Source organism: Lycium barbarum, chromosome 2 (assembly GCF_019175385.1).
Source record: "Lycium barbarum isolate Lr01 chromosome 2, ASM1917538v2, whole genome shotgun sequence".
Classification (NCBI taxonomy): Eukaryota; Viridiplantae; Streptophyta; class Magnoliopsida; order Solanales; family Solanaceae; genus Lycium; species Lycium barbarum.
Genome location: NC_083338.1, coordinates 143,117,601 through 143,179,328, shown reverse-complemented (window position 1 = coordinate 143,179,328; position 61,728 = coordinate 143,117,601). Strand labels below are relative to the sequence as shown.

The following is a 61,728-nucleotide window of genomic DNA, read 5'->3' as shown; positions in this document are numbered from 1 at the left end:
CTGGAAACTCTACTTTCTCTATCTAAAGGAAGAAATGAATCTTATAAACGGTTGGGTGTGTGAAAAAAGATACTATTGGTAATTGATTTAAAGGAATTACATATAAGGTGATACTTTTGATTGTGAGGTTTTTGAGAAAAAATCGTGTGGGTTTGGTCGAAAGCGATAATGCTAAGAGTAACTTTGAATTGTTTTTGCCCAATAACTAATATCATAGTCAATGATTCGATGTAATGAGTACGGAGATAGCAGAGGTGGCATGGGGGGCCAGCTTGGTGTCGTTTTCCACCCACAGGCCGGTTTACTTTATTTACCCGTAGTTTGGAGACATATACATAAAAAGAAGCATATGGGTTGCCGTGGTCATAATTACTCGGATAATATAGACGCACATAGTGAATCTCCAAATTAGCTATAAATCTTGGTGATGAACATATGGAAGTCAATTCGAGGGTGAGGTTACAGGATATGCAAACAAAGTCTTATATTGGTAGCCTTTTTGAAAAAATCGTGTGACTTTGCTTAAAGCAAACAATATTATACTTCATTAAAAGTATCTTTAAATTATTTTAACTCAACAATGACTTGTTCGCAATCCAAGTTAAAAAACGACCATACAGAAATCCCTTGTATTTTATTTCCTGGTATCCCGCATAACTCTTTTACTGTGAAAACAAGATCATATAAATCAAATAGCATTTCCGGTGGAGATCAAACTGATCTTTCCAAAACAAAAATTGAATTTATTTTCTTTTCTAATTGTTGTTTGTTGTAAGACTATTGGGTCCTGAAGAAGGGAACAGTTGAAAGGGCAGAAATAAGTCAGAGACAAGACATTAAAACAGCTAGATGGAGTAGCGAAGGTCCTAAAAGCAGAAATTATTGTGAGATATACCTATCATACAAATCCATAAAATCCACGATCTGCTTCTTTATTTGGCCAATATGTAACGTAAGTCTCTTTGGGATCTTCCTTAGATTTTCTTTTGGATTTTATGTTTAATATTTTTGTCCCTCCCACTTCTCACGTGATGACTTTGCCCCAAACCTCATTTATTTCTCTTCTATCTATATGAAGAAAATCTACACTTACGTGTTGAAAGTTATGTGCACAGAGCTGGCCTTGCTGCAGGCTCTACGACTTTCTACATAGGCCAGAATTTATAGATTCCAAGAAATTATGATCTCTTCATTACGACTTTGTAAGTTTTAAAACTTTCAATTTGACACCAACAACATAGCCATTGTATTCCCGTAGGTGGGTCTGAAAAGACAAAGTGTACGCACACCTTATTCCTACCTCATAATCTAGGAGATAGAAATATTGTGTCTCTGAGCTCAAATAACACATAACAAAGCAGTTTGAAAAAGACAATACAGAAGTAAACAAGACATAACAAATTCGACATAGCAAATAATAAAGACAGCGTAACATAACATTCAAAAAATAATGCGATAACAGAAGCACAAAACAACTGTTAGTAGCACCAACCAAGCCTATCCCGCTTGGTGTTAGACTAGGGGGCCTAAATGGTGCTGGAAATAATAAAGAATATCTCAAAAAAAAAATGTCACTCATGCGTGGATTAGGAAGAACTCTTCTTTTGTTCACTTATAATGAATTATTCTTTATTAGGCATGTAAAAAGTTAGTAAAGAAATTGAGCTAGCTAGTGCACATAAGAAATAGAATGAAGTCGTCCATATACGACCAGAAGTCACTTCTAGACTAGTCTCTCCTCTTAGTTAAGACAGAATACATAAATTATGATAATTTCAAGCATATATCCACAAGTAAATGATCCAAACAACTTCCTTCTATTAGATATTTGAAATCACTACAACAAGGATTAATTCAATCAATAACGAGGCGACGGTGATAAAAATTTCCAGAATTCCTAGCTTGGGACAAGCCTGGGACTTTTATAGATAAGGGGTAATTGCTCTAAATTTCAATTGCATGTACCAGTGCTGTGGAAAAGGAGGGAAAAAAATATTGAACTCAGTTAATATATGGGCCACAATGGACCCCTTGAAGTAGTTATTTGGAAAAACATATCACTCATGAAACCAGAGACCTACATAAATTTTATGGCATGCATGGTTGTTGAAGTAAGTTACTACGACATAAGTCATCTATAGCTATAAAATACGTTGTAGCTAAATATGAAAATTTTCGTGGCTAAACACTTTAGCCACAATTTTTTTTTTCGTAACATCCGTAGCAAAATGTAGCGTAGCTAAAGGTTAGCTACAGACTTTTGGTGATCCGTGGCTAAGGAGTAATACTTATTGCTACGAATTATTTTGTGTTGTAGCTGTTATAGTAAAATGCTCTTGCCACGAAAAATATATTTATAGCAAATAATTTTATTCTTTTGCCACGACAAATAAAACTTGTAGCAATCTTTATATTGTAGCTACAGTGTGCTCTTTTGTGGCAAAAAGTTTAAGCTATTTGCTATGAAAATACAAATTTGGTGGCTATTTTTATAGTTTAGTCTTGTGGCAATAATAATGTATTTAGCTATGAGTTCAAGTATTTGCCACAAATATATTCGTATGTATCTAAAGAATCCATTCTTTTTGTCATGAAATATATAAAATTATAGCTAATTTTTTTCTACATTTGCTACGAAAAGTAAAAATGCGTAGCCCTGTTTTTGGCAATTGTATGTATAGCTACGAATTCAAAATTTTCATCGCTACATATTGAAGATTACGCCACAAGCATTGTTAATTTTGTATTCCATAATAGGTTTCAAGTTACACATAGTTACATAGCTAAAATTTCAAACATTCATAATACATCATTTGTCTATGACACAATTACAATAGTAATATCTTGCTTGAGACTTGTGGGATCACATTGGGTATGTTGTTGTTGTTGTCATCTTGCTTGAGACTCAAACTCAGCACGATCTTTTCACTTCTCTCCTCCCACGCAGCCTCCAACAGCATCTTAGTTTGATCAATATCCGCCCTCTAATTTGTCATTATTGTTGCGGCTCTAATAATTCCATAATCTGCCTATTAATTTTGATAAAGTAAATTAACATCATAAACATAAACGAATGAGTATATAAGTATATTGAATCATATATTATGAGAAATACATCGATTAACTTCTCATGAAAAATCTTCACAGTAATATTAAAAGGGATAGCAAAACTCTAAATATTTCATAATATATTTGAATCTTTACGCTAAAAGTTTCTTCTAACCAAATCTCAATTAAGAAACAAACACATTTCTACATTATTGTTTCATGAAAGATTTATAGATCAATAACGGTGAAACGTACAAATATTAACATGAACAACAAAATACCTAACAAATAGCAAGAGAGTTCATTCAGCTCAATAAACTGTGAATATGAAATAGAAAAGTCAATACCAACTCCGGAATCACATTTCAAAAGAGATTAATGGCATCAAAAGCGCTTGTTGATGCAGATCTAATAAAAGAGGACATTACTTTTGCCCCTCCATTGCGTAATAAAAAGAATCAATTAGCTATTTATCCAATTGCATTGCATAAAAACCAAAGAACCCCTTATGAACTTTAGACATGGAGTAATAAAGATTTGTTTTGGTGAAATTGAAAAAGAGAACAAGAAACCGTGGAGAGGTGTGGCGGCTAGAGGGAAAAGATGAGGACTAGGTTTTAGATTAGACAAAGGGAACAGGGACCGTGCTTAGATTCTTGACAACTAGGTCTAGGAGTATCAAGTTATTAAAATAGCATTAAGCCATTAATTGATAACTTTTATTTATTTAAATTGGATATAATAGTAATCAATAAATAAATACAAGAACATAGTTATTTAAATCTAACATAGTTAAATATTCAAATTTAATAAATATTATTAGATATTTCTTTAAATTGTATTAAAAATTAATTCCTCGTTTAGTACGAGTTATGATATACTAGTTAGTACATAAATCATACTCCCTCTTTTTCAATTTGTTTGAACCTATTTCCTTTTTAGTCCGTGCCAAAATAAATGACCTCTTTTCTAATTTGGAAACAAATTCACTTTATGAATGATTTACAGCCACACAAATTTTCAAGACTTATTTTGAACCACAAGTTTCAAAAGTCTTCTCTATTTCTTAAATGTCGTGTCCAGTCAAATGGGTTCATATAAATTGAAACGGAGCGAGTATATATTATTAAAATTTTAAAATATAATTCTTAATAATTTAGGTATTATAAAATGTCTAAATATAGTCACAAAAGAGAAGAGACCCCTACACTATATATGAATCATACTAAGTAAGTGTTTGGCCGTAGATTTCAAATGAAGTTGTGTTTGGTCATACTTTTTGCAAAGAATATTTGAAATAATGTTCATGCTTGAATGTACTTAAGTACAACTTCAAAAGTGAAAAGTGGGTTGGAAAACATGCTATAAGCTGTTTTCCAAATTCGGAATACAACTTCAAGTTGAATTTGAATTTTTTATGGCCAAACATTTATTTTAAATAAAGTAAAAAATTATTACTCCGGAAAAAAGTGAATGCCAAACGGGTTTGTCATAACTCATATGCTCCTATTGTAATTACATCAAATTATTAATTATATTTGTAATAATTATTAAGTTTTTTTATGACAAGCGAAACCACAGTCGCTATCCTTCGGGTGAGCATTAGTTATTTAATATTGCCATAAGATCATAAAATCAATAATGCATATTATTTAAATTTAATATAATTAGTGATCAATGTAGTTAGATACAATCATACAAGCACATAGATATTTAAATGTGATATAATTAGATGTTCAAAATTAATTAATAAAATTACATAATTATTCATCATATCGAATCTTGCAAGTAATACTTTATTAAATATAAATTATTATATAATAGTTTGTTTTGATTTACAATCGTACGTATGTCAACAATATTCTTAATTTATTGAACATAAAATTTAATAGTATGAATAACCAAACTGTCACAAATATAATACTAGTTTACTACGAATTTATTAAGTTGGATTTTAATATGAATTATGATATACTAGTTAGTATTGTTATGCACTTCTATATCAATCATATATATCATTGAAATTTTAAAATATACTTCTTAATTATATAGGTATTCCAAAATGTCCAAATATAGTCACAAAAGGAACAAGACAACGTAATGTATGTTAATCATATTAAATTTTTAGTTTTTGAATTTAGTATATAATTTGGTTTACGATAATCAATAAGATATTAACATTGTACAAGACTATATATCATAACACTTTTTATTGTGTAGATTAAATAAATATAATATGTTATACGATGCAATTGATACAAGATTATAGCTGTTTAAATTCTATATATTTAGTTATTCACACATTAATTAGATAAAGCTAATTTTTTAATTATAATCTTGATTTTATCAGTACTGATGTTAACTCAGCTGATGATAATATTGTAGACATGGAATCAGAACCTAAAACTGATGATTATAGCTATTACGTCAAGTATTGCCACGACTTTTTAGTACTTGAAGCAAAAGTATTTATTTAGATATAATATGTTAATTTGAATATTTTTTTGTGGGTAAAAGATTACTATTGCTTCAATGAGTTTTAACTCGTGGCAAAAAACAACAATTAGCTACAAAGTTTTGTTATAACAAAAAGTTTGTGGCTATATCATTTAATTATTGCCATAATTTCTAATAACTTGAAGCAAAAATACGTATTTAGCTACAACATGTTGTTCCAAATAATTTATTGTGGCTAAAAGGTAAACTATTGCTATAGTAACTTTTAACTCGTGGCAAAAATTAATAATTGGCTACGATGTTTTGTTATAACAAAAAGTTTGTGGCTATATCATTTAACTATTGCCATAATTTCATATAACCTGAAGCAAAAAATACTTATTTAGCTACAATATTTTGTTTCAAATATTTTTTTGTGGCTAAAACGTTACTATTACTACAATAAGTTTCAACTTGTGGCAAAAAAAATAATATTAGTTATGAAATTTTATAAAAGCTAAAACTTTGTGGCTATATCATTTAACTATTGCCACAATTTTTTATAACTTGAAGCAAAAATACTCATTTAGCTACGACATGTTGTTTCAAATAATTTATCGTGGCTAAAAGGTGAACTGTTGCTACAGTAAGTTTCAATTCGTGGCAAAACTTAATAATTAGCTATGAAATTTCACTGTAGCAAAAAAGTTGCAGCTATTTAGGTAATTATTGCCACGATTCTTAGCAATTATAGCAAAAATGAGGAATTAGCTTTGCCAATATGATTTTCGTGGCTAAGAAATTTTACGAATTTATAGATAGCTAAGGAATTCAAATTTTTGTGGCTATTATTAGGTACTAGCCACGACTTTTAAATTCATAGTTAAGATTTCGTAGCTATAAATGCCTTATATTTTTGTGTTATACCACACAGTTTTGTTGTTTTAAGTGGTGAATATAACTACTTAGATTTAACTTCACCTGCTATTTATTATTGTGACCCCACAAAAAATAAGAAACACAACACTACTAAGTACTAACATATTGCAAGAACTTGATATTATGATGATCCATGATCCATGATCCACTTATAAATGGAAAGTTGGTCAGATTTCTGTTCTCCTAATCTCTTGGAATTAAATTTACCATTCTCATCAAGAGGGAAACCAAATTAAATCTTCCTCTGCCCTCCACCTAATATATATATATATATATATATATATACACACACTAGTTGTTGAAGGTCCGTGCTAAGCCCGGACCCAAACTCAAAATATAAAAATATAACATAATTTTTATCAAATAAGTATAATTTGTCTCACATATTTCTACAACATAATTTATTTATTTATTTATTTTATTTTTCACCCGGTGTTCGGTACCAACAGTGGAGCCCGACTATATCTTGATTCACGCCGCGTAGGGCCCCATTCGGAGGGAAGCGCTCCCTATACCAAGGATTTTTTCATACGCAAGGCTCGAACCCGAGACCTCTGGTTAAGGGAGGAGCAGCCCCTTTAGTGGTTATTACATAATTAATTTAGTGTATTTGCATGTTAACCATATCTTATTGATAAGTTTTCATATTTATTAAATTTTATTCGCCATATAATTGAATAATTGTTTTTAAAAAAAATATTTATGAGGAAGTAAGTTTGGTAGGAAATTTAGCAAATACCAAAAGGACGTAAGTGATTCGATAGTCTATAAACTAACATGATAAATATGATAATTACAACTCAGGGAAGATCATAAATTGAAAAATATTTTCGTATTTTTATGAATTTGTGAGCATGTAATTTTTATTTATAGATATAAATATATTTATTTTGATATATATTAATTTTTCACTCATTATTTTATGTGTCAAATGTGATCTTTAACCTTAGTTTAGATGAAATTCAATAAATAACCTAAATTCGTAAAATAGAATTGGAGGAATATCTCAATAAGTGGAAAGAAGAGATTCTTAAAAAAGTTGTGCAACAAACCAATTATAAAAATCCATGTGGAGTGGTATTAAATAAATGAAGGAGAGCAAAAATTAAAAATGAAAATATGCAAGGAAAAGTCAATTGGAGAGCCACATGCAAGCATCTTATTAGAGTTGTGAGGATGTGAGGATCACAAAGTATGTTTGATTGATTTCAATTATTAGATATTTTATAATAATTAGAGGTAATATGGTTAAATTGTCATTATATTTATTGCTCCTTAAGGGGTGTGTGTATTCAGACATGAACAAGTAAAAATGGACGGAGGGAATATCTACGTAACATGGTTTCTTGGTTATACACAAATTCACTTATCTAAATATTGATTATATATAAAAATAATATATGAAACTAAATATAAAAATTAAAACAACCATATAATATAGACCGGATGAATAACTCAATAAGTAGCAAGAAGAGATTCTTAAAAAATGGTTGCAACAAACCAATTATAAAAATTCACGTGGAGTGGTATTAAAAAATTGAAGGAGAGCAAAAAATGAAAAATAAAGATATGCAAGGAAAAGTCAATGGAAAAGTCCACATGTAATCATCGTATCGGAGTTGTGAGAATGTGATGACTACAAGACCTCACTAACCTTATATATATATATATATATATATATAACGGTAATGAAAGAAGAGACACAAATGACTGTCCAAGACGGTGAAATGATTGAGATTCCTCAATCTATAATTATGGATCTCTGATTTAAGTCTTAAGAATAAAAAAATTTATCAAGGAAGTGTTCTCCCTTCATAGTGGGTCTACTAGGGGCGGAGCCAGTAAGGGTCAAAGGGGTTCGTCCGAATCCCATTTGGGAAAAATTACACTATATATATAAGGTGAAATTTATTTTTTATGTATATATAGTAAACATTAAACCTCTTTGGCTTCTTCGTTTGTCTGATTCTTTATGTTTTTGAACCCCAATTGTTAAAATCTTGGCTCTTGCACTGGGGTCTACCCCGCTTAGAATTAAATTTACCATTCTCACCAAGAGGGATAAACTAAATTACATCTCTCTTTGCTCCGGACCCCAGAAAAAAAAAAAAAAAAAAAAAGAGCTTTGATCCTTAGCCTTATCAAGGGAAGGAAGAAAGATTAAAGACTGATTGGGGGTGTGGTTGGATGGTAGAAATTTCTCGATTTTTAATTACATGTCTCGAATTCAAGTTCTATAAATGAAGAGCTTTACGACGAGAACGCGTTTTACCTTCATATTATAGGTCATTTAGTGCTACTTCAGATTAATCGGACAAGAAATATCAAATATACATCATATGATAGAAAAAAGGATAAACTGATGATTTCATGGCAGAGAAATTTATTAGTGTTTGGTGGAGTGACTCATCATTACCATATAATCAAAGGAAACGAATCCACACGCACAAACCCCTCTCCAATCCTCCATTCTCAGTACTTCCCTCCCAAACATACCCTCACTCATTATTATTTTTTTCTCTTTAAAAGATTCAAACCAAATGATTTACATTTGGAAAATCTGTCTCCACGAAGGCCTCCATCCATGCAATTTTTGGCATGCAAAATTCTACTACTTTCACCATAAAGGAAACATCCCATTAGGCCATTACTACTTATTCTTCTTAAAGTTAAAAATAGTGCTCATAGTCCCAACCACTTATATCTTCTTTTTTCCTCATTATTACCCACGACCACTAAAAGGAAATAATTCTTCTATTTTGATTAGCACTCAATTAAGTAACTATTTTGATGTGATCATGCATAGCTTAAGATCCTTAGTAACTAAGCAAGTTTCCTCGTTAAGTTTCTTGTTAATTTATCTTCCTTCGTTTTCTTCTCAATAAAGCTTCATATCAGTGGATCAAAATTATGCTGAATAGTCCATATAAGACGGGTTGAGTTTCGAGTCCGGAACCAAAATGCTCCCAAAAAAATCATTTTGAATCAAAATACCCCAACAAAAAAAAAAATTACAAAAGTACCTTTAGCGCAGTGAAATACTGCGCTATAGCACTTCACGGAGACGGAGCCGTTAAGTGCTATAGCGCAGTATTTTACTGCTCTATAGAAATCTTTCTCACACCTATAACGCAGTAAAATACTGCGCTATAGGACTCCGCCATTTTCCAAAACATTACATTTTCACTCCTTTTTACGTAGTTTATCTTTTTTACGTAGTTTAGCCGTATATTAATCATGCTTTGAGATTCCGGAACTTCAACATTTTATATAGAACTCTAGTTATATTTGTACAATTAATAAAATAGGCTCAACACATCAAGAATACGCAATACTTTGGATTGTCGTTTTAGTGGTTGAAAAGTGCTCGAAGTCCTTTTTTGTTTGAAGACTTGTAGTCATTAGCTTTAAGTTATTTATCTTTTAGGGTTTCGTCTTATTTTAAATTAATGCTTAACTTTATTTCGAATGTGTCACGTTTTTTTTTACTATCAATTTAGGATGTGAAACTATAAATAATAATAAAGACTAAGATAATATTTATAAATATGCAAAAAATATATAATATTTACGATAAATTGTACAACACTAATGTATATACACTATCGAGGATGGGCCCCACATGTAGTATGCCGGAGACTATCTCTAGGCCTAAGGCTCATACCATCCCCACTGCCCTCGCCATCGTCTCCATCGCCCTCGCCATCGTCTCCATCGCCCTTTTTCCTCTTAATAACCGGACGCTCCAAGTCATGATCATTTTCTCTTCCCCTAGCCCTTGCGCCCTTAACTAGAACGTGTTTCTTCTTGGGATTTAGTCCCGCTGGCACGCTCAGAACCTCAGGCTGAGCTAGGTCTGGAAACTCGACCTCTTCCTCGTCAGGAGTTGCCACCGCGGGCGCCGAAGGATGAACCTAAAAAATATATAATAATTAGTACCATTTCTCATTTATATTGAATACATTAACGTTATTTATTTAATCAAACCTGTGTGTCAACGGGCGCCTGAGTAGGCTCCTGAGATGGGTCTGTAGGCTCCTGAGATGGGTGTGGTGGTGAATATGAGGTAGTCTCCTGGACGAGATGATGTTCGAAGTCCAAGTAAAGGTTATAAAAATTAAATAAATCTTTACCTTATATTGAATAAAATTAGTTTTAAGTAAAAAACTTACATGCGCCTCGATAGTCTCATGAGAAGACCCCTCTGCCTCGGCAGGCTGATGAGAATGCTCCTGAATGGGTAGCTCCTGTGGACCCACTGGCGCCGAATCCTAAAATATGAAAAAAACGAAATAATAAGTAACATACATATTTAAAATAAGTACTTTAAATAATCAAATATGTATATTAAATATTGACCTTATATTGAATAAAACAAATTTTAATAAAAAGCTTACCTATGACTCGGTAGTCATATGGGAAGACACCGCTGGCTCGACAGACCCATGAGAAAACGCCTGAGTGGGTGGCTCTGGTGGACCCGCTGACGCCGAATCCTAAAATACAAAATATTACTAAATAATGAGTAACATATATATATTTAAAATAAATAATTTTAAAGGAACAAATAAGTATTTTAAATACTAACCGGGATCAAAAACTCATCGAAGTAAAAAAATCCTGGCTCCCTCAAAATTCCTCACAGGCCGCTCATCAGCTAATGAAGCGCGTAACGCCGCCTAATCAACGTTACCACGCTCCTCCATGTATGCATTCTGGCTCGGCTGTGATGAAGACCCGGGTATCTCAGCAAGTAAGAGTGCCGGCGTAAACGTAGGTGAGTCCCCAGGTGAGCTGCCACCGGCCTGGAACGACTGCGGATGGACTAGACCGTGAACGCCCTTTGGAACGGGATCGGCCTCATCCGCCTCATCTACCAGATGGTGTCCTCCACCACTAGGTCCTCTAGCAGCAGCGCCGCGTCCTCTACGCGCACGGCGTCCTCCGGCAGCACGACGTCCTCTGCCAGCACGGCCTCCTCCTCTGGGAGCACCCGGTCCTCCTCCTGGTGCTGGTTGATACTCAGCCTCCAGAACAGGCTTCTCCCTGCGCCTAATCTTGCCTGCCTTCCGGATACCATCCTCGGATATCCGTACCATCTCCGTGGCAAGCCCTGCAAACCCAGGGTAAGGCATATGCTCTAACCTCAAGATGCGTAAACGCTGTACGGCCACCAGCTGCATTTGTGTTCAACAGAAAAAAAAAGTTTATTTTTAAAACGTAACAATTAATGCAATTAAATAAATCTAAATACGATAAACTTACCAATGCCTCGTACTGCCTCGCGAGTGCTGAGTATCCTACATCCCTAGGGGGACGCAAAGCTGGGTTGCCGATCAATCGGCGTGTGATCAGATGATACCACAGCATGTAATGCTCAATGGGAGTCAAATGGCCAACCACCGCTAAAGTGCCCAACCTGTTCTCCCAACGGTAGAGCTGGACATCCATGAAAGCCAGCAAATCATCATCAACGGCAGCCCGATCGTCCCGCTGGTAGTGTCGGAGCTCATGACGGACGTCAAGGAGTATACTCTGTGTATGCCCAAACTGTCGTAAGACACGATCTGGCATGTGATCCTCTACGATGTCAAGGTGTATCAACGGACACCGCGACCTCCAAACCCCCTGACCTGCCCTACAGAAGGGCGGCAAACCAACTAATATAGCAGTGTACGGCGTCCATATAAATAGCTGCATAACATATAAATACAAATCAGTGATCACCAAGTAGAAAAGACGTTTAATTAAATTATTAATGTAAATTTAAATAGTTTTACCGCATCGTCCGTCATGTGATCAAGCTGGTCCCGGAATGGAAGAATACTGTGGTGCGTATTCACATCCTGGTCAAAACCCGCTATCCACCTCCTCGCATAAGGCATGTCAATCTCGAGGTGATGCCTAGGTACGGGCTGAAAAGACAGCATCCTCTCCCACGCCCATAACTGTAAGCGATATTAGAAAATACGAATTTTTAAGTCGTCATTTCAAGAGGTTTGTCTACATTAAAGGAAGGCACACTTAAAATATTACCCGGAGAAGAGCAAAAAATCCACACACATCTCTGACAACACCAATAGACGCTCGACACAAGCATCTGTAAAGATACGCCAAAACAGCACCACCCCAGCTGTAGTCTCCCAGGCGGTCCAGATGCTCCAAGAAAACCAAATAACGTAAGCTGACAAAAGCACTCGATGAGTTCGGGAACAAGATGTCCCCGAATATAATAAGCAGGTACAAACGGGCATGACGATCAACATCGTCCTGCGGGGTGCCGTCGTCAACCGGATCTAGACCCTCCAAATAAGTGCAGAGTGCACTAATCTTAATCCGACTCTGTCCCGAAATCTGGCCCTCGGCATCAGGCACGAAGTGGGTGAGCCTAGTCAACTCTGTCGCCCACATCTGACCAGGAGGAGGCTCGTACCGAGTGTGTAGTGGCTCTCCATCTACCCGCAATCCAAAGAGGACCTCCACATCCTGAAGTGTAATCGTGGCCTCACCAGTGCGAAGATGGAAGGTATGTGTCTCTGGCCCAATCATGTTGTACCCGACCAACGGACACGCAACGGTAGATGCCGCCGCGAAACAATATCTCCAACACGCGAGGGTGTGGGGGGTGCTCGCGTAAAAGAGTCCACTCTCTCTGCAGCCTAGGGGGACAAAGCCTAGTAGATATCCCTATAGTACCGGCCCATAATAACTCTGACCTATTATTGTCTTGCAAAGATAATACTGATCTATCGGCGGGACCGGGGTGAACAGCGAGCCCCGGGTGAGCATCGAGCCCCGGGTGAGCATCGGGCGCCGGGGGAACATTGGGCCCAGGGGGAACATTCAGATCCATGAAAGTGTCCGGTCTGTACAAACTAAATTAGTCATTATTCTTGAAATAAAAGATAAATTATATTAACTAATTAATAATTTGTAGGGAATATGTGAATTATGTAGTATTATATCTTGTGAATAATTAACATGGGATATGCAGTAAATTTAATATGTGATAGTAAGGACACATATGTGATGGCAAAGATTTTTAAGTTAATTACTTTTGAATTATGTGATGGCAAAGACTTGTTAAGTTAATTAGTTTGGGAATCGAAATTCAGCAGTAATATTTGTTTGGAACTCTATTTTGAATATGTGATATATTTTGAGTTGACCAAATAGCCAGCACAACTACGATAAAATTAAACTAAAAGAGTATATTCGTCGACCACATATTTTCCTACAAACTTTACAGTTTTTTCGTTAGCTTATGTATTTATGAAAAGAAGAACTTTAACTATTCTTTTTAAGATAATTTTTTTTATTTAACATATATATTCACGCTTTTAAAATTATATAGATTAACATTTCATAATCATTTACAACTTGTTTGGATGGTTGATACCTATTGTATTATATTATGTTGTTAGTTTAAATACAATGTTTGATTTGATTGTTACTTTAATTTTATTGTTATGTAACGACGAAAGGTCCTATTTTATGTAACCACTGATTTGGTCATATACAATACAACACAATACGATAAATGTCAAAACAATACATAACAATCATCCAAACAAAGTGTTAACAACATAATAATTCATTACCAATCAACTTCTTTCAATTCATAAACAATATTTAACAACTAATAAATTCATAATCAATATTTAACAAATAATCAATTAACAAAATAATAATTCATTAACAATTTATAAATAATTAACAAATTAACAACTCATAAACATATAACAAATTAACAATTCATAAACATTTAACAAATTAACAATTCATAAACATTTAACAAATAATGAATTAAACAAAAAAAATAATCGGAACAGTGGCAAAAGCCACTGCCCAGTCCGAACAATAACAAAAAAAAATTTGTTTTTTTTTTTTGGAAAATAGCAAGGATTAAATGTTAAGCATGCTTAGACTATAATGTATATAACAAATTAATAACACAAGTTCATAGTAGAAAACCTTAATCGAAGATTTTTTGTAGAGTTATTTTAAACGAGTTGTACGCCGCTTTTTTTCAAAATTCGAACTTAGAATCTTGCTCCTCGACTTGAATATACCGAGAATCTAAACTTTCCGGACGAAATTTAATAGAAAATGATGTTTTTGGATGTGGGGACCACCTCGGTTTCCCCTCCAATGGCGTTTCAATTTTTTTTTTTTAACCACTGGAGGGACCAGTGGTGGAACTCGATGGGTTTTATGGCGGAATCCTATAGCGCAATATTTTACTGCGTTATAGGTGAGAGAAAGATTTATATAGCGCAGTAAAATACTGCGCTATAGCACTTAACGGCTTTGTCTCCGTGAAGTGCTATAGCGCAGTATTTTACTGCGCTAAAGGTACTTTTGTAACATTTTTTTTATTGGGGTATTTTGGTTCAAAATGATTTTTTTTTGGGCATTTTAATTCCGGACCCTTGAGTTTCATGGGTCGATAGTCCTATATTAACTAAAATGAATGTGTTTTATATTTTTTGTTTTGTTTTGTCATCTAAAGTACATTTCCGGTTAAGAGTATTTTTGGTTTGTTATATCAATGGCAAAGAAATTACTTTTCTGATATAAAATAAGAAAAAGATTTTGTTACATCATTTGTAATGGTTGAGTTACTTTTCTATACAAAAATAAAGAAAAGTAATTGGTTACACCATTTTTAATAGTGAAGTGTTTTTCTGTTGCAAAATAAAAAAACGACTTTATTATGTTATTTTTAATAGTTGCTGGTCATATAAGCAATTAATTCGTATAAGGTGAGACAAGCTTAAAACAAATTTCTTTTTCTTTATTAATTGTTTCGTTTCTGTTGGAGAGAACAGAAAAAAACAAAAAATGGAGACTATTGATTAGATCCCGTGAAGAAAATAAATGAACAAAAGGATAGCACACAAACAATAAAGATGGATATTTTGATATTAGCTTTTTTAAAGTGGAAAACATTCTGCAGTGGTTATCCAAAAGAAGACTTTCGTCTTAGATTAACATGTGGAACAACAGCAAATCTCTCATTTAAAAGCCTTGATTAAATTATTTAGTAGATTGATTTAGTAAATATAACATAAACAAATTATAAAATATTATCAACAAAAAAGCAAAGGGTTTAATTTCTTTTTAAGGGCCCTTTACTAATCATTCCTGGAATATTTCAATCAAAATAGAGACCCACTTCCACTTTATGTCTGGCAGCAGGTGTTGACTACGCTCCTTATTGTGCCCTTAGAAAAAGCAACAATTATCAATCAAGGCATGCTCCTTTTTTGTTTTCTTCTTTATGTTAATTAAAAAGAATATCACGTAATGTATTTTTTTTTTACAGTATTGGTATATGTTAATCAAGTATATAACATGTAGCTTGGCGTATTTTAAGGTTAAAAGTCCTACTTATCATAGACGATGGTGGGCGGATCGGTAGTGTCACGTATAAGTTCACGTGAACTCAATAGTTTTTGTTTATTTATTAGAAAAAAACACAAAATATTTAGAAATATTTGATTGTGAAATCAACTATTATTGTATATTTACTTGAGATCGTTGTCGGCAGTCATAAACTTCAAACCTTGAATTCACGTATATAGACGATGACATGTAGTTATCTTTTAGGTGATACTGTAACGGTGAGAAGTATACTAAAGTAAAAATCTTTATTGTTATTACAAAGAAGATGATATGGTGATATATTTAAGTTAGATGTATCGACATTACTTTCCCTATCATGCCATTATGCACGACTATTCTTTTCATTCATTCTCCATTCAAAACTTTTGGTCAGCTGCTATCTTTTCATACAGCTAGTGATTGACCTTGAACTAATCAAAACTTTCTATTTGAATGGAATTCCGCAATTGCATAAGCTTCGATCTCGATCGATTATACTTTAGTTTAATTGGGTAAGTATCGATATACGATGGAACATTTGCATGCTTTGGTCCATACCACGAAGCAAGAAAAGATTTAAGGATCCTTTTTTTCCACCTATTACTTACTCTCTCATCTACCCTCCCTAGACGCCACGATGTGGAATTTCACTGGGTGGTTGTTGTTGTTGTTGTTGTTGTTACTTACTCTCTCATCTGTAGCGAACAAGTAAAGAAGGAATGAGTGAACGAATTCGCTAAAGGGGGACATCCACCCTTCTACTTGATCAAACACATAAGAGCCGAAGTAATTCAATTCACTCGAAAAGAGAAGAGTGTTAAGCATCCCGTACTGCAGCTCTAAAGGGCTTTGTAGAATAGGAGAATGCTCAGGTCCATCTTTGTGTGATTCCTAAAATATGAGGTGAGGTGTTGATTCTACTCTTGAAGTGACCCAACATAAAGCTTTCAGAAAAGGCTTTTAACTGAAAATTAAGATATAGGTATAAATAAATAAATAAAACCATAGTACATCTATGATTATCCCCTCCGTCGGTGTAGTTCTATTAAAAAAACTTGACTCATGTAGAGAAAGAATTTTAAAATAAGATACCTATGGAAGCAGTAGGATTGGGTCTGCGAGCAAAACCCCAAAACCTCAAATCATCTAATGCCTATCACACAAGAGTCTCGAGAATCTGGTATCTAAGGTGTCTGGGATTTATCCCAAAAATAAGTAGGAGTGCTCTTCCTTTCATCCCTTTTGCCTGACAATCTATAAATTTTACCTAACCAATATTTATTTCCTCTGGAATATAATTTGAGTTGTTGTCCCCGTAATTTCATTCCCTCTAATCCCCCTGAAAAAGGAAAATGGCCTAAGTTTATTTAGTTTCATCTCCTTTAATTTCAATTGGAATGCTAAGGGTTGGAGTCATGGGAAAAGTTCCACAGTCCTAAGTTCTTCCCTTCAATTAAGTCGAGATAATAGTTTATATGGTAGGACTAACAAGATTTCTTTTGCTTAAGGATAGGTGTATAGATAGGGTTTTGGATCTCGATACTGATTTTAATTTCTTTGGGAAAAAATGAGATGCTTCTTCAGCCTTGCAATCTGGTGTTGCCTGATGAAGATTGCATACTTTGAGAATCTATCAACCATGAACATAATGTAACCATACCTTTCAGACAATAGTGTTGTGATGAAGTCCCTTAGTGCCACTATTTCATGGTTGCTTCGCTACTGGTAGAGGTTTCAAAAGTGTTCGCTTGCGTTGTTATATTTTTACACCATCAAGTTAGGTGATCTCTAACAACATATAACTATTAGATACAAACATATTCTGGTAACCTAATACAAGTATTATTTAATACTATCAACCAAATGATACATTATTTATACGACAATTAGTATTTCTTATCCCATCAACTAAATTTATTTCTTGTTATATATACGAGATTTTATATCAAGATTAATGATTTTAATACCCTCGTCTGTATGATCCTAGAATTGTCAAATGGTGTGATGGGATGAATATGGAAAAAAACTTCTTATAGGCAACACTTTCTCTTTTAATAAATTATACATAGCATAAATTTGGATTAATTGAACCAATAAATATCAAATGGTGACACCAAAACAAACTCTCAAGTAAAAAAAGAAAAAGGCAAAATGAGTAAAGGTAGAAGTTGAGTTTTGAAAATGGTTAACACCTGTGATCTGAAGAGAAATTACAGAAAGAAGGTAAGGGCGAGGCTGGATGGTAAAAGAGTAGTTGCGGGGGGAGGGGGTGGGGGTGGGGGTCAGAATGCTGATGTACTGTATGAAGTGACTGGATGGGCAGATGTCCTGCCCTTTGCCCGTCAATCAAATCTATCCAAAACCCTCTCTGCCTTATGCTATTACTGCTACTGTTAACATTTTCCTCTTTTATTTTTTTTATTTCTTACATTTTCTGTGCAAAAAGCAAATTTCTTTTGATTGCTGATATTTATCTCTGACCACACTCCTGGTTCTTTATTTCCCACTAGATTGAAGTGGCCCTCCTCTCTCTCTCTCTTCTGGCCTTTACCGGAATAAAAATAAAGAAAAAGCCAATTAAAACCTTTGCTCATGTTTTTTTTCTCATTTATGGTTTAAATAAATACTGGGGTTTTGCACTAAGTTGAGAATAACATAACAACTTGGTCATTTTTCCCTTTCTTGGTCTGAATCTTGGGTATCTCTGGGTTTAAGCTAAGGTTTTGAGTCTGCTTAGCGAAGAGAAAAGAAAAAGATAAAAAAGAAAAGAAAAGAAAGCATATAGAATATCTATTTACACAGATCCCTATGGGCTATGGAGTGCAGGGGTGCTATCCAACATTGCTTGCTGAAACTCATTCTCTTTGTTTAGTTTAAAGGGTCCAGTTTTTGTTCTCTTTTTAAGACTGAGAAAGAAAGAAAGAAAGAAAGAAAGAAAGAAAAGACAAGAGAAGAATGAGAAACTACAAGAAAGAGAGTTTTGGGCTTTTTTTCACCTAGATTCAAGTGAAGACTTTCCTTGTTTTCATCTTTATTTGTGTGGAGAACAAATATTTTCTTTGGGTTCATGAGTTCTCGCTGCAGCTATACTACAAAAAAGAAAAGTCTTGCCAAGTTCTTGAAATTTTAAAGGTATGATTTTTATTCTTTTTTTCCTTTCTTATTTTGAAATGATTACTCTATTTTCTCCCAATGATTGAACTACCTTGAACCACAGAAAAGAAAAGCCTTTACAACTTACAAGAAACCTCAACAACTGAATGAAGATGAAGTCTATGAATGATGATAGCAGCAGCAGCAGCAATAATAATAATAATAATCATAATAGTGCGGCTAATAGTAACTGGTTGGGTTTTTCCCTCTCACCCCACATGAAAATGGAGGTTACTAATCCTTCTGAACCTCAACATCATCAGTTCAATCATCAAACTCAAAGTTTCTATCTTTCATCTTCTCCTATGAATGTGTCAACAACTTCTGCTCTTTGTTATGAAAATAATCCCTTCCATTCTTCCTTATCTGTCATGCCTTTAAAATCTGATGGCTCTCTTTGCATCATGGAAGCTCTCTCAAGATCTCATGCAGATGGTAATAGTTTAGTTTGCTTCTAAAGTTCTAATCTTTTTCACTTTTGTTTTTTTTCTTTTACTAATATTTTGCTATCTTTGTGTAATAAAGCTATGGGGCAAAGTTCTTCACCTAAGCTTGAGGACTTTTTAGGTGGTGCAACTATGGGAACAAGTCAATATGGAAGTCATGAAAGGGAGGCTATGGCTCTAAGCTTAGACAGCTTGTATTATCATCAAAATGAAGAAGAGATTCAAGTTCATAGTCACCATCCTTACTATTCTCCCATGCATTGTCATGGCATGTACCAAGAATCACTTTTAGAAGAAACTAAACCAACTCAAATTTCAAACTGTGATGCCCAAATGACCGGAAATGAGCTAAAAAGTTGGGGCCACTATGCTGAGCACCAACATGCTATTGACCAACACATAAATGCCACTTGTAGCATGGTTGCTGCTGCAGCTGGTGGTGGTACAGTTGGTTGTAATAATGATTTGCAGTCTTTAAGCTTGTCAATGAATCCTGGTAATCAGTCTAGCTGTGTTACTCCAAGACAAATTTCTCCTACTGGGCTGGAATGTGTAGCCATTGAATCAAAGAAAAGGGGTTCTGGAAAAGTTGCTCAAAAACAACCTGTACACAGGAAATCCATTGACACATTTGGTCAAAGAACTTCTCAGTATAGAGGTGTCACTAGGTCAGTCTATTTATTTTTAACATTTTGTTTTGTGGGGTTTCTATTTCTCATGTTTTTGCTTCCAGTTGGAAAGATTTGCCTTTTTGAGTCTCTTTTTGTTGGTTGATTTTCATATCTGCTTTATTGTAAGATTTTCAAATGACATTGTGTGAATATGATTTCACCAGACATAGGTGGACAGGTAGGTATGAGGCACATTTGTGGGATAATAGTTGCAAGAAGGAAGGGCAGACTAGGAAAGGAAGACAAGGTTAGCTAATGTGTAACTTTTTTTCAATCCGCACATATTTGTTTGGTTGTATTTTGATCTGTGACTGCCATTTTTGGCCCCATTCTGTTCATTGTCTGATTATTGTTATGAATTTTTTGTCATGTACCTGCTTGTTGGTGGATATGCTGTTCTAATCAACTCCTCCTTATTTTAGTTTATCTTGGTAAGTAGCTTTGTCAACATACAAATTTTTAAAACCTACTTTTATTCTTTACTCAGTACTAAAATTGAAAATTAATGTGGATTTTAGGGGGCTATGATATGGAAGAAAAAGCTGCCAGAGCATATGATCTAGCTGCACTGAAATACTGGGGTCCTTCAACTCACATTAATTTTCCAGTAAGAGTAATTACTTATCCGCTGATGACAAGTCAAGTTATTATATTTAATGCTTTGGCTAACAGGAGACATCAAATTTCTTTGCTCTTTTTTGCAGTTAGAAAATTATCAGAAAGAGCTTGAGGACATGAAGAATATGACCCGGCAAGAATATGTTGCACACTTGAGAAGGTGGAACTTTGTTACTAGTACTTAATTTTGTTCTTCTTGGTTCCTCTTTCGAGTGTAAAAAAACATAAAACTAAATTTAGTATGACAATCTTGTGTCTATTTTATCAGCTTGTGTTTAAGTCTTTTGTGTTGTATCTTCATTAATATACAGGAAAAGCAGTGGATTCTCAAGGGGTGCTTCAATTTACAGAGGAGTGACAAGGTGTACTTGAAATTTCATGTGAATAAATAGTCTTAAATGACTTTTAATGATTCTTTCTAAAATGATTAGTATTTATTTATTAACAGGCACCATCAGCATGGAAGATGGCAGGCTAGAATTGGAAGAGTTGCAGGGAACAAAGATCTTTATCTTGGCACTTTTAGTAAATCCTTGCAAACTCTTTCACATTGATTTAGTCCTTTAAGCATGATTATTTATATAATTTCCTTGACATTATGTACTAGTACTAAAGATTATTACCAGTATAAGAGAACATGTTGTGTCTTTTCTTTTTGGTACCATGTTTCTTTTTTAGCCTTATTAGTGATGCTTGTCAAAGGCTGACTATACTGTTACTTTGCCTGTGTATTTCTCACATTTGGTGGGACTGAAAAACTTTTCCAAAAGCTGTTTCTTCCTTATGATCACATAATAAAGAGAGGAAAAAAAGTTCTTTCTCAGTACATGTTTTATTAATGTTCTAAGACATAATTTGTGTAATTCCTAACCTATTTTAATTTTTGTAGGCACACAAGAAGAAGCTGCAGAAGCTTATGATGTTGCTGCAATCAAATTCAGGGGTGTAAATGCTGTCACAAACTTTGACATATCTCGATACGACGTCGAAAAAATCATGGCTAGTAATACTCTACCTGCTGGTGAACTAGCTAGGAGAACCAAAGAAAGAGAGCCAATAGAGTCCCTTGAGTACAAAAATGAGGAATGTGTTCAAAATGACAACAATGGGAATATCACAGATTGGAAAATGGTGTTATACCAAACATCCAATCCTTCTTTAGGATTACTAACCGATAAATCGACGAACATGGGATCAAATAATTATCGGAACCCCACATTCTCAATGGCATTACAAGATTTGATTGGCATCGATTCGATGAATTCAAGCAACCATGCCACCATTCTTGATGAACAGAACAGGATTGGTAACCACTTTTCAAATGCTTCATCTTTGGTAACAAGTCTTGGCAGTTCAAGAGAAGCAAGTCCTGATAAAAGTGCTGGTTCTTTAGTCTTTGCAAAGCCTACAAAATTCGCGGTTCCATCGGCTAGTGTTAATGCTTGTATTCCCTCTGCTCAACTTAGGCCAATTCCAGTCTCAATGGCTCACCTACCAGTCTTTGCAGCTTTGAATGATGCATGAGAAAAAATGCAGCTATTGCTTTTTGGTTACATGTTGTAACTTTTTTTTTGCATGAACAAGAAAAAGGAAACGAAATTGGTGGTGGTTGGAAAAAAGGTGAAAGGAAAAGAAAAGAAAGGAATATGTCGGATTTTAGCTAGTGTTTTTGTATTTTCCCCCTAATTTTGAATGTAAGTGGGTGACTTAAGGGTACTAATGGACAGACTAGGTGGAGGGGCCAGTTACCTGTCTGTAACTATGTATTGGAAACTTTTTCAAACTCAAAAAAAAAAAAAAAACTTTCCTTTTTGCATCCTTAGCTTTAATTTTGTAAAAATTGAAGGCATTAGTACGTTGTTATGGAGGGTCTTAATCTCATGACGAAAATTCCAGTGGTAATATGGGAGAATTAAAGGTGACCCCATTTTATTATTCAATCTACTTTTTCTTTTTCCCTTTGTGGATTCTTGATCAAGTACAAAAACTAACTCCATGTTTCTCAATAATGCAAAATAAAGGTATATCCTTTGACCAAATTATGACATTCTCATTTTGATCAATCTGTGTAACATCATCATTCCCATATCTTTTTTTTTTTTTTTTCTCTTTGAGCTAAAGGCAACAAACATTCCCTCTCATATTTCAAAAAGTGTTGGGAAGAGGGAGATTCTTGGATTGAATATTTTAAGGATTTATAAGTCATAATTAGTTACAGCTTTGTCTCCTTTTTTATGAGCCATAGCTTAGTTAAAAAATCACTTTCACTTTTCAAGGACCACTTATACCTAAAAGCAATTCCATGTCTTGATCAGTTGATGTGGCACTAATTAACCTATATAGATGTTTTTAATAATTGATCTTAGCTAATTATTTTTACTCACACGTGTGAATGTGCCATTTTGTGCACGTACTTGTTGAGTTAAAATTACTATTGAGTAATGGTAGATTTTGCATTATTAGGGACAAAGAGGAAATGATGCCGGGAAAGCAGGAATATGTACCAAATAAAGTTAAATTTTGGTAATTATTGAACAACAAGGTTACCAACAAGTCTTAAATTATCATTAAAAGAGAGATTAAATGCTTTGTGATTCATAGTAAGTGCACTATGATATGCTTCAAATTTGGACAAAGTTAGATACTGCATGGACAGTAAATAAATGGTCCAAAAAGTTAATGTGGACCCAAAATGAAATGACAAGCTGGCGATAGTGCCCTCCATGGCTGATATTGTACTGATCTTCATAATCATGATGTTATTGTTCTATCCTTGTCAATAACTTCATTAGCTGGCCATAATTGCGCATAACCTTTAAAGTAGGGTATTAAGTGGGCACAGGAACTAATATATGAAAGATGAGGTTGAGTTTTAAGCACTTATGACGCAAAATATTACTATCAGGTACTTGCACGCAATTGTAGTGGAGTTTTGGAGTAACAATACAGTTATTTATGTGTGATCTATATAGGTGACGGTTCAAGCGATGAAATTTATCATTGATGCTTGCGTCAGGATAGATTGCCTATATTACATTCTAACTGTGGAAGGGAGTATGGCCCTTCTCGATCTGAACTCTGCATCAGCGCATGATATTTTGTGCATCGGACAACCTTTTTAAGTAGTTATACTGTAATTATAGGTAAATCTCTTATAAACATTAATTGATTACTAACCTACTATTATTGTTAAACTTAAATATATGAAAGGATAGGTTATATTAATCTACTTTTTAATGCTTTAAAAAGATTATTGATATTTGCATTTATATGGGAAGAAAAAATGTGAAATGGGAAAAATAATGTTGATGTGGGTGAAGAGGGAAAACAAATGGAAAATGTGTATTTTACATAACAATATAATTGAATTGTCAATGAATAAAAGAAGATATATATGCAGGAGGGAACACTCCAACATGTATAATTGATTAAATGGCTGGTTGAAAGGTCGTCGTAATGGTCAAAAGGATTGCAACCTTTGTGGAAAAAATGGGAAAGTGAATATCGATACTTCTAAATTCTATAGCTAAAAGCTACTCCTAAATAATGTTGATTTGAAGTTTGTTACCTTTTGGTTTATAGTCAAAAACAATGATTACTTAATCGGTTGTGGACAGCTATATCATAGTTATTTAAAGCAAACCCATTATATTCTGTAAGACAGCACTCGATCAGGTAATTAACTATTTTTGTCCTGCATGCAAGCTCACCTCAAATGCGTTATAATCTCAATTAGCAGTGTCTCACAATCCTTTTCATATAAACCTCATGTTAGTAACAACCTAGATGCAATAAGGTTAAAACTATAGATGGTTATTTTAAAGGGATTTATTTTTTCGCAGGTCACTAAAAGATAATTATAAGTATACTAAATTCATATAATGTGAGATTATTAACACAAAAACTAATAAAAGCTACAACAGGTTAAATGCATTAACAACGTAAAATCATTTACATAGTATATCCGTGTTTATAAGTTAAGGGTATCTTTGACATGTTTGGTTGGTTAAAAAAATTGGAAGATTTTTTTTCTAGAAAAAATAAATTTTTAAAAAAATGAGAAAAATGATTTTCCTGATAAAAGTTGGAAAAACAAGTTTCATGAGTGATCACACTAATTATCTCCTTCCACCCTCCAATTCACCTCACCTCCCATAGCTCGAGCCCCATTCCACCTGTCATACTGTTTGCCTAGATTTGAGTCTTGTAGGTTCGAGATTCTAATTCTTTAAAATTATTGGCTTCTAAATTAATAATTGGTACATATTTGACAAAAAATTTAATACAAATGTATGGTTCGGATCAAAGCTACGGGGTTCGGCCGAACACATGCCTGAAGGACTAGCTCCGCTCAGAGGCGGATCTAGAATTTAAATTCTAGGGGTTCAACATCTTAAATTTTTAGCACTAAACCATTATATTTCTAAAGTTATGGGTTCATATCTACTATTTATTGTAATTTTAGTAATTTTTTACACATAAATTTATACCCCGCATGCATCGAAAGTTTGGGGTTCAATTGAACCCCAAGTTATAGTGCTCCATCCGCCTCTGGCTCCGCCCATGCCTAGATTGCATAAATGTTTTTGGGACAATATATTCTTCTTACTTATTAAATATAGTCAGAAAACAACTTATTTTCCAGAAAAAATACTTTCCGTGGATAACATTTACCTTCCTACCAAACACACCCTAAAGCCTACTTTTAATAGGGATTACAAGAAATTGGAACCCTGTCCAATTATCAAAGTTGCTGGCACTTAGCAGAACTGGTTTTCTTTACAAAATAAAGCTACACAAATAAGAGGTGTAAATGAAGTTGTTGTAGGATACACTAACGGATAGTACAAGAATATGACCCTGTATCCAAAATTATTCAAAACTTGGACACCAGACCATAAACAAAAATGTATGCGGCAAAGCGGACCACAAGCAAATTAGTTTATTTGAGGACCACATATTAGAATAAATTGAGTGTGAAAGTCCAGTAGTATTATTAGAAATATATCTTATATGCTCAAAGATTTAAGAAGATTTTCTTCTATGAAAAAAAAAAACATAAGAAAAAACAAAAAAGAAAACGAAACCGTACTATATATAATACAGTATGGCAGCTGTGGGAGATTGGGACAATTCTACTACTCAAAACATGTTGATTCGTTTTCAAAGAGTTAATAACACCAAGTAGATTTTCAGAAAAGGACTATGATATGATGAGGCCAGAATATATAATGTTCCCTGTAGAGGGACCTTGTTTCCTACCATGAGACTCTTTTATTTTCATCTCAATAATATTATGTTTTGAAACAGTAGAAATTTGTTGCAAAAAAAAAATGGTCCCTCTTTTTTGTACCGCATAAGTCCCCATTTCCACGTGAAATTGGCAGAAGAAAATGTGCGAAACACTCTTAAATCGGATGTGTGACATTATTGTTTCTTTGCCAAACTAAGAAAGCTTTTACATTATTGGTAGGTTTACTAGATTGCTTTTTGGCTACGTAAAAGTTAAAACCTTAGGTAAGAAAGGAAGAAGAAAAATCTCTGGTTCAAGTTTTCTCTGCCTTTTAATTAATTGCTCGCGGTGGTTTTAACAGATTACTAATTTCTAACAAATCGAGAAGAGAATTAATGGACTATAAATATAATAGTTAGCCCGAATAATGACTCAATAAAAAAGTAACGGGTTTTTAACGAGTTTAAGTAATACAATCAAATCTCTCTATAACAACATTTTACTATTATGATCAAGTTTTCGTTGGAAGAGGTTTTTCATGTCATGTTATATTATATGTTCTATATAATAGCATTGCGCTATATCATTCAAAAAAAATAAAAAAATAGGGGAAATTTCACTTATACACAATTTATGAGTCAAAATTACATATTCATAGCACATATTTTAAATTAAACCTATGGCCCAACTTGAATATTCAACTTTATACAACAATATACTTTATACACCTGGAGTGGATAATGTATCAATCTTGTATAAAAGTGTATAATAATGTATAGGAGGTGTTCATACACACTTTTACACTGCATATATATGATTATACAAATTTATACAAGAGGTGTATAACACTTTCAACTAGCATACAATATTATACAAACTCATAGAAGAGGTGTTTATACATAATGTATAAGAGGTGTTTATACACATTTTTACATAGTATAAAAGTGTATAATAATGTACAAAAATGTTTATACACATTTTAAACGTTTTTTTTTTAGCAACCACTAAGAAATTTCGTGGGATACTTATTAATAATAAGCAAAACCAAAAACATAAAATTCAAACATAGAAATCCAACAATGGTACCAAACCAAGAAAAAGTGGCTAAAGCATGTAAAAAAATTTTTTTGGCTAAAACAGGTAATTAATTTACCTAAAGTGATATGCAGTGATATTTTCTCAAAAAAATATCCAGAAAAACTACGTCGTTATAGAGAGATTTGATTGTATACACCATAAGTATAAAGAATTATTTACATTATCAAGTTAAAATGTGACTTGATAGTGTAAAAATTTCTTATGCACTATTTCTCTCAGAATATGTTGAAATTAGGGTGTCGAATGGATGTCTTGGGTTACATCAAGTGTAAACCCAAAAAAAAATAAACTGGCTTTACACTTATAGGCACATGATGGTGAAGAGTAATATAATTTTCAGAGGGTAGTACTTTTGACAAAAGGAAAGGTGAGAAGAACATTGACATTAAAGAGGAAGAAGTTGAAAGATAGCTAAAATTAAGGAGGTACGTCCTATCTCCTAGAGAAGATGCCATAAATATGGAACCCCTTATTCTCCAATTCACCATTTATGAAAGACAGAGTTAGATCAGCTTCTTCAATATTTTCACCAGTACGCAGGTCCCCCTTCCCTTGCTGTCGTGTTTAATGCAATTATTTACACAATGGACATGTTTTATACTTTTTAGGATTTGAAAGTTATGGATTTTTATGACAATTTTTAAATTAGTAAACAATAATAAATGAATTTATAACTAAATATATATTTAATGATTTTTTTTAACATATGTATACAATTTAGACAAAAATTATTGAATTCCTGTAAATCCATTAATTATACCCTAAATTAGCCTCAACCTTAAGCTTAAAGTACATTCACCAATTGCTTCCTCTCCAAAAAGGCTGGGCTGTTCACAACATTAGACAAAGATCCCACTGATCAAACCAACAACCTCATTACTAACCTGAAAAATAAGGTGAGTTACCTATTTTTAATTTGATAGTATATTTTTCTTTTATATAGTGAACTTATATAAATAAATCTTTTTAGAAGAATTTAAATTTTACGCACTAAAATGTATAGATTTTTACCCCACCAAACTAAATTGACCTACGGTGTAAGTAACTCTTCATAATAAGCTTGATATGGTATAACATTGATAGAGTTATAACCTTCTACGGCTAGTTAGTCTACGGCTAGTTAGTTAAGCAGAGTTGAAAGTGTAAAAATTATTTATGCTTTCAGCTGTATAGTTAAATTTTTTAGGGCAGAAACACCAAATAACATAGACTGAATCAGTACTTATTCTTGCTGTCCACTACAATACCAAATCAAGTTCAACCTGTACATTCTTTAATTTTTAGCAACTTCGAGCCCACAATCCAAACATAGGCGAATATAGAATTTGGGAAAAACTCACAAATAACAACTTTATATCTGTAGTAATTGAAAAATAACTTGTTTCTTTGAGATCAAATTCTACAAATGAAATTTCACGATAATGTCCTGAAACTTCACTAATGAAATTTGAAATTCAGGCAATGACTATGTTTCAAGTACCGGAACGAAAGTTGTCAGTAAACGCTATTTCTACGTCATTTTAAAACAATAGTAGTATGGAGTAGTATACCTACTTCTTATCATGAATAAAAACTTACCAAAAAGAATCTTATTTAAAAAAAAAAAAAAAAAAAACAGCTGTACTAGTCTGTGACCAAAAAAGGTGGATCAGTTTCAGATAGTTTTTGCGTATTACTTGGAATTTTAGCAATATCTACCTTGTAACCAAAACCTTCTCCAACGAATTGATACGAAGACATTACTTAACCAAAAGCTACTGTAATGAATCGAAAATTCGCAAATACTAATATTAGTAAACCTATAAATATTAAACGATCCAAATTGAGTTGAAATATGTTTGCAGAACAAGAATTTCACATAAATTAATGGTCCACTAGACGTGCATTCCCAATGCAAATTGTCCGAGCATGGGTACATATATTCAAACATTACGTTATTGGTACTGTGTTACCAAAAAGAAAAAAAGCAACATATACGATTGTTTTTTTGGCAGTCTCATGGTACAATAGCTCATGCATAGTAATTAAATACTCGTAGTACCATTTTGCTTTGTGCCATCCACTAATTTGGTCCTTATTTGGTTACTGTGGTGTAACTGTATCCATGAAGAATATCCCTTTTTATTTCCTTTGTTCACATTGGAGCTTCAATGTGATTATTTTGTTCTAACATTCAGTTAAAAAACATGCATCACTCGATTTATTGGACCACATGAAGTACTTGAGAAAGTTGGCCCAATTGCATATAAACTAGCTCTTCTACCGGAGTTAGACAAGATCCACAAAGTATTTCATATTTCTATGCTTAGAAGATATCACTCGGATCCATCTCATGTTTTTCCTCTTGAAACCATTGAGGTCAATTCTGACTTGACATATGAAGAGGAACCTATCCAAATTCATGCAACATCAATTACAATTCAGTCTCAAATAAGTTGGTGTCGGTCTTCTCTTTCATATTGTTCAAAATTCAGGTAGGAAATCAGATAAATTACCACTAGCCTCTCTTCCAATTTATGCGACCTTTTTTTTTTTTTTTTTTTACAAGAAAACGTCAAATACCATACTACCGATAAAATAAGGGCCCAAGATTTTTGTAACCCAAAAATAAATTTTTGGAACCAAAATAACCCATTAAAAAAAAGAACGTAAATAGGCTTTACACACAGATTATGTGCGTAAAAGGACCAAAGTGTACATTTACACTTCAGTCCTTTTACTCACAGAATTTGTGCGTAAAAGAAGTCGAATATATCGGCCCCTCCTTCTTCCCTACTGGTCCCCCTATTCAAAAAAAAAAACGAAAATCACGAAAATCATCCATTAAAGGTCCCTTTTCGAGGTCCCACGCGACCAAAAACATCGTTTTCTTGTTGATTTCCAACCCAAAAGTGGTATATTGAAGTCTAGGAATAAGTTTCTTCGCAAGAATTCACATAAAAGAAATAATTAAAGCAAATAACAAAATATCACATAAAATTCTTAAAAAAAACACATAAGAGCACAATAACTTAATTAACCTAGGTTTGCTATGGTTAAGAACCTAAATTTCCCAGCGGAGTCGCCAAGCTGTTATACCCCCATTTAATCGGGTCAAAGCGGAGTATAACATATTGGTGATTCCTAATTATTAAATTTAAGGAGTCGCAACCTAATTATTTTAACGGTGAATTAGGACACCTATTTTAACTAAGTAAGTGCTAAAAGTTAACTCCGATTAATAGTCTACTTAACTTAATGATTCTAGGTAAGGGTTCTTAGTTATCCTAAAGGGAAGGGGTAAGGCATCCTTTAAGATCCGCTTAAATACGATTAACCGGCCAAACTTAGGTTAATTAATTAAGACTAGAGAAATACAAATATAGCATTTTAAATATTTAAGAAAATAGCTTGTAAATATTATCAAGATTACAAATGGAAAATATAAGAATGCTATTTAAATTAAATAAAATAGTAATTTGTAGAAAATATTTTAGTTATAAGTTAAACTAAAGAAAGTGTGGGATCATGCAACGTTTTTATAAACATTCGAAATAACTCAATGGCTAGGTATCAATTGATTTTAACGGCTTAGAAATATATTGAGTGACCAGACAAGATAGATAAATAGCTAATGTAAATTTGAAAAATAACTTTATAAGCAGACTCTTTTCTTGGTTAAATTAGGCACTTGGCGAAAATTAAGGCTTCGAAACATTGAAAACTTATTTTTTCTTTCAAAGATGCGCTAAAATACTTCGTGAAATGAATTAAAATATTTCCATTATTATATCGAAATAAGGTCCCAATTAGCTTATCCGATTATAAGTTCTCTTAGAGTCATAAATGAACCGAAATATTTTCGTTATTATACCGAAATAGCATCCCAATTAGCCCCACTAAATTAGGTGTTCTAAAGTAGTCAAATAATCACACATAAGAACACAAAATACTAAGCAAGTATATGATATGCTTAAAAGCGCAGCAACCATTCTCGTCTTCTCCCCTCTTCCTATTGCTTCTGCCCAGATTGTTTTCAAAGGGGAGAAGGAGAGACCCGAATAGAAAGATTTCATCTCGATCGTCACTGGAATTTATTTTGGACGAGTTTAGGGAGAACTCGAGACACAGAGTGGAGCGATGAAGTGCTTTGATCTAGCGGCGAGATCGAGTCTTATTTGAGACTCTTCGCAACTCTGGATGTCATGCAAAAGAAAAAAAAAGAATTAGAGCAGCGACATGATTTTATAATATACAAGATTTTATGATCGACAACCAACATAACAGAGCAGTTTTAATATTCAAGACAAACAAGTGACTTATGTATACATTATGTATATTTGAGTATACTTCGTATATACACATTCGTAAGGATGTTTAGAAGGTTAGTATTGGAAAGCTTTTGCCCCCGTCTTCCCGATGTTGCACAAGTTCCAAGGGATTTCCATGAATCCCAGGCATGGCTAATACCGGGGAGGGCTCAAGCTTAATCCATAATGACCAACTAATCTCCCCATAAATGTACTAACTAAAGCATACTCTAGATATACACACATAAACATAATCAAACACAGTATACTTGCAATGCACAAACATATAAGAATTTAAACAGGCACAAAATCGCAACACAACATTCATGAAATTTCCTATAGCATATTAATGGAGTGAAACAGATTTCAGTTTATAAACCGTAAGCTATGTACTTCAACCAAACAGAAACAGTTTGAATTGTCTCTCAAATTTACCCAGGCAGCCACTTACTTTTTTAGAAGAAATTTTAGGATCAAAGATCAGTCACACATAGTGGAAAACAATCAAGAAAGCACATCAAGACCTTTAACCTTTGGACTTCCATTTCGATTTAGTCGAACAGAATCAAAGAGGATGGGTAATGTACAAAGGAAAACCAGGCAGCATACATGATATACACAGGTGTTTTGAACTTAACAAGACTCTAAAGTAAATGTCCATACGTAATACTTCATAAACAAGAGCTAGCAAAAACATTACCCCTTTTAAACTAAACTTAAAGGAGAGAGTCAATTCATTTCAATCAAAACCATATTAGTCTATGAATGGGACAAAGATTGTTGCTATTTTATAAACACGGTAACTTCATTCAACAATGATAAAAAAAATGCCATTCATGGCCAGTTTGTAGTAAGAAAAAGACCGTGCAGCATTTCTGGGATGATAACCAACTAGACAGACTTAGGAAATTATATTAGAACGAAGACATTTGACTCAATCATCAAATACGAAACAGGGCACGAGCAGACTGGATTTTGAAAGAGATTTGCCTTTAAAAAAACGCAATTAGAACTGACCATCATTCTAGGTGAAAGAGTAAGTCAATCTAATTAGGGGGGGGGGGGGGGGCAGATACTGCTAAAAGGGAAACAAGTTGAAGAGCAATACTTCGACTCCAAAAACAGTTTCCTGGAAGAAACACACAGTGCATATAATGGGAACGATTGGAAAAGAAGACTCATTATGCACATTTGCAGCTTAGACCTGTTTTAGGGTGAAGTAAATGATAAACTAATCCAGTCAATTAGGAATACTATGATTCAAGCTGCTAAGAACTGCACAATCAAATAGGAGCAGCATTTTTTTTTTTATCTACCAAGTCCTAGTCCACTTGTTAAGATAAATCAATTTTGAAGGGGGAGAAGAAGAAGAAAAAGGGAACTTGCACACATTCTCAGCAACTGAGGAGGAACACATATTCATATCAAGAGTACACACTCCTTCAAATCAGGTTCAGAAAGGGATCACAGAGTCTAAAAAAAAGATTTTAAAAGAGCAGAACTAAATTTAGATGCCTTTACCCATTTTAAAGGAACATATTATGAGATATTTAGACATTACAACAATCAGCAAGTTAATAGCACAGGCCATACAGTCTAGACAAAGTCATTTAAGGGAGCATGCAAAGTCTTGATCACTTTAATTACTCAAGTTATGTGATATTTCAATCTCAGAAAGTGCTATTTTTGTGTCTAGTAAACATAGAGGTCTCACTCTAAGGTCAGCAGCACATTTTGAGATAAAACAACATTTTGGTTCCCATTACATATCATTGAGAAAACCAGTTCATTATTTTAGACACCATAGGTCAAAATGACTCCAAGCTTAACTCCAAGATTATCTAGGCTCCCATTTAGATAACAAGCAAGGCTAAAACAGGATCTTTAATACACAGTATGGAGACATATGGCGTCAACTCCCATTTAATCAGAAGGAAATGACAAAGGCACAGAAACTATGACATGATCAGCTTTAACAAGCTATGACCTTATGCACGAACAGATTGGACACTTGATACTAACACATTTTAACCATTCATATTATTACCAGCTCATTTGATCAAACCACAACATTACATCTATCACAGTAAGGGACCAACAGATTCAATAACAGACAATACTTAAGCAGGTAACACGTAGGATGTGGACTAATATATACTTTGCAGCCAACTTCAAAATAAACAACATCTAAATCTCACTAACTAATTAATTCTAGCAAGACAACATATAAATCATGATTAACATAGAGCCAAACCAATATATAATACATACTTAGCATAGACAGACTAGCCCAAAATACCTCATAAGGCATGTTTAACTAAAATAAGCTAAACTAATAACTAAATCATGCTTAACTGAAATAGATTAGGCTATGACAACACATAAGACATATTTAATCGAATAGGACTAAGCTAAGCTAATATACAGGACTAAATAATCTAAGCTAAAAACTAACATATAAAACAGGCTTAACTATTAAACCAAACTAATACAGGAAAACATATTTAACTAACTAAACTAGCACATAAACACATATACATACATATAGCTTAAAACTAAAAGGAAATGCTAAATGAATGGAAAGGGGAATTACGAACCTTTTTCGGGTGCAGCAAAGTGGGGCTTTGAATCTCCGATCTACGCTCGAACGCGAACGATGCTCGGATCTTTTCGAGTGCAGTCTTTGTCCCGAATGGAACTGAGAATTCGCTTCCAAGATCCTCGACACACTCAACCACAACGAAAAAAGAAGAAGAGAATTTAAAGCTAAAATTTAGACTCGATGGAAGTTCCACTGGAAACTGGACTTCTAATTAAAATAAGACTAAGTTTTAAAATTTTTAATCAAGAATTTCAGTATGTCCCAAAAAGATGTCTCGACACTGGGGGTGGGGGTTCTTTATATAGAACCCCGAAAACCCTAAATTTCCTCCTCGTTTTAGTGAGAGGCGAGTAGAAATGGAGGGAAAAATCCCTCCAATGTTGAACAGCCAATCGCAAACGATTATTCAAACTAGCAAATGGACAAAACTCATTAAAGGATTTCAGATTCAAAACAGAAAAGAGGGAAAAGTTCACCTCTTAGACGTTGAACCCTGATGGAGGAGGTACGAAGCATTAATTCCTCTTTCCCGAATCAACCGTGCATGGTCTGCGGGAGCGAAAGACTTCTGTGACTTTGCCATTTCCGTTTTGAAGAGATAGAGAGGGAGAAGAGAAGAGGCGCCGCCAGGTTCGTTTTAGGTTTAGACGATGAGATAAAGAGATATGGGCCGGGTCGGTTTAAACGGTGATGGGCTGGTGACAATGGGCTGGTCTGAAAAACATTTGTGGGTTGATTTGGGGTTGCTGTCTTGGGCTTTTAAGTGGCCCAGTCAAGGATCAATTTTTATTTTTTTGTATGAATTGGGCTACATGAAATCTTCTATCTCGGATTTAAAATGCGTTCTTCCTTATATTTATTTGAGCTCCTAAATTAAGATGAAAGACACTCTTTAGTTAACTATATATTAACGCGTGCTAACTATATGATATCGAAATCGTTGTGCGATGATATTTATAAAGTTTTAAAAGTAAGTGAATGCTATCGTCTAATTGTATAAAATGAATGCAATGCGTAAGATGTTAAAAGCGATCATGGCGATTGCAATAGTAATCATAATAATAATAATAATAATAATAATAATAATAATAATAATAATAATAATAATAATAATAATAATAATAATAATAACAATAATAATAATAATAACAATAATAATAATAATAATAATAATAATAATAATAATAATGATAATAGTAATAGTAATAACGGTAATAAAAATGATAATAGTTAATGACTATAGTAGGATAATGAAAACGATGATATTAACAAAAGCTAATAATTGTAGTAAAGTATAAATAACTATTTCTTAAGTTATCAAAAATATTAGAAGCGCAAAATATTTTGGAAGAAAGGCGGGACAAAATTGGCTGTCAACAGCAATAAAGCGACATATAATTCAATTCAAAAACTCAAAATCAAAGCTTCAATCTAGGTATTTCACTACGATTTTTCTATTACATTATTAACCTAAGCATTACTATTGTGGGAATGTGAGACAAAAAAAATACTTTTACGCACTTTTTTTGTGCGCAAAAGGGCTGTTTTCAGCCCCTTTTTCATTTTTTTTTGTTCATTTGTTGTTAATTGTTTATTTATTAACCTAACATTAATATTGTGTGAATATGGACAAAAAAAATTACGCACTTTTTTTTGTGCGCAAAAGGGCTATTTTCAGCCCGTTTTTTCATTTTTAATTTTTTTTTATTTGTTTAGTTGTTGTTAATTTGTTAATTGTTTATTAGTTGCTTATTTAGTATTTGATAATTGTTAGATTAGTTATTTCAATTGTTAGACTAGCTAATTATTTATTTAGTTTTTGTTAAGACAATTGTTTATTTGTTAATAATTTGTTAATTATTTGATTAGTTAGTTAATTGTTTATTTAATTATTATATGCTAATTAATTTTTTATTATTTGATTAGTTAGTTAATTGTTTATTTATTAATTATATGCAAATTGTTTGCTAGCTAATTGTTAATTTTTTAATTTGTTAATTATTAATCTTTATATCTTTAATTGTTAATTTATTTATTTGCTAATTAGAAATTGAAAATCCTTAGTTTAGGATTCAATCCTTTTTATAATTTTTCGGTAAAGGATCACATAACTAATACTACATATTAGAGATTAATTAAAAAAATAATGATTAATTTAAAATGCGTAAAAAATAAACCACTTTAATCCTTACTTCATGTATTAATGATTAATTTAAAATGCCTAAAATAGATAGGACACCACCATGGAGCCGGGACCCTTCGACAACAGAGAGGTACTTTATCTACAGCATGAGCATAGGTCCCAGTATGTATGGGATGCACCGGTATCCTCTAGTAGAGTGGTCCGTAGCCGTGCGGGGAAGTCAGTATGGGATATTCTAGAGGTTATTCCCCCACATCCCCATGTCATAGATATACTACGTCGGGGCGATATCTACTGGTGCATCGAAGTTGGTCAGCTTGTGCACGATAGGGCTTTAGTGACGGTCATGATTGAGCGCTAGCGATCGAAGACCCGTACATTTCATCTCCGCACTGGCGAGGCTACCATCACCTAGCAGGATGTCGAGGTGATTTATGGTCTACAGATTGAAGGACAGGCATTGTATAGAGTGGAGCCTCCGGAGATGTTGCCGTATCGCCAAGAGTTGGCTAGGCTCACTGGTTTCGAGCCTCTGCAGAGGGATATGCGTGGACGGAGTCGGTTGTTGCGGTCCTCCCTCCATGCTCACCTGCGCCTCGTAGATCTGCAACATCCGATTGGCGAGGTGACGCCTCAGGCTGATGTTGACCGACGAGCTCGCTTATTACTTTTTATCATATTCGGGGGCATAATGTTCCCGAACACGTCGGGTGCGGATATGAGTATTAGGTATCTGCTCTTTATTGAGGACCTAGACCAGTTGGGATGTTATAGTTGGGGCGCCGCTGTCCTGGCTTACATATACAAATGATTTGATCGAGCCTCCATGGGCGAGAGGCTTGAGGTCGCTGAATTAAGCCCTCTTCTTCAGGTAATATATTTAAGTGTGTGTAGATAAAACACTAAATATATTTTTTCGAAACGTCGACTGATAAATAATTTTTTTGATGACTATGACAAATATGGGTGTAGACTAGGTTGAGACCTTTTCAGCCCATAGCTGCTCGCCCTCCCGATGACTATGTTGCTGAGGATATGCCATACGCACGGAGATGGTCGCGAGGTCGTACCAGAGGTTTGGAGACGCATCATGTCATTCTCCCGTTTAGGGATCAGTAAGACAGCATGACGGCGCCCGAGGTAAGTTTTTTTTGTTTAACATTAGTTTGTTATTTTTGTTAGTCTTTTATTGTTAACTAGTTGAATCCTTTTATAGGCTTTCATATGGATGTCGTGTGATCATATTTTGGGTCAGCTACCAACGTTTTGTTGGGTTGGTGAGCACATGTGGACTGCACAGTGTCTATTGATCCATATGGACATCGTTGAGCATCACGCACCTGACCACGTATTACGGCAGTTTGGACATGTGCAGAACATACTCGCGGCTACACATTAGGAGCACACCCACTACACCAGGGACGAGCGTTCGATCGACAGTGCGGCATGGCAGGCGCGTATGCACCAGGAAGTCGATGCATGGAACGCGAGGATGACGACTCTAGCGGCGGTCGGACATGACACTCCGATTCATGAGTACATGACGTGATACATACATATCAATCGGACCTTGATCGCCAACCCCTCGACGCCGCTTCTTGATGGCCGAGGATATGCATCACTGTCAGGAGCGTATGAGGCGCTGGTAAGTTTCTTCAATCGTCGTCTTATTATGTATTACTTTACGAATTTATTCAATTCTTAAAATTTCCAAATATATGCAGCTACGGATGACTCTGATAAAACGCCATGAGAGCATTCCCCTTAGGGAGTCCACCGACCCCGGGATAGCGGCATATGAAGCATGGATAATTCATCTTACCAACACTGGTATGACACAGGCACAGGAGTGGCATCGTGTCGATGAGGATATACCATAGGGTGTTCCTGAGGGTGGTAGGACTGATAGAGGTGGGCGGGCTGATAGAGGTGGTCGGGCTGGCAGAGGTGGTCGGGTTGGCAGAGGTCTAGTAGATGAGCCTGACGATATAGCCCGTCAGGCTCCGTCGGCTACAAATATCCCGTCGACTTCTTCTTCCAGGTCGTCGACTTCACAAAGACCTGGATATACGCCAGAGATGGTCCCACATTATGATCCTTGTTCATCATTTCCACAGGTGTAGTTGGTGATATACATATGGGAGGCGGAGATGAGGACTTGGATATTATTTTCGATGACTACTTTCTTCGTTCTACAGCCGGGCCTACGGCACTATCTGCATCTCCGGCTCCGCGGGCCGCTCAGGAGCCCTCCCACATGCCATCTCAGGAGCCCGTCGACACACAGGTTTATTTTTTTATAATAAAATAATGTATTAATTAATTATTTTATTATCTAAACTAAATTATTTACATGTATTATAGGTTCATTCTTCTGCGCCTGTGGACCCGTCTCCGCCCGTTCAGATTGACCCGTCTCCACCTCCAGCTACAGCTTCGGGTAGCGCTCAGGAGACCGTTGAAGAGCCAGCTAAGGAGCCCTCTGACCAGCCTCAGGAGGCCGTTGACACACAAATTTGTTTTTTTACAAATAAATAATTTATTAAATAATTGTTTATATGTTATTTCATGTTTATTTTATGATAAATCTAAATTAAATTGTTTATATGTTATTTCAGGTTCATTGTTCTGCTCCTGTGGTCCAGTCTCCTCCGATTGAGTCATCTACTGAGGCTACTCAGGTGGAGACCGCTGCCATCTCCCAAAGGAAGCATAATTTCACCTCGGACCTGAAGAAGGGAAGAAAGGATGATCATGCCATAAATCATCATGTTATTAAGAGGAGGAGAGAGGATCCTGATGATAGTGAGGGTGGTGGGGTTAGGAGGATCCTTAGGCCTTAGGAGATTGTATATTTGTAAATAAAATGTATATTTTATGTTAATATTATATATATTTTTGGGTGTTATTTTTTTTAATGATAATTAGTTATTTTAGTATTTATTGTCGATTAATAATAACTCGTGCGACGTCCATAATTAATTAGAACCCTATAACGACGATCTAAATGTATATGTATAACAAGTTTTCAAACTTACTTCGAAACCCTTTACAACCTCTAAAACGACGATCTAAATGTATATGTATACTTGATATAATGAGTCGAAATTATTGTACACGAAAAAAAATATTAAGTTCTATATAAAATATTTGTATCCCGGTGTTTTGAAACGTCACTAATTTTCGGTCAAAGTATGGAAAAAAACTTAACTGAGTTTGATTTCCAAAGAATGAAGGTTGGGGTTTGGGAGGGAAGGCACTTCAGGCACAAAATCTGTGCGTGAAAGGACTGAAGTATAAATGTACACTTTGGTCCTTTTACGCACATAATCTGTGTGTAAAGCCTACTTAGGTTTTTTTTTTTTTAATGGGTTAGTTTGATTCCAAAAATTTATTTTTGGTTTAGAAAAGTGTCGGGCTCATAAAATTATGCATACAATTCAAGTAGAAGTAATTATTATGGATTTTATGCACCCAAATCCTTTAAAATGGCATGTATACATCGTAAGTAGTCAACTGATGTTAGTGTGGGAAAAAAAAGGAAAACTACTCTTTTGTGATTTTTAGTTAACATGAAGAATTGTAGCAATATCAGGTGATTTAAAAGACAATTGCAAATAATTTGTTATAGTATGTCACTACAAGAAAGTATAGAAATCGCAATAAATTTTTTTTATATTTGACAACAACTTAGTTTTATTGTTGACAAATGATTTTTTTGTTGCTAAAGAATTTAATTTTGTTGTCATAGTATTGATTATTGTTGTAAAAAGTACTTTTGACATAAAAAAAAAAGTTATTGAATGTTGTTGCAATAATAGCCATTAGGAAAAGTTCATGCAACAAAATATTTTTTTTTATTGTCAAAATTATTTTTTACAATAATAATCAATCTATAGCAATAAAAAAAAAATTGTTGCCAAATACATTTTTTCTTGCCGTGTGTAGATTAGTACATTGGAAAAAATTGCAATAACATCAAAGTACACTGATGTTTTAAAATAATATTTTTCATTGTAAATATATATGTGCCTGCTTTAAATTGAATCCTTATCTTGTTTATAAGCAACAAAAGAAGTAAAAGAAAATTATTGAAGGAAAAGGATAGAACGAGAGTGGTGACGAATGACGTTAAGTTGGGCCGTACAATTCTGCAAAATCTGACATGTTGACATGCCCAAATCTAGTTGCAAATCTCTTTTTCAGGAAGTAACTGCACGGTTTGTCCTTCAAATGAACTGGTCTTTAATTTTTACCAATCAAAATAGAATTTATGCCTAGTCGGGCATAAACTTTTTAAAAGAAATTGCATAACTAGTGAATATTATGATGCCTAGCATAAATTTTGAATCACAAAAATTAAAGACCAGCACAAAAGAGGGATAAAAGTGCAAATGACCCCTTGCTTTTGTCACTACAGCCCTTTTGTCCGGGATAACAAATTCTAATGGGCTGGGCCTGGTGGCCCTTTCAAAGGTCATAACGGGCTGAGCTCAGTCACTTAGATGCTCGATTCCAGGGCTGGGCTTTAATCGGTGTCTAACACTTTTTTTTTTTTTGCGCGGATTGTTCTTCATTTGGGGTGGTCTTTAATTTTTGTCCTTCAAATTGGTGATCTTTAAGTTTTACCCTCGCCTAACACCCGAGGTTGTGGGTTCGAACCCCAATTCAGTAAAAAAAAAAAAAAATCGCAAAGAAGAATTTTGCAAATCTGTCTAGCGAAATTCTACCTTAAGGCAGAATTTGGACCGCATAAGCAGAATTTCTAACCATGCAAATTCTGCCTTCAGGCAGAAGGTAGAATTTCTGCCTATGCCATGTAATTTCTGCCTGAAGGAAAAAATTTAAAGACCACCATTTTGAGGGATAAAAATTAAAGACCATCCCCAGCGAAGGCCAATCCTGCAAATTGCCCTTGAGCGTTTGGACGGACCTTGAGTAGCAATCAGTTTTGGGCTTGGGATTCTTACACCACTGAGCAGATCAAAGTGGCCCACTTGAAAAACAACTCTAATTTTTAGTTTTTGTTAAATTTAAGCCAATATAATTAGTGTATACCGTAAACATAGACTATACGATTATTATAGGGTCATTGGCACTTAGGCCCCTATTTTGTGCTGGTATTTAATTTTGTCCCCCATAACAAATAACCTTTTAGCAGGGTATAAATTTATATTTTCGTATTATAATATCCACAAGTTATGCCCCGTTAGACATAAATTCGATTGCTAAAGAGCAAAATTCAAAGACAAGCCCATTTGAAGGAAAAATGTGCAATTTCATTATAGGCTTATTATACACATGGTATGCACTTGTTGTTCGTTGAGTATACATTTGCGATGACTATGAGCCCGTTTGGATTGGCTTATAAGTTGCTTTTTTTTGGCTTATAAGCTGTTTTCAGCTTTTTTGAGTGTTTGGCTGGCCAGCTTAAAGTCATTTTGTGCTTAAAATAAGCTCAAAAAAATAATTGGGCCCATTTGACTTAGCTTATCTAAAGCAGCTTATAAGCTGAAAACAGCTTACAAGCCAAAAAAAAAAAAAGTTAGACTACCCCAACTTATTTTTTTTAGCTTATAAGCTGTTTGCAGCTTATAGGCATAAGCCCATCCAAACAGGCTCTATAAAAGTTTATAGCTATGCGCTTCTAAGTATTTTTATTTGCGCGATTAAAACCATAAACTTCCCTTTTGGGTTAGGTTCCTTCTTAACAAATTCCCTTTCGTGACCCAATTACTTTTCTTATTTTTTCTTCTGATTTTTTTTGCCTAATATATCGACTAGTGAGTGAATTTAATTTCTTCCCCAAGGAAACAATCCAACAATCAAGAGGATATAATTCACGTGAATTCAGTAGCTTCAAATCTTGTATATGTATTAAGAAATTCAATAAATATATATAAATATTTGACTGAAAATATAATTATTACTGTTTATTATTTTGACGTCGCTATAAGAACTAAATACTTTAAAGAATGAGAAAATATATTTAACAAATGTAGTATATTATGTATCATGTAAATAGACATTTGATTAGATGAAGATCCAATTCAGAAGTTATTTGAACTCGACACTCCTTTCAATGACTTTGAACACTATTGACCAATGCGAACAAATGTACATGCTCCTCAATCACCAAAAAGTTTCAATATCTCCACCCAAGAATTGCATGCAAGGCCATGCAGAAAGCACAATAATCACAACAAAATTATGTTGTTTGCTAAAATTTAATAGCTACTCCTAGCATAATATTAGCACACCAGGCCAAACTCCCAAAACAAGAACAACTCAGATGTTTTCAGCTTTCTTGCTGCAAGGGATGCATTAAACTTCGTATCAATTATCACCTCCAATTGCTTAACAAATTAAACTTGCATGCTTTTTATTTATCTTTTGGCTTCCTGCGCCGTGTTCAGTTCTCGTATTAGGGTTCTGATTAATTCAAAGTCGTACTACGTAAGACTCATTAAATAACTAAGCTTCCTACCAGAATTTTTTTCATACCCAAAAATCAAATTCGAAACTTCTGATTAAACATCAACGAAGAAATCCTATCCATTCCACTGTAATCCTAGATGAAGCATTCTTTTTATTTACGATAGTACTCCCTCCGTCCCATAATAAGTGTCACCTTAGCCAAATTTTTTTGTCCCATAATAAGTGTCATCTAAGAAAATCAAGACATAAATTGCGTAGTTTTTTTCAATTCTACCCTTGGATAATAAAGTAACATCTAAATGATGATTTAAAAAGCCACATAGTAACTTGATATTGTTGGATTCTCAATGTCAAAAGGTTTACTTCTTGTGCCTGCTCTAATCAAAAGGTTAAAGTAATTTGTTTTTATTATATAGGGGTAATTTGATAAACTTCACATTGCATTATTGGTTTCTTAATATGCGTGTTTTTGGCTAAGGTGACACCTATTATGGGACGGAGGGAGTAATATAGTAATTTCTTTCAGTGCAAGACTTCTCTTCCTCGGCATTACCATAAAGAGGCTCTGCACAAACTTCTTGATGGGGAATTAACTTAAAAAATATCTTAAAATGATTGTCTTCTTCATAGTTGTCGAATGAATTATTGTTTTACAGCAAAGAAAAAATAAAGCGGCATTCGTATCAATCTAGTACTAATTAAACTGCAGCCTTATTACTGCTAGCTTTTACTATAATATTTCTAATATTCTTAAAAGGAAAAGCTTAATTATTGCTCGTGTTCTGCGCATGCTTCCTACCTCTCACATTAATATTGGTTTACATGGGTTTCTGAAGTTTACCTATTAATTAATACTCCCCCGTCCCACAATAAGTGTCACCTTAGCTAAATTTTACCAAATTTTTTTGGTCCATAATAAGTGTCATCTTCGGAAATCAAGACATAAATTGACTAGTTTTTTTTTATCCCACATAGTAACTTGGTATTATTAGATTCCCAATGTCAAAAGGTTTACTTCTTGTGCATGCTCTAATCAAAAGTTAAAAGTCATTTATTTTTATTATATAGGAGTAATTTGGTAAACTTCACATTGCATTATTGGTTTTTAATATGCGTATTTTTGACTAAATTGACATTTAATATGGGACAGGAGGGAGTATGTCTTAAACTCCCTTCTTTGGCTCTTTAGCTTTACTTCTTTCTACATACCGACTTAGGATTCAAGTTAGCAATGGCAAGCACAATCCCTTGATAAAAAGTGTTAACTGACATCGCTTCATCAAAAGTTATTTACATAAATTAAGTATATTGTCACTAGAATAACTTTACCTCAGTTCTAAGCTTTGCGTGTACGAGCTTACTCACATTATTGGTTTCAAGCCGATAAACGAGAAAAGTTACAATAGATTGGAGGCCAGCATAATACTTGCCAATACATGAAGCAGACCGGCACTCTTTAAAAATAATAGTACAATTTAATTAAGCATCAATTTAAGACAAGAACTAAAACTTAGAACTTTTATTGCTCTAAACCTTAACTTGCATACAAATTGAGTTGTGATAACGTACAGGTATTCGTTGCTGGCAAAAAAATCTTGCGACATAGAGGTTAGCAAATGAAAAGGATCACTTGGCATTCCTCTTTATAGTTAATAATACTTGAGAAAACGCAAATTTTTGACGAAATAAATCAAAGAGACGAAATACCATCAACTTTGTATAAGTTAATATTTTGGATTGGAGGTCCTAGATGCTTGGATTGATCGACTCCTGTTTTTTCTCACTACAACTTTTTCAGCTCCTCCACCCAGTTAAATTTTATCTAATAGAGCTTCATAAGTTATGGTTTGATCAAAATATGATATTAATTAATGCAAGATTTAAAATAGAAATATTTTGCATTCATTTTAGTATGCGTTTGTATTTATATGTATTCTAGTTCTGGGAAAGTGTAGTAATATTTATCTAATCTCTCATAAAAAAAAATAGGATAGAGTAGTTTGATTATATATTGAGATTTGGCTTCCTCAATTTCTATTTTAATTTATTGTCACGTCTTGTTTATGGAGTGACTATTCAATCAAGGTTTCATTTTACTTAGCATGAGAGGAGGTTAAAGACAATAAAATATCATTGATTTATCGGAAAAGGGCCAAAATTACCCCTCAACTTTGAAAAATAGTTCATCCATACCCTTCATTATACTTTAGGGCCAATTATACTCTTACCGTTATACTATGGAGTCAATTATACTCTTATGTCTAACAGCTGCCACGTGGCATCATCCCAGCCCTTCAAAATTATTTTCCCCTCAAATAATTTTTTACCCACTAAAATAACCCAACCCGACCCGAATGTTTTTTTCTTTCCAGCCAAGGGGTATTGGGTTGGGTCCGTATCAGTTTGGCTGGAAAAAAAAATCAGGTAGGGTTGGGTTATTTTAGTGGGTAAAAAATTATTTGAGGGGAAAATAATTTTGAAGGGCTGGGATAATGCCACGTGGCAGCTGTTAGACATAAGGGTATAATTGACCCCATAGTATAACGGTAAGGGTATAATTGGCCCTAAAGTATAATGAAGGGTATGGATGAACTATTTTTCAAAGTTCAGGGATAATTTTGGACCTTTTCCGTTGATTTATTACAAGTCATATTTTATAGGAATATAGCAAAAAGAAATACTGCATATTCAATTCATCATAAAACTTATAAAACTACATGGACTATTTGTACGACGTGGCTTTCTTTAACAATTTAACGAAAAAAAGAAACTTACCACATTGAGTGTGTTGAATTGTATGACCAATTCATCTATAAGCTTAAGACATCGTGCAGACATGATTCTTTTTATAGCCAAGCATATAAAAATTCTTTTTTTAATAATGATAGCGGTGAGATTTGAAACCAACAAAATCTTTGTCTGCTCAAATAATATATTGAAATGCGTGATCATCTCATTTCAAAGCTTAAGCCGTTAGAAAGAGAACATCTTTAGTAGTATTACTTAATTAATATATTATGTCTCAATTGTGATCAAGAAAGAGGGTGGGGGCTGTTGCGTTAAAAACTAACAACAAATAAACAATACCACTAGACTATACTTTGATGGTGTATATATATGTTCTATATTTGAGGTTAGTTTATGCCATTTTAAATTTTTGATTAAGATAAACCGAATAATTAGTAATTCTTTCCTCTCAATAGGTGAAGGAGGGGGGGGGGGGGGTTGATGGTCCAACTTTTCACAAACAATAGTGATTACAAAGCTTGTTCCAGAATTTAATAATAATGTTAATATAGAAAAGGGGATTGGAAGTATGGCATAAAGCAAAGCATGAACTGAATTTCTTAATCTGGAACTTGATTATGTTTAAAGTTAAAGAATCTGATTAGGCACATATAAGCTTTAGAGATTCTTCTCTTTGAGGTATCAAACTCATCATTGCTTAATGGGCAGGACCACAATCTATGTGAGAACTCAAAATAAAAGGCCCACTTGCCTAAAAAGCCCATAAGAAGCCGCATGCGCTTTCGTCTGGTTGTCCATTGCATTTTCGAGTTTTTACATGGTTTTAATTATGACGTTTTAATCACTATCACTAAACTAGTTTAGTTAATTATGATTAAGGAGGATTTACAATTACTACTACAAATTTTTTGAAATGTGACTTCCAAATCATTCCCACGAATGCCCCTATTTCGGGGTGGTCCTTAATTTTTGCCTTTCAGCACTTAGCGTGACATAAGTTTAGATTTCGCTAGGTATAAGTTTATATTTCTTTCCACAAGTTATGGCGAACACAATAAAACTTTCAAAACTCAACATAAAAATGGCCAAAAACACATCAAACTCTACAAAATCAGACACGAAAAAAAGGATAAAGAACATATGCCCCAAAAAATATAACTCCAGTTTCTGAACACTACAACAAATTCTGAAATATTACAGAACTTATACCGCATAACATAATTCCTACAGAACTTATGGCAAGCGACGCAAACGTTCAATTTCCAAAAATACAATGTTACAAAACTTATGTCGAGCGAAGAGATCTGGATATTTTCATTAAATGAACAACAGAGGAAAAAATCAAAGACCACAGATACGAAGGGCAAAAATTAAAGAACAGTGCGTTTGAAGGCCAATTCGTGCAACAACTTCATTATTCATTGTTTCTCACTAATTGAATCAGTTTGGGTTCAAACTTGTAGAGTTGCTACACAATGGGTAGGTACTAAGGGCAACACTGTTAATTTTTGGTATCATAGATGGATCCTCAATACCCCAACCATTAGGGAAACCATCCAAGGTCCTTTGAATGGAGGAGAAGATCAATTGAAGGTAATGGACATTAAAAGAGGTATTAATCTCTCATTTGATCTTCCACCCTAAACTAAACACCTCATTTCTAATACCTTTATACCTCCCAACAATACTGAAGAGGACTATAACTATTGGAGGTTGACTAGTAATGGGGAATTCTCATCAAGGACTGCTTACAATTTCATTTCTAGTAGGAGCTCTAACCCCACTACCAGAACCAACCTTAAGATAAGCTGGACTTGGAAATTAAAAGTTCCAGACAAGTTTAAGCTCTTCCTTTGGCTCATGAACCATAACAAGCTGCCTACTAGTTCCTATCTTCATCATATTGAGCTCAATGTTAACCCCAGTGCAAGTACTGTAATCATCCTGATCCATATTTTCTTTGAGACCATTGCTACCACAAATTTCTGGAATGCTGTCGTTCACCACTGTACTCATGCAAATGCAACCCTTACTTTTTTTAACCGTAGCACTAACTTTTATAATAGTTGGTGGTCTCTTAAAAAGGAAAGGTATATATATCCATCTCCTAAATTGGAACACCTTTCTACCATTTTGTCTATGGAAAATCTGGCTTAATAGAAATGCAAATCTCTTCAATGATAAAACTGACTAGCCCATTTTTGAAAACTCCTATGGAAAAGTTGTTGAGTACACTTAACTCACACAACACTCAAACCCAGAGCATAGCAAAATCAGAATTTCTCTTAAATGGGAACCCCCTAATAATGGCATCTTTAAACTTAATACTGATGGCTCTTGTCTGGGAAACCCAGGAGTAAGAGGAGTAGGAAGGGTTATTCGAACTAATAAAGGGGATTGGGTAGTGGGTTTCACCAAAGGCTTGCCAAGCACTACAAATACATATGCAGAACTAGCAACTCTTATGCAGGGTCTTCAATTGGCATATGAACACAATCTCAAGCCATTGGAAATCAACTGTGATTCCACAAAGGTAATTAACGTGTTGAAAATAGACATACTCCTTACAATGCTATTATTTCAGAATGCAGGTTGTTCATGCAAAGGCTGGGCCTTCCAGTGCTTAAACACACATACTGGGAACAGAACAGGGTGGCGGATTTGTTGGCCAAGGAAGGTGCTAGGCAGAAGCTTCTTGATGCAGTCAAAGTCCATGTGGTTCCTCCTTTTTTTTTTTTTGTTATCAAGGCTTTTTGGGATGATATGAGGGGAGCTACTCTTGAAAGATTTGTAAATTTGACTAATGTTACAATGGCGGAAATGCCAGGGCATGTAACGGGCATAAGCCTAGACATAACCTTTGTTTTGTTACATAGTGCACTAGTATCTGTTTAACCTTAAAAAAAATTAAAAAAAAATAGTTTGGGTTTCTTTATACCCTTTTCTCTCTCCAGTGTTGTTTATGAGTATTAAATCTCAAGGTCGTTTGGTTTGAGGTTTTAGACAAGGTAATTTTTCTATATAATCTTTGGTTTTTGCTAATAACATGATTTATATGTCAAGATGACTTGTCTTATAACTTATGAGAATTTTAATATCGAAAATCAAATGTTGTATAATTAATACGGGTATAAGTATGCAAGAATTAATGTAATATTTTATTCGATATAGAAGGTGAAATAAGTAAAATGTGTATTAAGAGTATCTAAAACAAAAAATATCCTTACAATAAGTAATCTAAAAGGCAATTCTTGTAATTATTTATTCAGCGTATAATAATTCTTGTATTATTTATTTTCCTCATAACAATCCCATTATTAATCGCCGCACAAACAATCCATATTATAATTCCCATATAATTAATAAATCAAACTGAAAGTAAACATAATTTCCTGGGTCAGTTAAGTTAGACATCAGATCAATATTACTGGATTTCTTCATTCTTAAGATAATACTTTGCACCATAATCACTAGAGCATAAATTAAAGCTTTCATTTATAACCACAAAGTCCACTCTGAACTTTTATGTTTTAACATATTCTGAAATTTTCTGAAAGTCATTTAATTTATTTTATTTCATTTCAATGCATGAAAATTGTAAGCAGATTTCGAACACTACCCCTCAATTGTAATGAGAGGAATGATTTGATGTGAGTGCCCATACTGTTAAGTTTGGTATGCCGTCTCAATCATCTCTCATCTTATCATCATCTCTGTCTTTTGAAACATTTGAAGCATAAGTTTGCATAAATTTGTAAATTAAGGTACATGTAATAATTTGCCCATACAGTACAACATTTTCCTTCTAGAAATTTCAAGAGACTTTGAATTTTAAATTTTAAATTTTTATTTTTGTGTTTTTTATTTTAGGGCTTCATTCAATAGAAGACAATTTGATTGCTATCATTATAATATCAAACATTTACTTTCATACGGCATATATTACGCGACACTATTATCATTTGGAAAGTCAAATTAATTATTTTCTTGGCCTTTTTTCTTTTACTATAGCAGATGAGAGACTTGTAGTGCCACAATAATAATATGTACTCCTTGAAAGTCCACGTCCAGTTCCGATAATCCTATATATAATAATGTTACCCAAAAAAAAAAACATATATATAATAGATCTAGTAATTCAACTATCCACATGCATTTCATCTTGAATTATTAGTACCTATCACGTTATGATTGATGGAAGCCAAATTGTTGATCTAGAACTAGATAATTGCCGTGACGGAATTAAGAACTTTCTTGACTAATGTGTGAACTTCGTAAAATTTAGGCTGATTCTTAATTATGATCCACGTACGTAACATAAAAAAACAAAAGATAATAATGTGCTATCACAACCATTTAAATCTTATAACTGTAACACAGTACAAAATCAGAAGCTTAGAATGCACAATTAGAGGCTTTAACGAATTATATAGAGCCAAGCTGAAGGTGTAGTAACTTTAATTCCTCGTTGTTGATGTAGCTGTATGCACCGATGGTATACAAGATATTACAAAATCTAAGTCACTTATTATAAGTAAATCTCTTGATAAATATTACTTTTTTTTTTCTCCTTGCATAGGGTAGGGGAAGGGGAAATGGAGGAGGGAACTACAACGTAGGGATTCGAACCCTCAGTTCAGGTAGCCAACCAACTAAACTACTAGATCCCTACCTTGATAAACATTACTTGATGTCTATAATATCATTTCTTCTATGTAATACTAATCGACAGGACTTCACTTAATTTGATAAAAATGACAACCTTGCTATCATTTATTATAAATTCATTGATAATAGTCATTTTTTTACATTACAATATATATAACGTAAATAGATATCAATTATGAAGTGCTGCAAATTTATGTCAGAATACCTAGGGATCTCCTTAAACTTAACACATTTTATTTATTAATTACACATTCAAACTTAGCATTTCGATAGCTTCGAGCCCCTGACTAATCTTACCTGATTGGGGTGAGACACACACCTTAAAGAGAGTGTATTCACATTCTTTACCACATTAACATTTACGGGTTAAGACTATCAAATTACCAAGTTCACGGGATAATTAAGACAAAAATAATATAAGACACATGTCATGCATCTTTCGAGTTAATATAAATATAAAGTACTATATGAAATACTCTACTTTTTTCCTAGAGGATTTTTACTTATGAATCTATAATCAAGAATCTGCTCCAAATTGGATCAAGACTTTGGATGAGAGAGGAGCCAATAAGCCGTTAATTTCGGAATAATCTTGAATTTCCAGCAAGATCACAGCCTTAATCAAGAGAGTGTTGACCAGACAACATGGTTTGACCAAGTTTTAAGGTTGGGACATTAGGTACAGTGCTGCATGAAATAAAACTAAGTAATTAAACAGTAGTATAAACAGACAGCCCCTACAGCTGGAAACAGTACTACTAGGACAATGAGGTAAAATTATGGGGATTAGATTCCCTAATTCTTTGTTATGTTCTGAGGACTAATGGCCCATGGGGAGGAAATTATTTATATTTCTTAAAAACAATTAGTTTTAGAAAAGAAAAAGATGGGACTGACACATCAATTAACAAACAAATAGTAAATGAATGGAAAGCAGAAGAGATAGGAGTATTATTCAGTAGTACCTTGTCAATAGCACCACTATCTTTTCAATTGTACAATCTTAAACCTCACACTTTAGTCTCTACCCATCAATCAAAGCAACTTCTCTAGACAGCATCTTTTCCACACAACTTGGGGGCCCCATATCCTTTTTCATTTCATTTTTAATTCTTAAAAACTCAATATTGCAAATATTGAGAAGCAGAAATTTCAACTCTCATACTTGCTCTTGTATCTCACTAACTCCTCTCTTATATTAATAAGAGGTTTCGACTTCGAACTTTGCGAACAGAGTAGTCTTTGGTAGAGTGCATTTTATTCTCGTGGTAAAATTGTTTGCTACAAACTCAAATTAGCCTAGCTCTAAAACGGATAGAGGCCATGAAATGAGAGACAAAAAATATCCATCTATTCTATTTTTGTGATATCATAGTTATTCAGAGAATCAAATACTATTCTTTATTAAAATTTTGAGAAAAAATAATTTTTATAAATTTGTTATATGAAATTTGGTTTTATGTCGTTTTTTAATATATAAAAGGATATTTTACAAATTTAAGAAATCAGTATCCAAATCCATGTCAAGATTAGACAATTGACACCCATACTTTGAGTCCATTTTTTCTCTCCAAAAGAGAGTATTAAAAGAAACTCTAATATTTGTTTCATATTCTTGGATATGAAGATTGTTATAAGCTAAATTGAGTTGCATCAAATGTTAATAGTAAAAGGGAAAAAAGTATAAACAATATTACTATTATTATCCAAGATTTAATTGTTCTTGTGGGGAATATTACATTGCTATTTACATATCTGTGTTACTGTGTACAAGCATCAAACAAGAAATGCAGGCCTAGTACAATAGTATACATCATCAATCAAAATGTAGAAGTGATTTGGTGGGCCATGACATGCATAGTACACAGTAGAAATGAACAGTAGAACTCAAGAAGTTTGACGGACCACAGTAGCACAAGATTATTTCTGAAAGAAGAGAAGAATTGTTAGGTTGGTTGGCACTGAGAGAAAAATGAGTGTGTAACAGCAAAGAGAGGTCTGTTAGAACAGTTGGCAAATGTGTCAGTTAAAAATTAGGAAAAAAAAGAAGAAAAAGTTATGTCAAGCTTGGTCTTCAAGAGAAGAACAAGAACCTCTTCCAATCTAGTGTATGTAGTACTAGTATGTGAAATCATTTATTAATTGGAAATATAAAAAAAGCATAGTGTATAGGAATGAGTGTATGTATTACATTATTTTAAAGGAAAGGAAATTACAAGGAGTAAAGTATGGGGAAAAAAGGGGTAGGATTAGGTTCTGTAATAATTTAAGCAACCATTTCTGTAAGAGCAGTTGGCAGTAGTTAGTATGTCTTTTAAAATCATAGATGTCACCATTTTGCTTGGGCAGGTAAAATACCTTTCACTCTCTCTCTCTCTCGCTTTCTCTATATTATTGTATAGTATAAAGTTTGCTTCTTTGCTAGTTCTTGAAAGTACCCATTGGGTGAATTTAAGTGGTGTAAAAAGGAAACTATCAAGAACCCAATTCAGGCTACTGTTTGCTATATAATTGGGGTTAGGATTTGGTGCTTTTTATTGTCATTTTTAGCTAACATATTTCAGAATATCTGAAAAGTCTTATTGAGTCTATTCTTTTTCTTGATACTTGTGGGGCTTTTTATTTGAGTTGTCTTTGATTCTAAGCTTCAGCTTAGACAATTGGTATATTTCCTTAACAAGAACCCTTTTTTTTCTTTCTTTCACACCCCATTCTCATCTCCATATTGAAATTTGCTGGAAGATAAATAAAGAAGAGTGAAGATTAATGTGAAGCTTGTAACTTTCTCTCTGCTGTTGTTTTTAATAAACAAAAGGAATCTGCTTTCTTTTCATTAGTGTGTGAGCTGTTATTTCACCAATGCTTTTCACTTGTTCATTTCTCTACTTTATGCTCTGAAAGTTTCATACTTTCTTGTCTCTGGAAATTACTTTTTTCTCTTATTAGACTATAGGTTTGATCCTAGGGTTCTTGAAAACAAACAAGGGGGTAAAGATTTTATGCCTGCTACTTTGGATTTTTTTTTACCTTTGTGTGTGTATCTACATTGAGAGATTTCTTTTGCTTTAACCTCTTCCTCTCATTAGTACTATATAAAGCTGCCAAGTTATTTTGTTCCTTGTTGAGTCTTGCAAGATATTACCACTTCTTTTTGGTCAAACCCCACTTTACCTTTTCTTTTTTATTTTTCTTGCACAGAGTTCCTTTCTGTCAAATAGCAATCAAACACTTAGCTTCGGTTAAAAACATTTCATTGGGTGTTGCCTTTTTGAAGGTGCACACGAACTGAGTTCAGAACAACATTTGTGGATCCTCTTTGTATTTTCTTGAAAATGGGTACTAAGGAAAATGGTGATACTTCCTTCAATTCCCTTTCTACAGGGATGATTAATAGAGCAGATTCAATGAGCAATGTTGACCCTTTTAGTGGTTCTGGTTGGGATCCACTTCTTTCATTGAATCACAAGGGTAATTTTAAAGGATCTTCAGTTGTTGGTCACAATGAGTTTGCTAATTTGCCTTATCAATCATCTCACTTTGTTAACTATCCATCTGATTCAAATCTGGTTGACATGGTCCCAAAGATTCCATCTTTTGGAAATGAAAGTTACTCAGAATTAGTCAATACTTTCCCTTTACAAGAACAGCTTAGAGGGGCAAATTGTTATGCTAACTATGTCAAGAATAGAGGAATTGCCACTGAAGGAGAATGCCAAATTTCTGGTGAAGGTGCTGTGGAGGTTTCACCTAATGGGAAGAGAAAAATATCCAATGCCAACAAGGTATATTGCCATCTTTCTAAGTCTTTCTGATTACTCAAATGGTCACTCAACTATCTGAATTTACCTAGTAAGGTTATGTTTCTTTTATTTGTAACAGAAGTCATTTTACTATGCATATAGCACTCACAAGGTCACTAAACCGGCTAAATACCTATGTTACATTCTAAATTATCAATCTTTATCACTTAAATGTGCATGTAGTCTGAACTATCCGGTATGCTAGCATCATGATTCAAAATGTCCATTTAGTTTTTGTTCTTTCTTCAATGTAGACTGTTGAAGGGGAGCTGCAGAAGGCTCCATCAAGGGATAGTTCAGACTGTTCAAAAGAACAAGATGGAAAAAGACTCAAAACAGACCAAAATAATAGCTCTAATTTAAGGAGCAAGCAAGCAGGGAAACAAGTTATTAAGGATGACTCTGATGGTGGGGAAAATCCCAAGGATAATTATGTTCATGTTAGGGCTAAAAGAGGGCAAGCCACAAACAGCCACAGCCTTGCAGAAAGGGTAACTCCTACTTGCTCCAAAAGATAACGTTGCAAGTTTATCCTTTTTGACATATTCGATGAATCTTTAAAGTTTTTCTGGCTGGCAGGTGAGGAGAGAAAGGATCAGTGAGAGGATGAGATTGCTTCAAGAACTAGTCCCAGGCTGCAATAAGGTAGTTACTGGCTTTTATGTTGCTTAAGTTCTTGGTCATTTGTCCTTATATAAAGAGTTCTTGGTTATTTGTTATACATAGTTAAAATTGGTAATTTTGTTCCGACAGATAACTGGGAAAGCTGTGATGCTTGATGAGATTATCAACTACGTGCAATCGCTGCAACAGCAAGTTGAGGTAAACATTCTTTGTTAGTGTATAATATAGCCGCCGGTTCATAATATTGTGTTTACTGTGCCTGAGTAGATTGAATCTTGATTTTACCAATGAAACACAAATTTAGACTATGTTGCTCAGACCCTTAAGAAATGTCGATAGTGTGCGTTTCGGATCCTCTAAAAGCAGTGTATTTCCAGAGGATCTGACACACGTGCTCCGAGCAACATAGGTTTTAGATAGACACACTAAAACATGTAGGATTAATCCAATGGTACTTTAACTTGTTCTGTTAGTATGAATTTTTTTCGTTTGATGAAGAATCTTAGGTGATCATGGTTTTGTTTTGGAATAGTAAGCTTAGCCTAGCAAGTTGATGGGAATTCAGTCATAAGATATCCGTCAAAATGAGTATTAATTTGACTAAGAATATGTTCATTGCCCAGGTCCAATACAGGGAGGAATATTCTTTTTGTCAGTCATACTTTAATTCTGATCATCCTTTGTTAGAATGAGTGCTCCATCCTTTCGAGAACTGATTAAACTGATACTGAAATTGATGTGATTTGATGCTGCAGTTCCTGTCAATGAAACTTGCTACTGTAAATCCAGAGCTGAACTTCGATATTGATCGTATTTTATCAAAAGAGGTAAGTTTAAGTATAGTGGCTGTGATCATCCATATTCAATTTTTTCACTATGAAGTTGAAAATTCATCTGCCTCACCGTTAAATGTAGATGCTCCATCAGCAAACTAGCAATGCAGCTCTTCTTGGTCTTGGTCCAGGGCTGAGTTCCTCTCTTCCTTTTCCTGGAATTTCACATGGAAGTTTTCATGGTATCCCAGGAACAACGCAACCCTTCCACCCCTTGCCCCAGGTATAAACAAAGCTCTCTCATCGGAAAAGACTTATCTGCACCCGATGCTTACACTAAGAAAATGAATGCAAGACATGACTTTGCATATAAGCTTTTCTCACTTAACCTTAGTTAAGTAATATGAGATCTTAGTTTGATATGTGACTCATATGTTTAAATTGCATGGTATGGGTTAAATACCGAGTGCGGAAAAGTATTTTCGATCCCTCATAGTTGCAGTGCAAAGACGGGAATTTCGTTATGGGTGTTCAAGATTAATATATAGAAAAAGTAAACTTAGACGTATATACTTACTATATATATATATATATATATATATAACTGAACACCCTTCGTTGTATGTCGCTACACCACTGCATCCTTGTTGCACATTCTACTCATCGTCAAAGAAATGATAATAATCAAAACCTACTTTTTCATGCAGAATTTATGGGACAATGAGCTTCAAAGCCTTCTTCAAATGGGATTTGATTCTACTTCATCTATGAACAATATGGGACCAAATGGTAATAACCATTAGCTACTAATACACATTTATTTTGAAAGAACATTAAAATTGGTTTATTTTTCTGTTTCTTAAGTTTAAAACTGATTTCATGTAAGCAGGGCGGTCAAAGTTGGATCTGTAGATTTTTGGGACATGTTTGTCATAATCAGAAGATTCAATTACCCCAATTGACTGCAAAATCTGTTTGCATACCTGGACAGAAGATATAGTGAAAATTTACTTTACTTTTCTGGAGTTGTATAGGATATTAGCTCCTAACTCATTTTGTGTTCTTCGAGTTTTAGCAGAAGAGATTATTTTAGATTTTAAGAAATGACTGTACATTGAAAACAAGTCATCATTTGGGGAAAGATAGCTTGTTTCAATTATGTTTGTGCAAGTGTAAGAATTTGTTTCTAAGCTTTACGAGGATTTTTTGAGAGAAGAACACTACTAATTTTCTTGTAAAGTCTTGTGATATCGGAAATGAGATGGAATGGTACATCAATATATTAGTGCTTTCTCTTTTTCTGAGACAAATTCAATTCTTGAGAGCTTATAAAATGTCTTTTTTTCTGTTTCTTGCTTTTCCTTTCCCCTCCCTCTAAACTCAATTATTCAGTAAAATAAAACTCAAAAAGTCCCTTAAGTTTTCCGTTAAAAAAAGTCGTTTCCGGTTAAAGTGAACTCAACAGTAGCTTCCTTTGTTTTATTACGCCTTCCTCTTTCTTGCTTCTGATTGAATACTTATGTTGGTAAAACGAGAGTGTGAAGACCATTGGAAAGTTGAGGCAGCTTTCGATCTCTCTCCCTGGACTCTGCTACAGCTAAGCATATGGACTCAGTCATGATTATTTTATAGTGTTGCTTTCTCACGTTCAGTTTCTCTTCTCTAATTTTCTTTTTACCCAGAAGAATTTGTATATTATTAATTGTTTACCCCAAAATTTGAGTTCTTTCTTGAATGAAATCTTCGTGAAGCCCCCAGTTTTCTTGGACCGTATATCTGCTTTCCGGTGATTTGTACATAATGCATACGAAATAGGGGTGGATATCGGTAAAAATTCGCAAGAATTGATGTCTCATATGTTAAGAATAGATTTCTGGAAAATCTTCTTCTTTGGTTTAAGTATAGGCAGGTAAAAAGTAGAGTCCACACTGGACTTTTTATATAGCATAAGCTAATTGCTATAATGAAAGTTCTGTTCATGCTTCGTGATGGTGAGTTTATGTGAAAATAATTCAAATTATAAAATACATGAAGAATTTGTTGTTTACCTTATCGAAAAAGCAAAATTGTGAATTTATTATATAGTCAGTTCGTGTTTTTTTATTTTTTATGTCAAGTTTTTGTTATCTATTCTTGCTGTTGTTGTGTGCTTACTGATCAGAATGACTTGGCATAGGGTACAAACAGGGATAGGAACACCCTTGGCAAAAAATTACAGTGTATATATAGGGTAGATTTTCTGTGTTTATGTACATATATTAACTTTTGAATACCCTGAACAAATGCAAAAGTTTAGCTCAAGCGGTCCAGGTGTTCAAAATTGTCTCTATTTCGAACCCCCTGAATGAAAATCCTGGATCTGTCACTGGGTACAAAAGCATTTTGTAGTGATGATCCATAACTAAGACCTAGGGAGGAAGGTTATACTGGACTGGTTATGAAAGCTTTTAGTTGAATTTTTTAGATTTACAGGTAAAGCAATGTTCCACTTTCTTTTAAGTCATTTCAAAATAGTTTTGCCTTAACCACATAGAATCAGTTGATTTTTTGGAAATTTACATTTATTTGGGTTCTACATCTCAGCTGTGTTAATTTGGAACTTCTTTTTCCCATTATGAAATGTTAGTTCCAATGTTTTCACTGTAGGCTAATTATGATAGACAAGATGGTGGCATTTCTGTGTTATTAAGCTGCAGTTTCTGGTATTTTTTTTGTTTTGCTTGCCTAAAATTGGTGGCTAGAAGAAATGCATTCTAATCTTCAACTTCGTTGTCTGGAATTTTTTTGTTTTGTTTTATCGTGTATGAAATCCATGTGGATTTGCATAAGTTGGCTGGAAACTTTTTTCTGCCTCCGACCCTGCAGGCTGCAACATTAACAAAGTCACATATCTATGTGCTTTTCTAATAACTATAAAAATCAGAATTTACACTCTGATGGTTACCTAGAAGTGAAAAGTATTATTACTTGAATATGAGACATAGCACTAGAGATTACTCATTCTAATCATCATAGAGTGACTGAAATCTAAATAGAAATTTGTGGCTGAAAGGGAACTTAGATGATTGCTTAAAAAGCTATTCTTGCAATATGTATAGGTAAAACTGCATACACCTATCAACTTTATTATTAGGAAAAGTAAGAAGGTAATACAATTTTTGAAAGCCGAAAGTTATCACAACGAGCTACGTGTGTTTAACTATTTGTTGTGGTCAATTCATGTTAGAAGGGAATCTCTTCTTTGTCTCTTTTAGTGGTCTTATGGGTTGAAAATGAGACTTTTAGATTAATGACATCAAAATATAATGCATGAAGTTAAAAGTGGAAATGTTGAAAGACAAATCAGATCTGTTGTAATTTCTAAGAACTTGTATGGTTATGCAAATGCAGTTTTAATGTGACTAGAGTATTATACTAGTACTGAAGGAAGAGCTAATTACTGAACAAAGTTCTGCTTCATAGTTAGTAACGAAAGTTGGTGCAAATAAAGAAGAGATTATGACATAAGAAATTAGTGCATCCAACGTGAATGCAACCTTCACAATAGTACCATGAAGAGAAAGTGAATACTAGGTAGCCAGAAAACCGTTCTTGCTTTAAACTTTGACCAGAATTTGTATATTAGGGTTGTAGAATATTTTTGAAACTGTGAAGTTTATGACGCAGAATAAGATGTGGAATTTAGGCATGATATCTGGATAGGATGCATTTGTAGCAAAACTGATTATGCTGGAAAAATTTAAGGCTTAGGTGCAACATACTTCTAGCAGGAAGTTTGTTCCTGAAATACCTATACCCGAGAATGTGGTGGTAGATACATATGAAAGAGATTATTCACGCACTTTAGTTCAACCAACATTGACTACACTGCTAGAGGAGGTATGTGAAGCTGTGCAGAAATATTTAAGCTTAATTTGTCCATGGTAATATGCAGATTATTGTTTTCTTCTACAAGGGGATGATTCCTATAGCTAAGTGGAATACCTATTTTGAACTGAAAGATCTTGAAGTTCTCTTAATAAGCACCCTGTTAGAGGTTCTTGAAATTCTGTAGTATTTCATTTGCTGAATTGTACCTCCTATATGTTATGCACTTAGACTCAGACATCATCGAACGATGGAGTGAAAAATCTAATTCATGTTGCTCAGTGGTCACAGCTTGAGGAGAATGTTTCCAGCTCCTTGTTCCTCTTCTAAGGCATGTGAGCCATTTCTGCTTTATTGCATCCAGACAGTCATTTGTTCTACATATTTTTGGCTTCAAACTCCAATGGAGTCCTGCTGGCATTGCTAAATGCTCTGCCACGAAGCAAGCTTTCACGAATACGACAAATGTGGAAGTGGCTAAAGAAGTCGGAGGAAGAAAGTAGTTGGTCAACTGTATACACGAGGGTACATTAGTATTCTGGGAATTAACAGACGTTGCTAAACTTTACAATAGTGACCTCTTGGAGTGCATTTAAAACTAGCGAGCAGAGGCATGTATTATTGTTGATATTGCTTGAAGTGCATTAACCACATTTTACTCGTAAATGAGAACTGTCATATACTATGAGAAAAGATAGGAAGGTTTGACTTACTTTAATGAGTGATGCAACTAGCTCTTTATGATTTATTCTCTATACATAGATATTTCCTTTTCCATGTTCATGTTGTAGCAGCAACATCCATCCAACAGCTTGCACCTTTGATGTACAACTCTTTTCTTTGTAATATTCGGTATTTTATATACTCCTACATGTTGATGAGATCTGATGTTTAACATGGACCGTAATTACATATATGATTAGATTTGAGCCTACATGCATGTATCTCATGCTTTGGGCCCGTGCTCAATTTTATTTTTACAATCAGCAAATGTAACTTTGCATTTTACATTGTATGCTGTTGCTCAGTGATTGGAACCATCTCATGATAGAAATAAGTGCTAATCATACATGTAAAAAGTTGCTCTTCTAAGCATCTGCAGATACCATCTAGCCCGTCTATTCTCCTACACCTAGATATTATTACCTGGGTAATCTTTAAGTAAGTCCTATGTTTAGTTTGATATGTGCCTAAAAGTATGATCGGCTATATGCTTTTGCAGGTCCACTTTAAAGTTACAGAGAGCAGATAAACACAACACAGAAACATAAGTTCTTAATAGAGCCGCTTCTTTACAACATTGTTCTTGTGGCTGCAAGGGCACAAATTTTATTAAGAATTAAACTACTCTAAAATACTAATGAGGGCTTGTATCAAACATCGTCATAATTATTTGGCATGGTGTGTTAACTGAACTGCTAGATCTAATTGGCAGATATTAGCCAAATTTTAATAAGTTGGCATAAAATGATTTTTAATTGTACCACATAACCCATAAAATAGCTCCCACATCCGTTTGTTTTGCATTTCTCACACAATTTTCTCCCCTCTCCCTAAAATCTATTTCTCTCTCTCTCTCTCTCTCTCTCTCTCTCTCTCTCTCTCTCTTATTTTTCCATCTCTCCTCCACTTTTTCACTCTCTTTCCTTCCATCTCCTAAAATTTGGCCAATCAAAATTGAAAATCTATCATGATATATCATGTATACATTCTGGGAATTCAATGGAGAAGAAAAGTACCATGTATACATTCTGATATATATTGTGAAATCATGTATACATTTTGATATATGTTGTGAAGTACCATGTATACATTATGATATACATTCTGTGAAGTACCATGCAGACATTATGATATATACGCTGTGAAGTACCATGTATACATTCTAATATATAATGTGAAATACCATGTATACATTCTAGGAATTATGAAGCATCATGTATACATTATGGGAATTGTGAAGCACCATGTATACATTCTGAGAATTGGACGTGGACAAACTTTCAGATACATATTGGGAAGATATTTTCAGTTATGTATACAATGTAGCACATTCATATAATAAGCTAAAATATTTCTGATTAAAATTTTAATATACCAAACTTATTTTATAAATATTTAATGCGTGTTGCTAATATAACAGAATTAGTTTTGTGAAAGAATTTTGAGCGAGCATACAATCTGAAATTTGATGGGGAAGAAGAATATTTTGTGACCTACTCCCTCCGTCCCTATATGATATAGTTTGACTGGGCGCGGAGTTTAAGAAATAAAGAAAGACTTTTGAATCTTGTGATTTAAAATAAGTCAAAGATATTTGTGTGGTTATAGATCATCTTATTAAGCGTAAAAGGTAAAGTTTAAAGTTAAATTGTTGTCAAATAAAAAAATGTATTATTCTTTTTGGGACAGACTAAAAAGAAAAATGTATCACATAAATTGGGACAGATGTAATAATATTTTGAAAGAAGTTTGAGCGTGTATACATTCTAAAATTCAATGGGAAGAAAAATATTTTGTCAATTAATTTTTGAAAGAAATTTGAGCAAGTATATATTCTGAAATTCGTTGTGGAAGACGATATCTAACTTTTTAAGTTTATAATAATTGGGTAAAGATACCTAATTAATATAGTATAGCATGATATAAGGAAGAAGATATTTCTTCCGCTATTTTAGGATAGACAATATAACGTGAATAAGGAGGGAAAAAAAAAATTGTAACCGAATTGTGTTGGCATCCCTATC

At 33.9% G+C, this 61,728-nt stretch overlaps 3 protein-coding genes and 1 long non-coding RNA gene across 6 annotated transcripts; 3 read left to right on the top strand and 1 right to left on the bottom strand.

Annotated features, from left to right (window-relative positions):
* Positions 1 to 2,723: 2,723 nt before the first annotated feature.
* On the bottom strand, positions 2,724 to 3,693 carry LOC132623175 (uncharacterized). Of its 2 annotated transcripts, none has more exons than XR_009576116.1 (2): positions 3,330 to 3,693; positions 2,724 to 3,029 (listed from the first exon to the last, which is right to left on the bottom strand). It is a non-coding gene; the product is annotated as an uncharacterized LOC132623175 (long non-coding RNA). The 2 variants fall into 2 exon arrangements; XR_009576127.1 differs by having other exon boundaries at positions 3,396 to 3,693.
* A 14,635-nt stretch (positions 3,694 to 18,328) lies between these two features.
* On the top strand, positions 18,329 to 22,514 carry LOC132627743 (AP2-like ethylene-responsive transcription factor ANT). The gene is made up of 10 exons (XM_060343306.1): positions 18,329 to 18,942; positions 19,028 to 19,398; positions 19,489 to 20,077; positions 20,245 to 20,327; positions 20,503 to 20,511; positions 20,599 to 20,687; positions 20,785 to 20,858; positions 21,010 to 21,060; positions 21,147 to 21,223; positions 21,588 to 22,514. The coding sequence occupies exons 2-10, from the start codon at positions 19,071 to 19,073 to the stop codon at positions 22,220 to 22,222; spliced, it is 1,935 nt and encodes a 644-aa protein (XP_060199289.1). The 5' UTR covers positions 18,329 to 18,942; positions 19,028 to 19,070; the 3' UTR covers positions 22,223 to 22,514.
* A 13,649-nt stretch (positions 22,515 to 36,163) lies between these two features.
* Positions 36,164 to 36,874, top strand: LOC132629066 (protein MAIN-LIKE 2-like). The gene is made up of 2 exons (XM_060344806.1): positions 36,164 to 36,406; positions 36,509 to 36,874. The coding sequence occupies exons 1-2, from the start codon at positions 36,164 to 36,166 to the stop codon at positions 36,872 to 36,874; spliced, it is 609 nt and encodes a 202-aa protein (XP_060200789.1).
* A 14,789-nt stretch (positions 36,875 to 51,663) lies between these two features.
* LOC132627742 (transcription factor bHLH74-like) lies at positions 51,664 to 56,424 on the top strand. Of its 2 annotated transcripts, none has more exons than XM_060343304.1 (9): positions 51,664 to 52,266; positions 53,192 to 53,699; positions 53,972 to 54,208; positions 54,297 to 54,362; positions 54,471 to 54,539; positions 55,097 to 55,168; positions 55,257 to 55,397; positions 55,822 to 55,903; positions 56,004 to 56,424. In XM_060343304.1, exons 1-9 carry the CDS (start codon positions 52,244 to 52,246, stop codon positions 56,024 to 56,026), a joined length of 1,221 nt encoding a protein of 406 aa, XP_060199287.1. In that variant the 5' UTR covers positions 51,664 to 52,243; the 3' UTR covers positions 56,027 to 56,424. The 2 variants fall into 2 exon arrangements, with proteins under 2 accessions (XP_060199287.1, XP_060199288.1); XM_060343305.1 differs by having other exon boundaries at positions 51,678 to 52,266; positions 53,116 to 53,699.
* The last annotated feature ends 5,304 nt before the right edge of the window (positions 56,425 to 61,728 follow it).

Bases quoted from the DNA above. Each gene is read 5' to 3' on its own strand.
- LOC132629066 (XM_060344806.1), top strand. From the start codon at position 36,164: ATGGAGCCGGGACCCTTCGACAACAGAGAGGTACTTTATCTACAGCAT. The intron at 36,407-36,508 runs GTCATGATTGAG...TATGGTCTACAG, and splicing joins ACGATAGGGCTTTAGTGACG to ATTGAAGGACAGGCATTGTA.
- LOC132627742 (XM_060343304.1), top strand. From the start codon at position 52,244: ATGTCACCATTTTGCTTGGGCAG. The intron at 52,267-53,191 runs GTAAAATACCTT...GCCTTTTTGAAG, and splicing joins TCACCATTTTGCTTGGGCAG to GTGCACACGAACTGAGTTCA. The intron at 54,363-54,470 runs GTAGTTACTGGC...TTGTTCCGACAG, and splicing joins TAGTCCCAGGCTGCAATAAG to ATAACTGGGAAAGCTGTGAT.
- LOC132627743 (XM_060343306.1), top strand. From the start codon at position 19,071: ATGAAGATGAAGTCTATGAATGATGATAGCAGCAGCAGCAGCAATAAT. The intron at 20,078-20,244 runs GTCAGTCTATTT...TGATTTCACCAG, and splicing joins CAGTATAGAGGTGTCACTAG to ACATAGGTGGACAGGTAGGT. The intron at 21,061-21,146 runs GTGTACTTGAAA...ATTTATTAACAG, and splicing joins ATTTACAGAGGAGTGACAAG to GCACCATCAGCATGGAAGAT.